Raw genomic sequence first — 71062 nt, 5'->3', positions numbered from 1 at the left:
GTGCGCGCCGATCCAGAGCCGGGAACCAGGAACCTCTTCCAGGTCTCCCACGCGGCTGCAGGGTCCCAAAGCCTTGGGCCGTCCTCAACTGCTTTCCCAGGCCACAAGCAGGGAGCTGGACGGGAAGTGGAGCTGCTGGGACTAGAACCGCCACCCATATGGGATCCCGGGGCGTTCAAGGCAAGGACTTTAGGTGCTAGGCCAAGGCGCCAGGCCCTGCCCAGTGATTTTCAACAAATGGAAACCTGTCCAGCTCCATGCAGCAGGTCCATGTGGCACGTGTAAAGTCAGCAGGAGGCACTGCGGTGCCACTGTTTCTCCAGCCACTGTGAGGGGCGTCCATTTAGAACTGGGCCCCCTGGCTCAGAAGCACAGCGCAGCAGGTCTATAGACATGGAGGAGGTCTTCACACTTCCCGGAATCTGAGCCATTACCTCGAGACACCTACAGACTCGTTACCCGAGTGCTCACTACCTGCCCTGACCAGGCAGGAAGCTTCCGCACCCTGCATTGCTGGGCTGTCTCCCATATACTGGAAAGGCAACCGTGAGCATCTGAAGAGGGGACGTGACTTTACATCCTTGCAGCCAGTTGCATTTTTCCCTGCGATGCTGCCAGACAGCACCTGTACGGAGTCATTACTGACTGCTCTCAAAGGCACACCACGGTAGGCAGGGGATCAAAGCTGACAGATGTGGCATCTCTGCTCTACAGGTTTTGCCAATGCCCGTCACGAAGAGTGAAAACCAGGTCCTTGTGGATATGAAGCAAGCAGAAGAGGAGCCAGGCAGCATCCTTCTTGGTATTCAGCCCATGACAGCCAGTGAGCCCACACTTCCTCTTGGAAAGTGCAGCCGGGGACCAAGGCGGGTGCTGGAATCAGAGAATATTTCCCCCAGAGAAGCCTTGGCGTTGAAATTCCAGCTTTCATTAAAAAAAAAAAAAAAGTATTAAATGCTTAGAGTAACGAAATCTCAGAATAGTACCCAGGGAGGAGCCAGCTCCAGCTCTCCCGACTGCCCAGGCAGCTGCTGTTACCAGCTCAGTCTGCAGTGTTCCAGGCAGCGTCTGTGCACACAAGAGGAGCTTTGATTTCTGAAGTACATTTTCCTATGTTCTGCTCAAGTGGTTCATGAGACGCCTATTCCAAATAACTCTCCATGGCAACATGACTGGCGTGCGCGTGCGCGCACACGCACAATTATACACACAGTTATCTTTCTAAGCGCGGAATGGAGGGGAAATGATGCAACAGGGAGCAAAGAGGCGGGCATTACAGTAAACCGCGGCAGTTAGTGGCTTCTCAGACGGTTCCAGACAGACCTTTCTAAATTTCTTCTAGACAGAAATAACTGGGTGAGAACACCGCAGTCTACTCAGACTGCAGAACACATCCCGGCAATTTGCCTCTGTGCATCCCTGCCCTTGACACGCAAGTCTCGGCACCTCGGGGCTTGGCAGGACACACAGATGTCCGCCAACACAGTCCTCTAGCTACGCAGCCTGCTTTGTTTGCCTCCCTTTGAACTCCCAGAGCTTCTCAATGCTCGCACCTGCTCCTCCCCCATGCCAACAGAGCACAAAAAAGGAAGCCCCTCAAGTGCTTCCTCTGTCATGGGGCTGAATAAAAACTCAAGTCATTTTCATTCTCTAATGTCTCTCTCTCACTCACACACAGACACACACATCTGTAAGTATACAAGGATACATGCATGTAGATGTATGCATATGGACATGTTTGGAGAACAGGAAGAAAAACTCACGTACAAGAGCATTCTGCAATCAGGAAATGCATAGGAGAGTTAAAATTTGGAAGGTGTGGGAGAGTACGTCAAAAAGTTCTGGGATAATGTAAAAGATAAGATTTGGGCTGGCATTCTGGCACACCAGGTTAAGCTGAACCTGTGATGCTGGGATATCCTATGGGAACTGATTCAACTTCTAGCCATTTAACTTGCTATCCAGCTCCCTGCTAAAGCACTTGGAGACGTGGAAAAAAGCTCCTGACCCCTGGCTTTGGACCAGCTTGGCTGTAGTCATTGCAGTTGTTTGGAGAGTGAGCCAGTGGATATCTCTGTGTGTCTCTGCCTTTTAAATAACTAAATCAATATATATTTTAAAAAGTTTATTTTTTTATTTTTTTATTTTTAAAGATTTTATTATTATGGGAAAGCCGGATATACACAGAGGAGGAGAGACAGAGAGGAAGATCTTCCATATGATGTTTCACTCCCCAAGTGAGCCACAACGGGCCGGTGCGCGCCGATCCGAAGCCAGGAACCAGGAACCTCTTCCAGGTCTCCCACGCGGGTGCAGGGTCCCAATGCATTGGGCCATCCTCGACTGCTTTCCCAGGCCACAAGCAGGGAGCTGGATGGGAAGTGGAGCTGCCGGGATTAGAACCGGCGCCCATATGGGATCCCGGTGTGTTCAAGGCGAGGACTTTAGGCGCTAGGCCACGCCGCCAGGCCCTAAAAAGTTTTTTTTTTTCTTTTTATTGGAAAGACAGATTTACAGAGAGGAGAGGCAAAGAGCTCTTCCAACTGCTGGTTCATTCTTTCCCAAATGGCGGTTACTGCAAAGTTGGGCCAGTCTGAAGCCAGGACCCAGTTGCTTCTTCTGGATCTTTCACATGTGTACAGGGGTCCAAGGACTTGAGCCATCCTCTGCTACTTTACCAGGCCATTAGCAGAGAGCTGGCTCAGAAGTGGAGCAGCTGGGACATGAACTTGTGCCTATATGGGATACGGGTGCCTCAGCTGGCGGATTAGCCTGCTACGCCAAATGTGCTGTCCCCTAACAGTTTTTTTTTTCTTTAAAAATAATGCATGTTGGGCCCGGCGGCGTGGCCTAGCGGCTAAAGTCCTCACCTTGAAAGCCCCGGGATCCCATATGGGCGCCGGTTCTAATCCCGGCAGCTCCACTTCCCACCCAGCTCCCTGCTTGTGGCCTGGGAAAGCAGTTGAGGACGGCCCAAAGCTTTGGGACACTGCACCCGTGTGGGAGACCCGGAAGAGGTTCCTGGTTCCCGGCATCGGATTGGCGCGCACCGGCCAGTTGCGGCTCACTTGGGGAGTGAATCATCGGATGGAAGATCTTCCTCTCTGTCTCTCCTCCTCTCTGTATATCCGGCTTTCCAATAACAATAAAATCTTTAAAAAAAAAAATGCATGCATTACCCCAATGCCTCCCTCAAAAGACAAGAAAATTATTTTGGTGCAAGAAATTTTTAAATTCATCTATTCAAGTGGTCTTCAAAAAGATCACAGGGGCAGGCATCGTGGTGCAGCGAGTTAAGCTGCTGCTTGAGGTGCTTGCCCTCCTTATCAGAGAGTTCATTTAACTCTTGGCTACCTTACTTTCAATACAGCATTCAATGCAGCTTCAGAAGAATCAAATGACGGGATTCGGGGCGATGGCTCAGTGGCTAAATCCTAACCTCTCAAGGGCTGACATCCCATATGGGTGCCAGTTCCTGTCCCAGCTGCTCTACTTCCCATTGAGTTCCCTGCTTATGGCCTAGGAAAGCAGTAGAGGATGGGCCATGGCTTTGGGACCCTTCACCCACATGAGAGACCAGGAAAAGCTCTTGGCTCCTGGCTTCAGATCAACTCAGCTCTGGTTATTGTGACCACTGGGGAGTCAACCAGTGGATGGAAGATCTTTCTCTCTCTCTCTTTTTCTGTACATCTGCCTTTCCAGTGGAAATGAATAAATCTTAAACAACAACAAATGTATAGCAATCAAATTCCCCTAAAAAAAAAAGTAGTGACAGTAATACTCACTTTCCAAGTATTTATTTAGGCTAGATAATGAATGCCCTCTTTTAATCACTGTGGCGGCTGTCACCAGACCCCTAGCCTTTGCACAGCCATGCCCTTGTGGGGGTTTGCCTCTACCTGGCATCTAGGACTTACCTGTCACCAACAGCAGGGGACAGTGTGCTGCCCAGTGACTTTTCAAGGCCACTTCTGGAAAAGCCTCTGCATTTTGCTCTTGGAATGTTGTTTCTGGAGAATGAACTGCCCTTTGAAGAAATCCCGCCTTCCCAAGATGGCCATCTTGTGAGGAAGCCCAAGTTAGTCATGTAAAGATGCTGTGTGGAAGATTTGTCTGTCCTTCCAATAAAATGCTACAAACTCCTTTTCCCCTTGTTATTTCAATCTTGGGTTTTCAATTACTTGCAGCTGTAAGCATGCTGGCATCTACAAGGAGCACTGTGACTCTCTTTCCTGTGGCTTAGCTTCGGCAACAGCACTGGTCCAGACCATCAGGATGTAAAGGATCTAGGATTTGAACCCAGGTCCCTATGGTCAAAGTTCACTTTGCTGATGGAAGCCATCCACGGTGAGGCTGGGTGCCTTTGTGTGAGGTGACTTTTGTGTTTGCTCCAGGAAGGCTGAGGGTATAGAGAACCCACACTTGGCAGCGGGCAGCTGGCACAGGAGGAGGGGCACCGTGGAAGGAAGAAAAGGGAGGGAGGGTGTGTCAAAGACAATTCCTGTTGAAATCTATCCAGGGCTGGCCCTCCGCCCTGCTGCTTCTGCATATCCTTAAATCAAATGACGCCCGCTCTCTTCTCCTTGCCCCCAGAACAGATTGCCACAATATGTTGTTTTGTAAGACCTGCACTAGAAGAGCAGGGAGCCTGTGTTCCCGTGAGGAGTAGACTAGTGGTCCAAGTATTTCTATAAACCACATCCACCCACACCAGGCTACTCCAAGGACACTTTATGCCCACAAAAGGAACAATCTCAAGATGTGTGTTGCCGCTAGAATGCAGCAGCTGCAACTCCAGCAGGAGTCCCTGCCCAGCACATGTACAAGGGCAGAGTCAGGACTTCCATAACCTCAGAGATGCCAAGGGGCTGTGCTACCCTGCCCCGTGCCAAAGGATGCCAGCATTTGAGAGATGGTGGCAAAGCCTCCCTTTTTTCACCTCCCCCGTGGACCCGGGTTGGCTTTCCTGTACTCCCACCACCTCCTGTCTCCTTTGGTGCCCTGCTCTGAAGGTCATGGGGCTAATTTTAACCTGTAGCCTGAAGCCCTTGCAGGCAAGACCCAAGGTCCCAGGGCAGCTGCCACTAAAGGACATCAAACAAGGCAAATAGGAAAGTGACAATCCTTCCTTTGAGGAGCGCCCAGGGTTGGAAACAAAGGCAGGTGGCTGGGGAGGCACGGTGATGGCGCCAGTTGCTTCACCTCTGGTATGACCCTCATCCCAAAGAGGAGTGCTGGTTTAAATCTCAACTCCTATGCTTCCCATACAGCTGCCTGCCTGTGCCCCTGGGAGGCAGCACATCATAAGTCATGTGGGAGACCCGGATGGAATGCCAGGTCTCTGGCTTCTCCCTGGCCCAGTCCTGGATTGGATGTATGCTTGACAAATGAGGGTAGACGATCCTTATTAGTAATTCTGATGGATGTTCTCCTAGTTTGAAACATCTGCCTTGGGAAGCAGAGTGTCAGTGGGCATTGGAGACTGTCGTGTACAGAATTATCTGTTCCCATGGGGCACATTGCCCCAGCCAAGGACTCCTCCTTCTAGTGACGCTGGGGATAATCAAAGCAGAAATGGAGGCATGGAAAGGTGACCTGAGTCACGCACGGGCACACAGGATTCAGACTAAGGCAGACATACTCTGGGAGGCCTTGCTCCTCACATGGAACAACGTGTTAGTAGGGGGAGGCAGAAGGGACAGGAATGAACCTTGTCAGGAACCTCGATGTCTTCCTGGAGGAAGTGAGTTTTGTCAGAGTAATGTTTGGGGGTTTCAGAATAAGCTGAAAATTCCCGCTGTTTGCTAACTGTTGTGACTTACATTTTTTCCTAAATTTTTAATTTGAGAGAGCCAACTGCCATCTGCTGGTTCACCACCCTTAGTCCATCTTTCTCCTTGCCCCCTACAAATGTTACCAATGATCAACGCCAGGAATTCAATTTGAGTCTCCCAGGAAAGTAGCAAGAGAACCAAGTACTTGAGCCATCACCTGCCACTTTCCAGGCGCCTGACATCTAAGCAGAATCAGGGCCACAGAGTGGTCATCCAGGCACCAGATACGAGATGAGACTTCTTAACTGCTGGGCCAAATACCTGCACCTGTCATGACTTCATTGGTATTTGCTGATTCTGTATGCACCTGGGACTGAGGCCCCTGCTCGCCCTGTTTCCAGTTGGATGTGCCTTACAGCCAGAACAGAGGAGTTACTCCTTGTAAGAAAACCACCCCCTTTGCCTTGCAGAGAGACTCTGGATGGCAGGACCTCATCACTTTGGTTCCAGATTCTGGCCCCGAGGCCTCCTGGATGCAGGACCCACAGTCCTGGTCCAGCAGCCAGTCTCCAGGAGGGATGTTGGTGGCTTGGGACTTGGGGGAGTGGGTGGGGTGGCTGGGTCCCTTGGATACTAATGATGGGACCTCACTGTGGTAGGACCCAGTGCTGTTCCTGGTACTCTCTACCTGACTGTGAGGCTCCGTCGTTCGGCTCCTGGCTACCACAAGTCTGTGATCCAGCTCAGGGTGAGCCAAGGGGGTGCCCAGTCCCAGTCGTGAGAAAGCCTGCCCCAGGGATGAAATGGGTGATTTCAGCTTCCCTCACACAGCATAGACAGTGATGATTGTTAACTCTAACACCAAGTAGCTTAGGATGCACCTGTCACGTGCGTCATCTTCTCAGGGGCAATTGGCAGCAGTTGTGGGGACAAAGGAAGCACTGAAGGCCAAGTGTACCCACACTGGGGTTTAATTCCTACTTCCCACTTTTGACTCCAACTTCCTGCTAACGCAGATCCTGGCAGGCAGTGGTGATGGCTTAAGTAGCTGGATTTCTACCACTCATGGGGAACACCTAGGCTGAGTCCCCAAGCCCTGGTCCACCCCCCACTGTTGAAGATGGGAACCCTGTTTTCTTGATGCCGCTGTAACTAATTAACAATATACTTTAATAATTTACAATGTGCAACACACCCTCACTCTGATGCCTAACTACAGATGGTCTCCAATTCATGATGGTCCCACCTAACGAATTGTCAGCAGGCATCCAGTGGCACCCATGGGGTCCTGCATTTGGATCTTTGGGGCTGGCGCTTCTGGGCAGCCAGCCGTGATTGGCAATGTGCTGGGCCGCAGAGCTGTGATGTGTGATGTGCACGAGGTTGGTCCTATCAGGAGGCAGCCCCATCCTACATGGAGCAGCATCTGCATCCTCACAGACCTGTCAACAATTAGAAACAAAGCCAGTAGCCACTTGGTTGCCCCCCAAGATTCCCAGCCCTCGGTAACTCCTCATCCACTTTTTGTCTCTTACAGATTTCCCTATTTTGTTGACTTTACATGTTCACCACTAAAATAGGTAGACCCATGTCGGAATAAAGCCTCACCCGAATTGGTGAACACACACCAAATGTCTAACACCCATGAGGGTGGGATGAAAAGATGCTGTACCCACAAACACGCACACTCCTCCTCTCATTTCTTTGAAACCTGCACTGTGGGACACGCATGATCTCTGTGGATACCAGGGAAGCTGAGAACAGGGAAAAAGAGCTTCCCAGTCACCTTTCATGTAGCCTGGCTTTCTGAGAAACTTGCAGTAGATGGTTGAGTTCGATGATTAAGAAAGAAATATTAAGAAGATTGAAATTATACCATTTGCAACTACAAGGTCCCAACAAGAGACCATTAGGCTCCGTGAAATAAGTAAATCCTAAAAGAACAAATACCACATGTTCTCTAATATAATGAAACAATCATGCAAAGTTTAACTCCTATAACCCTTTCTATACTGTTTTTTTTTGTTTTGTTTTGTTTTTGGCTGCATCCCATATGTCTTGATGTTTTTGATTTCAGTTTCATTTCTTCCAAATACTTTCATTTATCTTGTTGAATTCATCACTGGCTCATGGATTGCACAGTGGCATCATTTTACCCAAGAGACTCAAGCCAAGAGACTTTTGTGGTTTCCTTAAGTCACGCATGCTTTGGCTACTCAGTGGTATGTTTTCTTCATGGTGCTGTAATTTTGTTGTTGTTGTTGCTCTAATTCATACCGGTTGTTGACCGTATTCCATGGCTTTTCATTTATGGGAATGTATAGTGATGGAGTAATAGAGACTACCATATCCAGATGTGGGGATATAATGCAATATGCATCCCTGCTTCCAAATCAGAGACAGACTTCCAGCAACTGTTGGAAATGTGTAGACAGTGGGATGCTGGACTGTCTGACACTGTCTGTACCAGCAATGTCGGGGCACACTTAAATAACAGACTGATGGAATCATGACTCCTTATGAAGGACTATACCATTACAGCAATGTTGTGGGGTAAAATCTGTTGGGGGTGAAAGTGTGTGGGGGGGAATCTCAGTCTCTATGAAATTGTACTATAAAATTCAAAAACTCAAAATAAAAATTTTACAAAAACAACAAAAAAAGGAATGAAATATCCAGTCTGGTGCAATAGCTTAGTGGCAAAGTCCTCACCTCACATGTGCCAGGATCCCATATGGGTGCTGGTTCTAATCCCAGCAGCCCCACTTCCCATCCAGCTCTCTGCTTGTGGCCTGAGAAAGCAGTAGAGGATATCCAAGGCATTGGGACCCTGCACCCATGTGGGAGAACCAGAAGAAGCTCCTGGCTCATGGCTTCGGATTGGCTCAGCTCCAGTTGTCGTGGCCTCTTGGGGAATGAACCATCAGATGGAGAATCTTCCTCTCTGACTCTCCTTCTCTCTATATACCCAACTTTCCAGTAAAAATAAATAAATCTTTTTTTTAAATGAAATATCCTAGAGGCTGGTGCAATGTCTCAACTGGCTAATCCTCCACCTACAAGTGCTGACATCATGGCACCTGTTCCTGTCCCAGATGCTCCACTTTCCATCCAGTTCCGTGCTTATCGCCTTGGAAAGCAGTGGGGGATGGTCTAAAGCCTTGCAACCCTACACCATCACAGGAGACCTGGAAGAAGTTCCTGGCTTTGGATTGGCTCATCTCCAGCTGTTGTGGCCATTTAGGGAGTGAAGCAGCAAATTGAAGATCTTTTTCTCTCTTTTTCTCTGTAAATCTGCCTTTCTAAAAAAAAACCAATCTTTTAAAAACATCAAAAGAATGAAATATCCTAGTGAATAATCATGCCACCACAGAAAGATAAAAAAAAAAAAAATCAAACAGCAGGAATTAGTTCAGGGCTAAAGTTTGCATGAATCTATGGTTCTACACCCACATTTGTGTGTGTGTGTCGCACATATATTTTATTTGTTAAATAGGTTAATATTTGTCAATATATACATAACCACATAGAACAGGCCAAGATGTGAACACCGATGATCAGCATGGGGTTGTAACAAGAGACAGACAATGTGCTGAAGACACCAGAGCTTAGTGTTTCTCCAGCAGCTAGTCCAGTCTACCCAGGCCATTCTAAGAAGAATGTACTTTGGCTTAGACAACGCATCCTCCTCAGTGGATTCATCGGCCTTAGTACTTAGCAAGGGTTGCTATGGAACAAGCCTTAGCTTGCACGTTTGAGTGGCTGTGCAAACACTATACTGGTAATTACCAGTAAATAACCCCAGTGATTGCACAGCCTACATGCTGTGTTTTATACATTGTGGAGCTCATTAATTTAAAAAAAAAAATTTACTTCTTTGAATGGCACACACACACACACACAGGGCAGTGGGGAGAGAAGGAGAGAGAGGCAGATTGAATTTTTTTTAAAGATTTATTAATTTTTTATTACAAAGTCAGATATACAGAGAAGAGGAGAGACAGAGAGGAAGATCTTCCATCCAATGATTCACTCCCCAAGTGAGCCGCAATGGCCGGTGCTGTGCCGATCCAAAGCCGGGAACCTGGAACCTCTTTTGGGTCTCTCACATGGGTGCAGAGTCCCAAGGCTTTGGCCCATCCTCGACTGCTTTCCCAGGCTACAAGCAGGGAGCTGGATGGGAAGTGGAGCTGCCTGGATTAGAACCGGCGCCCATATGGGATCCCGGGGCTTGTTTAAGGCGAGGACTTCAGCCGCTAGGCCATGCCACTGGGCCCCAGGAGATTGAATTTTACATCTGGTGGTTCACTGCCCAAATGGCTGCCAGAAGGTTGGGCCAGGCTGAAGCCAGGGACCTGCACCTCTGTCCAGGTCTCACATGGGTGCAGAGGGCCAGGAACTTGAGCCTTCTCCTATTTCTTTCTTGAAAGCGTTAAAGCACTGTGTCTGAAGTGGTCCAACTAAGACCTAAACTGCATTCACATGGGATAGCTTGCCCCCACTGCAAAGCACTGGCCCTTATTTTAGACTTCTCAGCTTCATGAGCAGTGAGAATAAGTCACTATTTAATACACACAACCCAGGGTGACTCTGGAACAGAGCAGCCTGAGTAGAGTAAGACACATGCTTGGCAAGGCTCAGTGGTTTTCCCAAGCAAGTAGCAAGTGGCATGGCTGAGAGCTACGCTCGGGGCTTCTGACTCATTGTACCAGTGGTTGCCAAATTATCTGCCTGTAAAAACTGGTGTCTGGCAACCGCAAGGCACTGTGCTGCTTAACAAAATAGTCATGGCCTTATTAATGCACAGGAGAATGTTAGTAGGTAGACATTTCCCAACCATCATCTTTCCCTTAGAGTTCTTTCAAACTCTGGGGCCTTGGCAGTGGCTTGTCTACCAGTGTCCACTGGTGTTCACAAACAAAAGGCAATCACACTGAGGTTCATGGGAAAAATTCAGGAAGTAAACAATCAAGCCTGGCTCAGTGCTTTTTCTGTGAGCCCCTGCCATGGTGGTTTATTCTCATACAAACATCATGGCCCTATTTCCTGTAGCGCTATATGTGCCCAGGTGTGGGGCGGTCTTGAGTCCTTGAAGCATTTGTAGCACCCATACAGTGTCTGGTAGAAGACAGCAACTTCCAGGTTCCACCAGCCTTGAAGAAGCCATTACCTGAGGCATATCACTCTTTACCAACTTAGATTATACTAGATGGGGATGGGCTTTTGGACACTTTTTTTTATAACCATGTACATTTCTGATCAAGATTATTACATGAGGAGGGGTGGGGAGAATCCAAGTACCTATGAAACTGTGTCACATAATACAATGTAATTAATGAATTAATAATAAAAAAAAGATTATTACATGAGTTACATTCCTGTAGGAGATAGGAAGCATGCCACCAGGAAGCTGGGAAGAGAATGGGGATGAGGACAGGAGTAGGGACACTAGCCACACAGTCTGAGGCTATTGGGGCAAAGAAACTTAGACCTGAAACTCCCCTCTGGCTCCTTTGAGGGGAAGGGAGCTGAATCATGAATGTACCACTCTGATTAAAACAGCATGGCCGGGCCCGGCGGCGTGGCCTAGCGGCTAAAGTCCTCACCTTGAAAGCCCCGGGATCCCATATGGGCGCCGGTTCTAATCCTGGCAGCTCTACTTCCCATCCAGCTCCCTGCTTGTAGCCTGGGAAAGCAGTTGAGGACGGCCCAAGGCCGCGTGGGAGACCCGGAAAGAGGTTCCTGGTTCCTGGCATCGGATTGGCGTGCACCGGCCCATTGCGGCTCACTTGGGGAGTGAATCATAGGATGGAAGATCTTCCTCTCTGTCTCTCCTCCTCTCTGTATATCCGGCTTTCCAATAACAATAAATCTTTAAAAAAAAAAAAAAACCAGCATGGCCAATCCTAGTGAGAAGCATATGAGGATGTTTTAGAAAGATCATGCATTGGGGTGGATGCAGGTGAAGCTACAGTACAAGTGTTGGTTCAAATGCTAGCTGCTTCACTCCTGATCCAGTTGTCTGCTAATGAGTCTGGAGAGGCAAGTTCTTGGGCCATTGCTACCTATATGGGAGACCAGGATGGAGTTCCAGGTTCCTGGCTTCAGCTTGGCCCATCTCTGAGTGCTGTGGCCATCAATGAATGCATGATTTCTCACTCTGCCTTTCAATGAATTTTTTTACACAAAAAGTTTATGTACAATGGAATTAATTATTTCGGTGTGGTTGTCGCTTGCACCTGGGACATAGGCATCCCATTTCGGAGTGCTGATTTGAATCCTGGCTACTCCACCTGTGATCCAGCTCCCTGCCAACATGCCTGGGAATATGGTGCGGTGGAAGATGAATTGAGTGTTTAGGCCCTGTTACCCAAGGAGGAGGCCTTGGAGTTCCATGCTCTTGACTTTGCTCTGGCCTCACCTTGGCTGCTGCAGTCATCTGGGGAGCAAGCCAGCAGAAGGATGATCTTTCTGTAACTCTACCTGAAAGGGTAGAGTTAGGTTAGGATTAAAGTTAGAGTTATTGTTAGGGTTGAGGGTTAAGGATAGGGTTAGGGTTAGGGTTTTGTTTACAGTTATGGGTTAGGTTCTAGGGGTTAGGCATTAGGGTTAGGGACAGGGTTATGGTTAGGAATAAGGTTAGGGTCAAGGTTTAGGTTTAGAGTTAGTGTTAGGATTAGGGGTTAGGCATTAGGGTTAGGTTTAGCGATAGTCTGGTTTACAGTTAGTTTAAGTGTAAAGTGTACGGCTTATGTTAGGGTTATGGTTATGGTTGAGATAGGGTTAGAGTTAAGCTTCTGGTTCGGGCTAGGCTTAGGGTAAGGGTTAAGGGTTAGGATTCAGGTTATGTGTAGTGTTAGAGCTTATGGCTTACAGTTTGGGATAGTTTTGGTGGGGTTACAAGTTAGGATTAGGGTTTGGGTTATGATTAGGTATAGGGTTTGGGTTAGTTTTCAGGTTATGGGTAGTGTAAGAGGTTAAACTGGAGTTAGGGTTTGGGTTTGGCTTAGGTTTAGGTTTCAGGTTATGGGCAGTGTTAGAGTTAGGTTTAGAGTTAGGGTTAGAGCTAGGGTTAGGATTAGGTTTCAGGTTATGGGTAGTGTTAGAGGTTAGAGTTAGTGTTAGGCCAGCGTTAGGGTTAGGTTTCAGGCTATGTGTAAGGATTAGGATTAGTATAAGTGTTAATGTTAGGCTTAGGATTTGAGTTAGTGTTAGTGTTAGGGTTCAGGTTATGGGTAGTGTTAGAGCTTACAGCTTACAGTTTGGGATAGTGTTGGGGGTTACAAATCAGGATTAGGGTTTGGGTTACTTTTCAAGTTATGGGTAGTGTTAGAGGCTAAGCTAGGGTTAGGGTTTGGGTTTGGCTTAGGTTTAGGCTTAGGGTTAGGTTATAGGTTATGGGTGGTGTTAGGGTTAGGGTTAGTACTAGGGCTAGGGTTAGGGTTCGGGTTAATGTTAGGGTTCAGTTTATGGTTAATTTAAGCTCAGCTGCAGGAGTCCAGCTCCGGCCCGGGGTTCAGAACTCGTGAAGTGTGCGTGGAGTCGGCACAAAGAGAGAAAGAGACAGACCACTAGGATTCCATGATAGTGGACACGGCAATAAAGCCATCCACTTTATTTATACAGAATCAATTAAACTCTGGCTCAGAACTTTTACGTCATGATTAAATGGGTGTTTCTAAGAACAACCCTGCCATCTGCTTTATCCAAAAACAATAGAAATTCCTGCTACCATTCTTACCCTACAACCTAATCTTGTGTCACAAAGAAAAGGAGAACCTAAAGATTAAGAAAAGAATGAAACCCTAATTACAGGTCCCTTGATTAGCATAAGGTCAATGGAGATAGCCAAGACAGTAGGAATAATAGAAGGCCCTTTTGTAAGACATTATTGACATTAACCTCCAAGCTCACATTGTGTAAAAAGCCAGTCTCACAATAGCAAAAATGCCTGGACAGATTAGAATTCTTCCGCTGAGCTGGTATAGTAGGCACGGCGAATGTCCAAGGGAAAAGCACCGACACATGGAGACCATGGTGGTGGTAGAAGTGCTGGGAGCCATCTGCTCCTAAGCCTCTTTGTTACATATTATCTCCTCTTCCCCTCAAGCCCATTAACAGGACAATAGGACGTCAAAATGAGTCTGCAACGGCCAGGTGCTACTGCCTTAGGCCTGATTCCTGAGTGCTCAGCTAGAGCAATGTAAATCAGCTCCTCAGCCCACAACACTCAGCGTTAGTGCTAGGGTAAGGGTTGGTTTCAGTTTATGGGTAGTGTTAGAGTTTACGGTTTAGAGTTTGGGATCGAGTTTTGGGCTACATGTTAGGGTTACGTTTATGGTTAGGGTTAGGGTTAGTGTTCAGTTTAGCATTAGGGCTAGTGTTAATTTTAGGTTTCAGGTTATGGGTAGTGTTAGAGGTTAGGGTTAGGGTTATGGGTAGGGGTAGGGCTACGGTTAGTGTTAGGGTGAAGGGGAGGTTTACGTTTTGGGTTCATGTTAGGGTTAGAGTTAGGGTTATGTTTCAGGTTATGGGTTGCTAGGATTAGTGTGATTGTTAGGTTTAAGGTTAGGTTTAGGATTATTGTTAGGGTTACGGTTGGGTTTAATGCTATGGATAGAGTTAGGTTTCAGGTTATGGTTATGGTTATGGTTATGATTATGGTTCGGTGGTTAGTAGTTAGGATTAGGGTTAGGGTTATGGGTAGTGTTAGAGGTTAAGTTTAGGTTTAGGGTTATGGTTAGTGTCAGGATTCAGGTTAAGATAAGTGTTAGGGTTAGGGTTAGGCTAGGGTTAGGGTTAGAGTTAGTGTTCAGGTTTTAGATAGTGTTGGAGCTTAGGGTTAAACTTAGGGTTGTGGTTAGGGTTAGGTTAATGTTTAGGATTTGCATTAAGGTTAGGTTTCAGGTTCTGGGTTAGGGTTATGATTAGGCCTAGGGTTATGTTTCAGGTTATTGTTATGATTATTGTTAGAAGTTAGGGTTAGCATTAGGAATAGGGTTAGGGTTAGATTTAGCATTGGGTTTCAGGTTATGGCTAGTATTAGAGGTTGCAGCTAGGGTTAGGATTTAGCTTAGAGGTTAACTAGGGGTAGGGTTTAGGGTTAGGGTTTAGGGTTAGGGTTAGGCTTTGGGTTAAGGTTAGGATTTATAATTAGGGTTAGTGGTAGTACTTAGGGTTAGTGTTAGGGTTATGGTTAATGTTAGGGTTCAGTTTATGGTTAAGTTTAGGTTCAGAGTTAGGGCTAGCATAAGGGTTGGTTTTAGTTATGGGTAGTGCTAGAGGTTATGGTTTAGAGTTTGGGATAGTGTTTTGGGTTACATGTTAGGGTTAGGTTAAAGTTAGGGTTAGTGCTAGGGTTAGGGTTACTTATTAGGCTTAGGTTAAAGTTAGGGTTAGGGTTAAGGTTAGGTTTTCAGTTATGGTTTGTGTTAGAGGTTAGGGTTAGGGTCAGGGTTAGGGTTTAGGGCTAAGGTTAGGATTAGATTTCAGGTTATGGGTAGTGTAAGAGGTTAGGATTAGGCTTAGGTTTAGGGTTTAGGTTATGGGTAGATAGGGTTAGTTGAGTGTTAGCTTTAGGGTTAAGGTTAGAGGATAAGGTTAGGGTTAATATTAGGGTTCAGTTTATGGTTAAGTTTAGGTTCAGGGTTAGGGATAGAGTTGTTTTCACATCATTGGTGTTGTTAGAAGCTATGTCTTAGTGTTTGGGATAGTGTTTTGGGTTACATGTTAGTGTTAGGGTTATTAATAGGGTTAAGGCTATGGTTAGGGCTAGTGTTAGGGCTAGGGTTATTGTTAGGTTTCAATTTATGGGTACTGTTAGAGGTTAGGGTTACGGTTAGTGTTTAGTGTTAGGGGTAAGGTTAGGGGTAGGGATACACTTAGTGCTAGGGTGAAGGTGAGGGTTAGGTTTCAGGTTCAGGTTAGTGTTAGGTTTAGTGTCAGAGTTACTGTTAGGGTTAGGTTTAGGTTTAATGTTATTGGTAAGGTTAGAGGTTATGGCTTTAAGTGTGGGATAGTGTTAGGTTAGGTTTAGGGTGTTAGTGTTTGGGTTCAGTTTAAGTTTAGGGTTACGGTTAGGTTTAGTGCTATGGATAGGGTTAGGTTTCAGGTTAAGGTTATGGTTAGAGTTAGGATTATTGTCCAGGTGGTTGGTAGTTAAGGTTAGAGTTAGGGTAGGATCAGGCTTAGGATTAGGATTATGGCCAGTGTTAGAGGTTAGGGTTGTGGTTAGGGTTAGTGTTAGTGTTAGGTTTAAGGTTATGGGTAGTGTAGAGATTATAGCTAGTGTTGGCGTTTAGGTTAGGATTTAGGTTTAGTTTTAGGGTTATGGATAGGTTTTAGTTTTATGATTTGGTCAACGTTAAGGTTTCAGGTTTTGGGTAGTGTTAGAGTTAGGGTTTAGGTTAGGGTTAGAGTTTGAGTTAGGGTTAGAGTTTGGGTTAGGGTTTACATTAGGGTTAGTGTTAGGTTTAAGGCTCAGGTTATGGTTAGGCTTAGGGTTATTGTTAGGTTTCGGTTAGGGTTAGGGTTAGGATTCAGGTTATGGGTAATGTTAGAAGTTATGGGTTAGAGTGAGTTATAGTGTCAGGGTTATGTTTATTGTTAGGGTTAGGGTTCAGTTTAGTATTAGGGTTAGGGTTAGTCCTAGGGTTAGGGTTAGGGTCATGGCTAGGGATAGGTTTAGGTTTTAGGTTATTGTTACGGTTATGGTTAGGGTTAGAGTTAGGATTATGTGTAGTGTTAGAGGTTAGGGTTAACATTCAGGTTAGGGTAATGCTTAGGTTTAGAGTTAGGGTTAACAATCCGATTAGGGTTAGTGTTAGGATTAGGGTTTATGTGTTCAGGTTAGGCTTTAGAGTTATAGCTTAAGGGTTAGGATTAGTATTAAGTGTTAGGGTTACGGTTAGTGGTTAAAAGTTAGTGTTAGTGTTAAGGCTAAGGGTTATTGTTAGGGTTACTGTTAGGGTTATGGTTAGAGTAGGGTTGCATGGCATCCCAATATCCAGTCTTGTCCTCTTTTTCCCTGCCTTCCTCCCACAAAGCCAAACATGTGCTGTTTCAAGACCAGAATTGGGTCACAGAGAAAGATATTGAAGAATTTTTCATTGACCATTTCATGCAGAGGTACACATGCAAAGGGCCCTTTCGTTGTCTTCTCTCGTACTTGTTTGGATGAAATTACGTGATTGTGTGATGCCTGGAGCAGTGGTAGCCTCCCTGGGATCATATAACCTCTCATGCGCACCTGAAAGCTGAAGTCCAGAAAGAAGATGAAGAGCAGAAAGATGAGAAGGTCTCTAAGTCTTGAAGCATTGCTGGGCTGTCAATCCAACCCAGGATCACCCATTGCTAGACTTTATTATCCAAGGTTCCTAGGTGTGAATCACTTTACATTTTCTATTACTTGCCATTGAATGCATCAACTCACATTAAAGGTAAATAAAGAAAGAATAGAAAGAAAGAGAGAAAGAAGGAAAGAGTAAAAAAAGAAAGAAAAAAGAAAAGCAACTTTAAGGTCTCCCATGGTCTCTCAGATGTCTGGAGCCACTTCCACCCTTGGCTCACTGAATTTGTAACTACTGAAGCTGTCACAGCGATACTCGAGGCTGGAGGGCCACTGGTACATCGCCCTGGGAACGCGGTGAAGTTCACGCAGCCTTAGGAAATGCACGCAAATCCATGGACTTTCATGTGGACAAGATGCTTCCAAGCAGCTGTAACTTTTCTCCTGGGACAGTGAGCACCGTGGAGCCTGAGAAAGTATTTTAAAAACCTTTGCTCAAGCCATAAAATGCAGCTTCTCTGGCTAGCACAGTCAGCTGACCTGTGGCTTCAAAACCTTGAACTGCTTAGGGCTTACTGAAACATTCCAATTATCTATGTGCAAAAAATGTATAAACAAACCAAAGGGTGAAGTTAGGACCTTATAAAAGGCCTGCATATTCCAGCTCTTCATTCCCGAGTGTGGGCCTAAAAATAGCTGTCTGCATATTTGTGATATGTAAAATATGGCCACATCCCGTGGTTCTTTATTTAAACATGCTCGGGCCCTTGTGCTGGGTGGTGGCCACTCTGTCCCTCGCCAGTGGCTCTCAGTTCTCAGGCCCACAATGGCTCCATGCCAGGAGTCCCCTACAGAAGCTGCTGAACTATGACAGAGACCACATCAGTAGCATAACCACAGCAGGTTCTGCTGGGGCATGCCAGAGGCTTAGAGCCCAGGAGAAGCCATTTCTAGAAAAATACCTTTATTTTTTTTGTGTGTGTTTGTTTGTTTATATATTTTATTTGGAAATGTTTACACCGGAACCGTGGAACTAAAGTTTAGACAGTGGGGGCCTGGCAGCGTGGCCTAATGGCTGCTAAAGTCCTCGCCTTGAATGCCCCGGGATCCCATATGGGCGCCGGCTCTAATCCCGGCAGCTCTACTTCCCATCCAGCTCCCTGCTTGTGGCCTGGGAAGGCAGTCGAGGATGGCCCAAAGCTTTGGGACCCTGCACCCACGTGGGAGACCTGGAAGAGGTTCCTGGTTCCTGGCTTCAGACCGGCACAGCACCGACCGTTGCGGCTCACTTGGGGAGTGAATCATTGGACGGAAGATCTTCCTCTCTGTCTCTCCTCCTCTCTGTATATCTGACTTTGTAAGAAAATAAATAAATCTTTAAAAAAAAATAAAGTTTAGACAGTGGGTGTCATCAGACAGCATTAGTTTATTATAAAAGAGACACGGAAATTAGTTACATGATGAAAGATTTCAGAATATCAGTGGAATGGGCAGCTTCGTGTGACGCCATTTCAACAGATTTCAATCTACGTATTTTCCAAGCATGTCACCATCTCTAAATAGAAAATAATCCTTGTCATCTAGAACTACTTTGGTGCCTCCATATTCTGGAAGAACTTCATTTCCAACTTTCACACTAACTGGCTGACTCTCTCCACCCTTTCCTTTAGAACCCGATCCCACAGCCACTACTGTCGCCTGCAACACTTTTCCTTGGGACCTCTCCGGTAGCATTATGCCTCCTTTGGTGACAGCTTCCACGGCACTCCTTTCCACCAGCACCAGGTCAAAGAGAGGCAGAAACTTCCTAAATGCTTGTCCCGCCTGCAGGGAAGAGGCAGCGTTGAACTGGAAACGGGCAACAAACACTACAGCATAATTGCAGCTTTCCAAAGTGACTGCCTGGACTCCATAAAAAAAAAAAAAAACAAAGAAGCAAACAAAAAAAAAACCCCCCAAAAACAACCTTTCTTGAAAAGAATTATCTTAAAAAATACAACATCCAAGGAGAAGAAAAGGGTTTGCTGGGAGCAATGAAGACTGTTTGGGACCTAGGCCTGGGGACTGCCAACACCGTAGCCAGGGACACGGTGCCTGTGAATTGTCCTGGAGAGGAGTCTGGGGTTGTGTGGGTGGGGAGACTGCTGAGGAAGTCCATCACAGATGAGGACTGACTTCTGAGAGACTGCCATAGACCAGGCCACTGCAATTGCAGGTAACTGCAGGGGCTGAGATGAGGTGGTTTGGAGCGGGGAAGCCAGAGGACATGCCTGGGTCAGACCTGGACAGAGCTAGCTGGCATCAATCAGAGCCCACTGGTGCATACGAAAATTAGGGTTAAGAGTCTTGCCTGGGGCCTGGCGGCGTGGCCTAGCGGCGAAAGTCCTCGCCTTGAAAGCCCCGGGATCCCATATGGGCGCCGGTTCTAATCCCGGCAGCTCCACTTCCCATCCAGCTCCCTGCTTGTGGCCTGGGAAAGCAGTGGAGGACGGCCCAATGCATTGGGACACTGCACCCGCGTGGGAGACCCGGAAGAGGTTCCAGGTTCCCGGCATCGGATTGGCGCGGATCGGCGCGCATCGGCCCGTTGCGGCTCACTTGGGGAGTGAATCATCGGACGGAAGATCTTCCTCTCTGTCTCTCCTCTGTATATATCTGGCTGTAATAAAATGAATAAATCTTAAAAAAAAAAAAAAAAAAAAAAAAAGAGTCTTGCCTGACAGGACCGGGTCACAGTACCCATGAATGTCGCAGCAGAAAGTGGGCAATGTTAGGTTGGGCCGTGGTTTGTAGAAGAGAAGGGATGTTGAAGACTGAGCCAGGCGTGATCACAGGACTCACCGACACTTAACGGAGACTGGAGTTAAGAGTAGGCTGCACTGATCCAAGCTGCAGCACTTGCAAACACACTCAAGAATTGGGTGTGGGGGATAGGCTGGAACGCAGCATTCTACCAACACTCATGAAGGACAAGACTCGGGGCTGGACTATGCTGGTTAAGGCCCTAACACCTGCTGACATGTGCGAGATCTGGGTCTGAGAGCAGACCTGATGGAGGAACTTGGGAAACTCTCCTACTAGGTTGTAGCTCTCACTGGTGAGCATGAAAATTGGGGCTGGGGGTGGGCCAGAGCAGGCAGGGCTGCTTCACTTGTTGGCAGGTGTCAGGGCTGGTTAGGGGGTGTAGACTAGGCAAGACCAGGCCAAGTTGGAGCACACACTGGCATGCGCAGAGCCAGGATGTGGTGCGGGCTGTGCCAGGTAGGCTTCTGTACTTGCCTGTTTGCATAAGGGCTGTGGATTGGCAACAGATTGGACAGGACTAAGCTGCAGCACCCACCAGCACAAGTTGGGACTGGGGGGTGCGATAGATCATCCCAGCTGCAGCATCCAGTGGCAAATGACAAAATGTGGGATGGGCTATGCTGGGCTGAATCAGAGCATCCACGGGCATGTCAGGATCTGTGGATGTGAACAGGCCTGGTTGGGGAAGCAGGGGCACCCAGGCTGGACTGTGGTTCCCACTGTGTGAAGGCCAGAACAGGGGCAGTGATGTGGGTTGCGCATGGCTGCAGCATCCCTCAGCATGGGTGAACTGGATCTGGGTGGTACCAGACTAGACTAGGCTCCAGCTGGTGTTAGTGAGAGCCAGAGTGAGTATTGGACAGGTTAGGCTAGGTCTTGGCACCTGCTGAACTACGCAAGAGCTGTGTCTGGGCATGAACCAGGCATGGCTGGGCTGTAGCATCCAACAGTAAGAGCTGGAATGTGTGTGAGCTAGTGAGGCAAGGCCACTGTACCTCTGGGTACAGGAAGTGAGCCAAGTCAGGCTGGACCAAGAACCCATTGATGTATGCGAGACCTGCAACTGAGGGGCGACTTGCCAGAGGAACTTTGGGAACTCCTCTGTCAGGATGCAGCCCTTCAGGTGAGTACAACAGACGGTGGGAGCAGCCAGGACCAGGCCAGGTAATAACACCTGCCAGCATACATGTGGGTCAGGTGTGGGAGGTGGGCCGGGTTGGGACAGGGTATAGCACTCACTGGCAGATGTGAGAACCAGGACAGGGTGTGGGACGGCCGGGTTGAGCTGCAGCACCAGCCAGTTCCTATTAGGGCCAGACTGGACTAGGCTGCCAGCATAAACTGGGGGCAGCCTGGGGGCAGGCTGGGCAAGGCCAGGCTGAGGCATCCACTGGTAAATTCTGAAGTGAGGCAATGTGCCAGACTGGGCTGCAGCACCCACCAGTACATGTTAAGACTCCAGAGAGTTAGAATGAGCCCAGTAGCGGGGGTTACGAGGTATCCCTGTGGACCACTGTTCCCTTTGGTGAGCGTTAAGAGTGGGCACTAGGGGCAGACGAGGCTGGGCAGGGAGTTATAAGTGCATCCCCGCTGACCGTTTCCTGTTTCTAAGCTTTCCTTGTTGTTCTCTTGTAGGCCCCGATCTCCCAAGGGTTAACTAATTTCTAAGGGGTAACAGGATGCGCAATCATGGCCTGATACATTTAGCCACTGGCTTGACAACAAGTTCCCTCTTCCCTACTCCCCTTTTTAAGATGTCCCCAGGGGAGCTTAGGAGTTGCTTGAGCATTGGGTAAATACTGTTAGGAACTAGGAAGACTGTAAAAGAGGCAGGCTAACTTCAAATAAATGGCATTCTCTTTACAAGAATAACCCACTGTGTGTTGTCTTTTTTGTAACCCTAGTCCCTCTGCTCGGCTCGCCAACATTCTCTATTCTAGTTTTTTTGTTTGTTTGCTTGTTTGTTTTGAGGGGTTTCTGGAGCAATCCTGATGGTCATTGCGAGAGAGGGTGGAGACCCAAAGTCGGAACCAGGCAAGGACCAGAAAAAGCTCCTCTGCCTAGTCCCGAGAGAAGTTTACTGTTCTTCTGTTTCTGTGGACCGCTCAGTGCTCCTGGTTGTTGTTCCGATGACCTTGGATCCTGAAAGGCAGGATTTGGGCTTCTTCCATCACATGTGGTTGATCCAAATGGGGGTGGGTGACCTCAGAGTTCTTGGCCTCCGAAGGCACTCCATTTCCCCATGGTCTCCTTGGCAGGTGGGATGTAGTCCTCGGTGCTCGTACTGATCGAACTCAAAACTCTTAGCATGGGGAAAATCACAGGATCTGTGGTCTGATCGTGGAATACATGTGTCAAAACTGGGCATCAGTTGCTGAAGTCTGGGCAGTGGATGGCATGCCCAGATGCACACGGGGCACGTGACAGCTCATTGAGGCCTGCAGAGGACATCTAGCACCATGGCAGAGGATGGAGGGCAGAACAAAGTTGAGAACCCTCCTGCCAAGTTTTGACAGCAAGTGTCTGCGAGAATGGATACTGAGGTGGATTATGTCACGCAATGGACCTTGGAGGAGTTTCCTCATTCTTGGAGCAATGAAATCAACAGCATCTCAGAATATTAGAACCGCTTAAGCAGTACTCTCAGAACATGCTCCACATCGAGGACCATAGGATGACATCGAGTGCCACCCCACATTCCCAGTACTGATGTAGTAAGGAACAGTACTCTTCCCTTTTTCTCCTTTCCCCTATATACCGGAAGATTTAAAAAAATTGGAAGCAATTGTCTTATCCATGTTTCCCCAAACCTTGACCCTCCCCACCCTAATCGGTGGTCTACGTGGGCATGAATCCTTCTCAACTATGTAAACATCATCAAAAATAAAACAAATCTACAGTTTGCCTTTTGTGTCACTGTTGATGTGAAACAGGGACCTAGATGAGCCTGGTGGGTGGTCCCTAACACCCTACACAACCTTGAGGTTGAGGGCTGTTTGCACACCATTCAGGCCTCCTGCCTACCTCCTCCACTGTTCCCCTTTTAGAAACCTTGCTGCCTGCACATCCGACGCTTCAGCAAACATTTCCTACGTGGAGCGAGGAGCGTCCACTAGAGTCGACTTGTTCAGATGGGTCCACACAGGCTGACTCTAAGCTCACTTTCTCAAGGTGTTAAGTCTGCCACAGGCTCAGTTGGGAGGAGGCTGTGCCACGAGCAAGCTTCCCTGTCCCAGGATCCTCCTGTGGCGAGCCCTGCGGTCAGGGAGCTGTGTGGGCCCCTGGGGTTTCCATGCCAGGCTGGTGCTCTGGGCTGGGAGGATGATGATCATCAGGGGAACAGTGGAGGGTTAGGAGTATAGAGATGTAACTTTTGACAGTATTTGTGCTTTACAGAAGCTGAAAAAGGAATCTTTTTTTTGGTTGTTGTTGTTCAAGCTAGGCTGACTACAATTTCTGACACTTGTCACAGGAATCCCACAGTTATTTTTAGCCACTTGTGTACAAATCTCTCATTTCCGTTCAAATAAGGTCAACTATTTTATACAATCATATTAAAGAATTCTCTGGAATTATGAAAAGCCATTTTGTGAAGCAAATACTTTGATGTTCATTCTCTAGGTATGTCAATTTGTCTTCTGGTAGTAGATTTACTTGTAACTCACTCAGGCTATTACCCAACTGCATGGAATTAACACTTGAAATTCAGTTGTTTTACAAAGAATTTATTCAAGTTTTTCCATATTCAGTTTGAAGCTTAAGAAAAATTTAGTAGTTACATAGAACTATTTTATCTTAGATAAAAATAACATATCCACTTAGTAAATAAAATGTAATCAAATATTTGCTTAGTAAAAAAAGGTTAAAAATTATTTGGGGTTATAATCAAAGCAACATAAACAGAAATCTTTGGAAAGATAAACATTTTTCCAAATAAAATCTCCATAAAAATACTAAGCATCTTCAAATATTTCATATAAATAAATCATCTCCAGTTAACATCTTTTTGCTTTCAGTGCTAGAAAAGCTGTAACAAATTTGATTAAACTCATGCTACAAAGTTCTCTAGACATGAGTCTTACAAAACTGCCTATAAATTTGTTCAGTGACACAAAATTCTAAGAACCATACCTACGAGGGTAGGGAGAGAAATGCTTGCTGGTATTGACACGGTGGACAGACAGGCAGGCCTGTTAGAGCAAAAAACAGTGGGAAGAGTCCGCTAACCAGTACAGCTACAAAGGCACCCTAAAAGCTGAGGCAGAGACCTGCTGGCTGGGTGGGGCTCAGGATTTGTTTTGGAGGTGTTCAGAAACAGATTCTGGCCAGACTTCCACTTTGAGTCAAGTCTTCTTGACTTTGTAGCTGCCCAACTAAGGAGCTTGGTGTAAAACCCGAACGCCTTTCAGATGTAGTCTTGCTGGACAGGAAGCTAGGGAACCCGCTTAAGAAATGAAACCAACATAGCAAGTCAAAAGCAGGGTTTCCAGCAGGGAACTGGCCCCAGAACAGATTTTGTGTATTAGTGGGGCAGGAAAGGAAGACAGAGGACTGGAGTGCAGATTCTTTGCTAAAGGCAAAGGGCAGGGGGGAGGGCGAGAAGCAGAGTGACAGAGGCACAAACAGGGACCGGGGACCTGTCGCTCGGGCGTTCTGCCTGGGTGTCTGCCAGTGTGCCCTCCACCCACCCCAAGGGTGGTGGTTACTGTCCCCATGTGCTACACACACGCAGGTTGCCACATGCAGGTTTTCCCACTCTAACGTCTAATCTGCTAAAATGATTTAGAAATCTTAGAAGCCAGGCTGGCACAGGAAGCTTTAACACCGTGACTCGTCCTAGCATGCTCACACTTGAACCCGAGTCGACAGAGGAAGGATAGCCGTGTCCTTCTGGCTTGATGTTTTCTATCCAGAACAAATGGGGCCAAATGTGCAGCACTGGACCTTTAGCTCCAGGTCTGCATTCCGTCCCAAGATCAGAGATGTGAGGTTCTGCAAAGAACTCTGCAGCAAAACTGCAGGTCCAAGTGAAGTGACAGGAAATGGGTGCGGGGCTCAATGTGTCTCCTCCACGCTCTGACCAACTGAGTCAGGCCAGTACGCCGTGGCCCTCCTGGCGTGCTTGCTGCAGACTCTCCTGGAAAACAAGCAACTCACACCAATAAAATGATTAGCAGTCAAGACAACCTCTGTGATCTATTTGAAGATGACTAAACAAAAGTAAAATTTAGGGCCCAGCACGGTGGCCTAGCAGCTAAAGTCCTCACCTTGAACACACCAGGATCCCATATGGGCACCGGTTCTAATCCCAGCAGCTCCACTTCCCATCCAGCTCCCTGCTAGTGGCCTGGGAAAGCAGTCGAGGACGGCCCAAAGCCTTGTGACCCTGCACCCGCCTGGGAGACCCGGAAGAGGTTCCTGGCTATGGATCAGCGTAGCACCAGCCATCGCGGTCACTTGGGGAGTGAATCATTGGACGGAAGATCTTCCTCTCTGTCTCTCCTCTCTGTATATCTGACCTTGTAATAAAAATAAATAAATCTTCAAAAAAAGTACAATTTACTTTATAATGCTTTTAATACAAAAGCATTGTATTTTCACTTGTCATAGAACTAAAAATCTTTGGATTACATAAATGTTTCTAAAAAGGTGATGTCTGGGCCCGGCGGCATGGCCTAGCGGCTAAAGTCCTCGCCTTGAAAGCCCCGGGATCCCATATGGGCGCCGGTTCTAATCCCGGCAGCTCCACTTCCCATCCAGCTCCCTGCCTGTGGCCTGGGAAAGCAGTTGAGGACGGCCCAAGGCATTGGGATCCTGCGCCCGCGTGGGGGAAATGGAAGAGGTTCCAGGTTCCTGGCTTCGGATTGGCGCGCACCGGCCCGTTGCGGCTCACTTGGGGAGTGAATCATTGGACGGAAGATCTTCCTCTCTGTCTCTCCTCCTCTGTGTATATCCGGCTTTCCAATAATAATAAAATCTTAAAAAAAAAAAAAAAAGGTGACGTCTTAACAGTTTCTAAAATTTAGAAATGAAAGAACAAAAGATAACTGGTTGTAGCCAGTGTGGTTAGAATGGGGTCAATAGGCAATTCATTCTTCTGTCAGATCAGGGAATGTTCACACAGCCGTGTGTGTGCGTGTGCGCATGTGTGCGTGTGCGTACAGTAGACGTGAAGGCTCTCTCGGTGTCCTGCTGCCATCAGATGGGCTCTCGCCAGCTTGCCTGTCACGGCCATCGGACGGGAACGTAGCTCCGCACAGCAACCACGCTGCTGGGAAGGACTGTGCTGTCCCACGGCAGGGAGGAGGCCCGCAGCCCAGGAGACATCCTCTGGGTTAGGATGGAGCCTGACACAACAGCTCCCTGGTTGGGACTCTCAACCAGGCCCACAGTCTGAGATGGCTCCTGGCAAAGGTGTGTTCCTTGGAGACCTACATTTCAGTTATGAAAAGCGTGTGCAGTAACCTTGACAAGCGCCAGGACAGCCAAATGTCTCCCTGGTGTCAAAGGCAGGTGAGGCCACGGGGGACAGACCGTCTCGTGATGGGAAGAACCCCTGGGGTGAGGACCAGCTGGTGTTCTAGCTGGGTGATGTCGCAATGGAGCAGGGTGACGGTCCTCGCACCCTGAGGGAGAGGAGGAGCCAGGAAGAAGACCACAGCATTCCAAGAGGCCAAGAGAGTCCCCGTCGCCGTCGGCATGCTTCCCGGGGCAGCCAGCTTTTCCAGTTGGACGGGACGAGACAAACAGTAGCTTACTAGGGCTCCAGGATGGAGAGTGGCGCTTGTTCAGTGCGGAACCACAGCTGCCCGGGCAGCATGGGGGGCGGTGGGGATAGGGACGGCTGCATGAGGAGGGCTCGTTGCTCCTGGGGCAGCTGTGCTGGCTCTACGGTGCTTACCAAAGTCAGTATGCCCTTGAAGTGAAGACTCCAAAGCTTCTGCTCCAACACTGTGGAGAACTGTACAGACACGACTTGTTGAGGCATGCCACAGGGGAGACCAAGTCCACGGGGTCCGCTGAGCGGCGGCGTCAGGGTGCTGGCTTCACCCCTAAGTTCAACAGTCAATGGAACAGAAAAGACGAAGGAACAACCACCCGGGTCCTGGGCTCCGCCTCAGCAACACGACCGTCATTCGCACAGACATACACAGGAAGCCAAAACCAGCTTTAACATTTGAAATAATAATAATAATAATAATAATAAAGGACAACAATCTGGTATTCTTAAGGCAAAACTCATAAAAAATCTCTTTAAATACACATTTTATTACATCCACAGGCGATAAAATCCCAGAGCTACTGTTAGGCATGTAAATACAGACCCTGTAAAAGAAAAGCAATGAAGTGCAATGTTAGTTCTTCTAGAAGTTACTTGAGGGCACATCTTTTTATTAAGCACACATACACAATCACTTAACCACCAAGAAAACCTAGTCTGCTCATGTAGTTCCTAAAATATGAAAACACCTCACACTCTGACATCTTTTTCACAGCACAAATGCATCCAATATACAAGAAAACTTTTCACTAAAGTTTAGAATCACAAAAAGTCTGTCACAAACTATATACTCCTGTGCCACACAGGGAGACGCACTTTCATATAAAGAACAAACGTCATTGAGCAACACGCCTCGGACCAGCTACCTCCACCCAAGCACTTCCCTTACTAAAAATACTCGATGAACCCACAGCGTCAAATCTGACTTGAAACAGTGGGGTTTTCTTTTCACACATGAATCTTCACTCTGCGCTTGGGTTCAAATACTGTAAAAAGCAAAAACAACTCCTTTACACAGAAGTGTCTCTGGGACTGTCACTGTGGCAGAGTGCGTAGAGCTGTTGCCTGTGACGCCAGCATCCCATATGGGCACTGGTTCCAATTCTGACTACTCCCTGCTAATGTGCCTGGGAAAGCATCAGAGACTGGTCCGAGTGCTTGGGGCCCTGCACCTATGTGAGACCCAAGCAGCCATCTATGGAGTGAGCCAGCACACAAAAGGCATCAGTCTCTGCCTCTAAAACAAACAAACAAACAAACAAAACCCTAATCTTTAACAAACACTGTCATCAATTGAAGCAGCAGTGCACAGCTCTAAAATCTTCCATCTTATTCACAAACTTTTCTGTCTTGATTTCAATAAAATCCCAGACAGCCATACCTTTTCACATTTAAGATTCCATTAACTAAACACATCATTGTTTTATTTACTACTAGGACTTACTATCAGGAAATAAAAAAATGCCAACTGACATAAGATTTACTCCATCTTCTGGAAATTCTAACAAGCCTTCCAATTTCAGAGCTGTTCAAGAATGAAAACGTTAGAGACCAGCAAAGGCAGTACTGTCGCTGAGTTACTACTGTACAGAGGATTTCTTTTCAAGTTGTTTCAAATACTTAGATAGAAAGCAGCTTACCTGCTAAATATTTAATAGTATCAAGCTTGTGCGCCTCGAGCATGGTTTTGAGGCCAGCAACTTCCGTTTCTATCTTCCTATCTGTCTGGGTGAGGGCCCGATCTTGCTGGGCATGCTTTCAAAACAAAGAGGTTCAGAGGGTTAGGGGCTTTAGTACTGTCTGCTCTGCCCTTGGCGCGAGTTCCTGCCTGGCTGGTGTGGGCTCAGGGGGCCCAGGCCACAGTGTGGTACTTGGGCCTTACCATCCAACAGGCTGCGATCGAGTGTGACCATCCATGTAAGACCACTCTTGGGGACTACACCCTCACAAAGAAAACCCCCTTGGTGCAAGGTGTACCAACAGACCCCAAAACTGCCAGGAAATGGATGGAGCCCTGCATAGTCACATAAAAGTCCAATGTGTTTATCCCAACACTGTCTCTAGTCACTTTCATCAACACTCTTCTTTCACAATTCACGTGTCTTATCCATATGAGGCTTGGTTACCTATAGCCAATCTGTATCCTTCCTCAACACAATCCAGTAATTTTTATATTATATTATATTATATTATATTATATTATATTATATTAATAAAATTAATCTCCAAAGGCAATGGGTTTGGTTGGTATTATCTTAAAGTGATTGTGCAACTGCATAAATGCATAAAACATCGGGAATGCTAAACTAAAAATCCTAGACTAATGTGGCATTTCCTACGGTTACCAATTTAGGAAAAAAAAAAAAAAATCAATGTCTGGAGGAGAGACAAGGTCTATTTTTCAGAGAAATAGTCCAGTACTATAGAATTCTCTCATGGTAGCACCTTCTAGGTTTCAGAGGTCCCAGGTAATGTGGTGTGGACAAACAATAATGCATAGTGTAAGTTAAAAATACATTACGGCTTCTCTACTTCCTACGATTCGCCAATCATGGAGATATAAGCTTTCATTAAGACAATCAGGCATTCCATTAAGCCCAAAAATTCCTGACACTCAACCTGTGGGTACACACCCAAGACACTGCTAGCACGACGACAATATGCTTGCACACCTGTGTTCACTGCAGCATTAATGGCACCTGAGCAAAGGTGGAAGACACCCAAGACTCCACTGACAGATGGCTAACACACACATGGTGAATACCATGACCCAGCCCTAAAAGGAAGACGTGCCTTCATGTGCAATTATGTGGGACATTATTCTAAGTGAAATAAGCTAGTCACAAAAAGAGATTCTGCATGACTCCATTTACGAGGTATCTGAACAGCCAGATTCATTAACGAAGTAGGGTGACAGTGCAATCAGGAGATGGGGAGGAGGCAATGAGCAGTTAACGCTGAAGGAATACAGAGTTCCCGTCTTAGAAAACAAGAATTCCATGACAGACAGTGATGATAGCCACATACAGTGTGAATGGACCTAATGTCACTGACTGGTACACTTCAAAGTAGTTAAGATGGCAACTTTTATGCTATACACACTTAAAACAATCCCATGACCCCAAAACCTGGATGTATCTTCCATGTATAAGATGAAGCAAAGATGAATAAAACGAAAACAGTTAAAGGTTTCATTTCTTACCAATTCCACTACTTCTGTCCTCAACTGCAGCAGCTTCCTTTCATTCAAGGCGTACTGAAACAAACACGTCACATGAGTCAGGTGCTGCTCCACAGCCCTCTCCTCTCCTTCTCTGACCGCTGCTCCTGGGGCGTCTTGAACATCACGCTTCATGGTGGCACTGTGGGGCAGCATGGTAAGCCACTGCTTGTGAGGCTGGCATCTCACACTAGTGCGCAGTCTGAGTCCTGGCTGTCCTGCTTCTGCTCCGACTTCCTGTTAATGCGCTTGGGAAGGCCCTGGATGATGGCCCATGTACTTGGGCCCCTGCCGCCCACATGGCAGATCCAGACGGAGTCCCTGCCTCCTGGAACAGTCTGTTCCAGCTCAAGCAGTTGAGGGCATTGGGAGTAAACCAGCAGATGTAAGATCTTTATCACTCTGTAACTGATTAACTGATTAAAAAACCCCCAATCAACAGTATATTTTCAGTACTTCTGAGAACACGTAACACCATAAAGTCACCTCTGGGATGCAGTGCCTGCCTGCCTGCCTTGTTCTTAGCACCTGTTGGCGTTTCCTGTTCTCACACATGGCTGTAACGCCTTCTGCCTCTCTGTTTTTCTCCTTTTGTCTCTTTCCTGGGATGCTCCTAGGCATCTCACTGCCACAGTGGCATTCCCTGGCATCACTGTGGATACTTTCAGCATTCCAAGAGTTGAAAACAGCGGAGAACGAATTCAAGTTAGGAGCTACCCATCATGACTACATGCAAAATACATCACTGCTTGAGGTTCAGACAGGAAAGACATAAAGCTGGAGAAAAAAAGAGTTGGGAGACAAAGACATTGTGTTGTGATTATGGAATACTATCAAAGTACATTTAGCTATCACTTTTTAAAGTAAACATAGTCAACTGTTCTTTTTAATTTTAAAAAATGGATTCATTTAGGGCCCGGCTCGGTGGCCTAGCAGCTAAAGTCCTCATCTTAAACGCGCCGGGATCCTATATGGGTACTGGTTCTAATCCTGGCAGCTCCACTCCCATCCAGCTCCCTGCTTGTGGCCTGGGAAAGCAGTCGAGGGCAGCCCAATGCCTTGGGACCCTGCACCTGCGTGGGAGACCTGGAGGAGGTTCCTGGCTCCTGGCTTTAGATCAGTGCAGCACCAGCCGTTGCGGTCACTTGGGGAGTGAACCATTGAATGGAAGCTCTTCCTCTCTGTCTCTCCTCCTCTTTGCATATCTTACTTTCCAATCAAAATAAATTAATCTTTTAAAAAAATGGATTCATTTAAGAGGCAGAGAGACACACACAGATTAGAGAATGAACAAGCATGTACTTGCTGATTCACTCCCCAAATGCCTGAAGAGCCTGGTGCTGGGCCAGGTCAATATCAGCAGCTGTGAACTCTAGCCACGTTTTCCACGTAGGAGGCAGAAATCCGGTCATCTGGGCCATCTCTGCTGCCTACCAGGGTCTGCCTAAGCAGGAAGCTGGCGTTAAAGAGTCAGAAATGAGACCTGAACTCGGGTGCTCCAAATGCCGATGGAGAAGTCTTATCTGCTAGGCCAAACACTTACCCCTACATGTAGGTCCGTATAATAAAAAGACTGCGGGACAGCTGCAATTCAGTTTCTAAAGGCACTGACTGGTTAACTTAAAATTAAAGCGATAGGTGATACCATGGCTTTGGCTATTAATGTTCATGAGAAGATTTAGTGCAGCTCTGCTGACACTAAGATCAAAATCAGAAGTGCCTCTTTAGTAGTGGGTGCCGAGATTTAATTGAGCAAATGACAATCTGTAATTTAAATGAACTTTAACACCTAACTTAACATTTTATAGAGGAGAAAGTTAAAAGTTAGAGTTCTGAACTATGTGACACTTCCTTTTAAATGTAGGAAAACAAACAAACAAACACAAACATTAAAACTCCAAACTGAAGACTCCAAGATCAGAGAGCAATGCCATTTAAAATGCCAGGGTTTCAGAACAAGTGTGTCATCCATCGGATCACCACCAGAGGGCAGGGTGGAACCAAGTCTCCTACACATCTCTCAGCTCCAACCTTCGCTGAATTCTCTACTAGAGAAAAGTCTAAATCCTGACGCTGCCATGATTTTTAAAAAAGATCCATTTATTTATTTTGAGAGTCAGGGTTGCACAGAAAGAAGAGACAATCAGAAAGATACTCCACCTTCTGTTTGACTCTACCCAGATGACTGCAACGGCACTGGCCGAAGCTAGGAGCTTCATCCTGGGTCACCCACAGAGGTGGCGGGGACCCAAACAGACCATCGTCTGTTGCTTTTTCCAGGCCACCAGCAGGGGCCTGGATCAGAAGTGAAGAAGCCACGACATGAACTGGCACCCACATAGGATGCCAGGTTCGCAGGTTGTGGCTTTATTGGCTCTGCCACAATTCCAGTCCTGTCGTATTTTTTAAAGTAACATCCACACGGCTCTCCATCTCCCTGTTCCCCCATCAGTTTGTATGTCGCATTGCTTTTGAAATTGGCAGTCAGGGCTGCAGCTGTGGCATAGCCTGCTAAGTCACTGCCTGCAGTGCTGGCATCCCATATGGGCACCAGTTCTCGTCTTGGCCACAACACTTCGGATCTAGCACCTAACATACCTGGGAGGCAACAGAGCAGGATGGGCCCCTAGATCCATGTGGGAGAACCGGATGAGGCTCCTGGCTCCTGACTTTGACCAGGATCAACCCTGGCTGTTGAGGCCACTTGCACAGTGAAACAGCAAATGGAAGACCTCTGTCTCTCCCTGTCTCTCTCTCTCTCTCTCTGTAACTCTGCCTTTCACATAATAAAAACAGATCTTTAAAACAACAAAAAAGAAACTGGCTGTTGAGATCACCACAGTTCATTTGTAACCTAATTTAAGACGATAACCTAATGAAGGGAATGAGACGGCCCAGTACCCCACCTGCATCAACATGAGGTAGACACAGCTGTGCCACATGCATGGCCCTGGGCTGCAGGGTGATCTGAGTTTAGGATTACAGTGCCAAGCAACTTCTCAGCCAGGTCGGGACATCCCAGGAGCTCACTGACACTCATCAACATTTGCCTCCTAGAGATGCCTCTTCTCAGCTAACCACAGGCGCACAATCATCTTCCCCATCAACTGAATCCAGAGTCTCTCCTGAAGAAAAAGGCAACCATGGGTTTGCTGCTCCTCTACCTCCCAGACACATGGCCGTGGTCATGAAATATCTTAGTGACGCTAAGCGATTGAGCTGTTCATGTTTGAAAAGCATTGCAATTCTATAAAGACGAGGAAGAGAGGTATAATAATTACACTGTATAACAAACAAAGCCCAATTCAATTCTTGAAATCTCAAGTTCCCGTGTGAGTCTCAACGTTAGCTTTATTTGTCATCACAGCCCATTTTGATGAGAAGCAGTCACGGTAAAGCGGAAGTGGAAGAACAGCAGGTGCACCCGAGATGCTCCGCGGGCCCCGGCTCTCCTCAGGCCAGGGATAAGAACGGCACCCTCTAGCCACAGCGCCAGTCTGAAGGAGTCTCGGCAAGACCCAGGCGTTTCCAGTGACCAACCACCACCTAAACCGCACACACACTCTTTAAAACATACGCCCTGCCACCAACAACAGAAAATATCTATCATCGAATGCCAATTATTCAAGTGTGAAATAATTACCCTAACTCCCCTTTTTTATTCACAGGCAAAATTTAGGCCAAGTGGAACTTTAAGTCAATATTAAATAGATTAACACTGAGTTTATTATTAATTATTATCAATAATGTTCACGTAATTTAGTGTGTCTGCAACAAAAAAGTTTTAAACTCAACTGGATCAAGATTTTAATTTTAATGTTACTTTGAGAGAGCCATAATTCAAAACATAAGTAACATTTTAAAATTGCCCAGCATAAGAAAGGCTATTTAACAGAGCTTGTGACTTGCATACCAACTTAGACCTAAATGAGTACCCCATCCTGAAAAGAAATGATCTGTTTTTAGTAAAGGAACATACCAATTCTTTCACTCTGCTCTTTTCTAGATTGAAGTCTAATTTGGTATCTGTTCGGACTTTGAGCACTTCATCCTAGTAGGAGGGTAAACAATAAAGAGAGATCCAAAGTAAGAAATACAAGCCTTTTGGGGGCCGCACCTGCTGCCTGTATCCCTAGGGAGACAACCAATGCCAGGGCTCAGCCAGCAGCTTCCAAAGACAGCCAGGACCTGGCGATGTTCGGGGCTCTGGCTGAGTCCAACCTGGAGTCAGTCCAGTCTCAGGGTCCCCAACCCCCAGTTCCATGCACATAACTCCTTCTAGAGTAGGTTATCATCGCTTTCAACCTCAGCACCCAACCCCAATAGAACCTCCACTGTGACATGTATGAATAAACATTCCTCAGACAACTATGCAAAGATGGATTCCAAGAAGCAAAAATACTAATGGTTTAAATTAAGTCTTCTCCATGACATTCACCAAAGCCTCTTCCTTTTGAACATCTATGTCCTAACTAAAATAGCAGCTGATACACTTAAGAGCCACATATAATTCTCCAAGAAGTTTCAGTTAAAACAATCTAAAGGTTTCACCTGAGTATTTTAGAAAAATTGACTGACAACCACTGGGAACATTTAGAAATTTAGAAATTTTCTAAATGAATTTATAGACAGCAATAATTTATTCATTGGTTGTGTTCTTAGATAAATTTTCCAATGTGTACTACAGAGGCATATTACACAAACATTTCACGAAAAATTCTATTTTTAAAACACAATGTATTTTGGGGAGTGGGGAAAGCAAAGGAACAAATAAACTATATTTTTAACATTACATTTAGTAGTAAGTGTATTACAAGTAAGAATTACAAACAAGCTGACAAACGGGAAACTCTTACCGCCACTTGCTGTTTTAACTGATGTAGTTCCAGCTTTATTTTCTAAAAGCACATTGAAAAGAGACAAATCAAGAATATGTTCAGAACAGTTAGAAGAGACATGCAGACTTGTTAACCATCATACTGTGTGTGTGACGAATGTGGGCAACCCTGCGTTTGTACCTTAGTTCTCCCTCCCTCAACACAAACTTTTTTTTTTATTAATTATTTTGCATTATGTGACAGTTTCATAGGCTCTGGGAATCCCCCCCACCCCTCCCCCTCCCCTCCCCCCTGGTGGATTCCTCCACCTTGATGCAGTATTATAGTTCAAATTCAATCAAGATTCTTTCCTTGCAAACGTATACCAAGCATAGAGTCCAGCTACTTATTGTCCAGACGGGTTGAACAGTTTCTCCTCAACACAAACTTAACTATCTTCAGAAAACACAACACTAACTCAACAGGGACACTAGCACGCATGTGTATGTCCTGAAGCCAGTTTTAACACATAAAACTACATAACATTATCAACACTTGCTTGTAATATACACATTGGCCTTCAGTAACTCTGCCTTCCTAAATCCTTCAATGTTTCTTTTAACTAATTTTTTTCCCCCATATACAGGTGACCTTAAGGACAATTTTGAGAAGTGCAAACTTTGCCTTTTTTTTTATGAGGCTAAAATCAACAGACAACATACGGCCCTTGCTTATGGGAGTTTAAACAGGACTGAAAACACAAAGAAGGTGCAGAGGCAGCATTTAAATGCCGACCCACCTACCAAAGACATCCATCCAGGCGCTTCCTGTAGCAGCACTTCATCCTAATAATTCCAAACTGGAAACGATTCCAAAACACGTCACACTAGGATGATGTGGCACATTCAGTACCACCACAGGTAATGCAAAAGATACCCTCTACGATTTCATCCACTGGCAGCTCTACCCCGAGGCACGCCTCGTCAACAGTGGCATCCTCCTGCGCAGGAGCAGCGGCCAGAGGGCCTTGAGGACTGCAGGGGAACCGGTGATGCTCCAGTCTCCATCCCACTGGTCCTGCACTCTTGGTGCCAATCCACCTGGATGTCCTTCTGCAGGTTTATTATGTCACAATGTCATATCTGGTAAGTGTGAGTAGTGGCTCTGTAATTTTACCTCATTTTCCGCTCGTAGGGCCGAAAATTCACTCTTTTCCAAAATAATCATATCCTTTTTCACAGCGGCAATCTTAGACATGATTTGCTGAAGAGTGATCTCCTATGAAAAAGAAAACAGGGAATGTGGCCTAGCCTAGGAAATCCACCTGCTAACATCTTCATGAGAAACATGAGGCTGTGGGACTGACTGGCTCTGGCCACGCCCCCACTGACCCAGGCACGCCTACTCACAGCACTCAGTTTTCACGCACAGTAAGCTTGATTCAAGCATGACAGTTCTGCAACAGCTGTCTAAACATGAACACAAATTTCTCATGCCATCTTCACCTTGTGCCCCTCAGTAGGGATAAAGTGACTATATGTTTCTTCAAATGAGTATTAGCTCCCACATCACATTACTGCAGATAATCTCCCATTTTGGATTCCAGCTTTGCTAGCCCAGGCCCGCAGAGCTGACCTGCTGCACCTTGGTGACCATATCTTTGTAGATGATGTCCATGTTGGTCTCCATGATCTTGACCAATGCCGACACAATCATTTCCGCTTGTTGAGTAGTAAACCCTAGGCAAGCAATAAACAAGACCGCCATCGTCAGAACTGCAGCAGTTGTCAGAAAACCAATGAACAAACCCCACAGCACACTTACGCATTCATGGCAATGTGTGAATTCTGAAGAGGGAAAAGCAGAGTGCCTGCACTCACAGGCTGGATGCGGCTGCTTCCTCCCAGGAAAGGCGGTGCTTAGGGTGGCTCACTCTAACACCTCCCCCTAGTCGTCAAAAACCATGCTTTCAAAGAATGCTTAATGACTAAGGGAATGCCTACGACACAATGTCAATTGAGAAAAGGCAAGACTCAAAATTAATGCAAGTATTGTGTCTGTGATCTAAAAACGCAAGTGAATTTTATTTTCTTTATATTCATGTCTTACCTACATTTTCTACAGGCGCTAAAATTTCCTTAAAATATGTTTTAAAAATTGGGCCCAGCGTGATAGCCAAGTGGCTAAATCCTTGCCTTGTATACACCAAGATTCCATATGGCCACCAGTTCGTGTTCTGGCTGCCCCACTTCCCTTCTAGCCCTCTGCTTGTGGCCTGGGAAAGCAGTCAAGGACGGCCCAAAGCCTTGGGATTCCCAACCCATGTGGGAGACATAGAAGAAGCTCCTGGTTCCTGACTTTCGATCTGCTTAGCTCTGGTCATTAAAGCTATTTGGGAAGTGAACCTGAGGACAGAAAATATTTGTCTTTTGTTCTTTCTATAATCTGCCTCTCCAATAAATAAATTTAAAAAAAATATATATATATTATGGTTTGGCCTTGGGGTTGGGGCAAAAGCAGGTCCCTGCAGTGTGGGGGCTGTGGGGGGTGCCCCAGCCAGTCCAGACCCAATGTTTGCGACCAAGGCCAAAGCCACTGTCGAAAGGCAGTGACCGAGTCCTAAGCTTTCTCCAGGCCTGAGAGCTCTCTTCCCTCAGGGTAGGTACACCATGAGGGAAACTGGGGAGCTGGATTAAGGCCCTGGCTCCGCCCTGCCACTAACATTTCCAGGCAGGAGTTTGGGAGGGGTTTTGCCTTGGGTTTGGAGCAAAAGCAGCTCCCTGCAGTGTGGCGGTTGTGGGAGGGTGCCCCAGCCAGTCCAGACCCAATGCTGGAGACTAAGGCCAAAGTCAATTCTGACAGAGGGTGACCAAGTCCTAGGCTTTGGACGGCCAGTGCACCAATTAGTTCCAGGCTGTCTACTAGCTGCCTGGTCACAAACTCTGGGGTTTTAGGATATGAAATTGTTGCTTACGGACACCCATTGATAAGGCCAATGTGAGTGTAGGTGAAGGATGAATTCTGGGTGATTCCCAGCAACGGGGTCACAGAACATTCTGGAAAGCATGGGGACTGAGACCTGGTGGTTTGGAGGGGAGAGTTCATAAGATCTATTTGGGCCAGATTGATTCACCAGCCCACATGGGAATCCTGAAATGGGCTGTTAGCATAGAGCATCACTGACTGCCACACACCAGTCCACACGAAAGCTATGGCTGGGGGCCTGTCTGGCAGGGCTAAGTACCAGTATCTGCCTGAGTGGTAGAACAAGGGAAAGGTCACCTTTGGCAGGGTCAAGACACTAACCAGCATGAGAGAGAATTCGGACTGGGGGTAGACTTTGTGGGGGAAGTGTGGGCCCAACCCTGCGGAAATACCAGTCCTGCAGGTTAGCTTGTGAGCCGCGGTGCTGATGGGCTGAGCTAGGTGTGACCATGGCATCTACCATCACTTACGGGTAAAAGAACCAACAACAGTTTGGGCAGGTCAAGGCAGCAGAACACAAAGGTGTATCCTAAAATAGGATGTGGGGTGGGCCGGGATGCAACTGGAAGGGGGCGAACAGGGCAGGGCCGAGCAAACTCAAGTCACAAGGAAGAACAGAATTCAGGATGGAGCACATGTCATGCTGAAGTAGGCAATTACACCGACTGGTCTGCATGAGCCAGGGATACTAGGCCACAGCATCAAAGGCAAAGGCTGAGACAGGTGAGGGGCTATGCCAAGCTGGGTCAGAGCAACCACTGGCATGTGCAATGTAGGGCTGGGAATAGGCTCAGTTGGGGAGCTGTGAGAGTACACCCTTGCTGGGTGGGGGTTCCCATGGGAGAGCGCAGGGGCTGCATTCTGGTCTGGATATGGCTGCAATCTCCACTGGCACAAGTGTGGACTGAGACTGGGTGCACTGAGCCGGGCTAGACACCAGCACCATCTGGTGCTCGGGAGAACCTGGGTAGATGTAGGCTAGGCTAGGCTAGGTCTCTGCCCCTACTGAGCCATGTGTGAGCAGTGTCTGGGTATGGACCAGCCTTGGCTGAGTGAAACATCCAACATCAAGAACAGGAATGGTTTGAAGACCAGCAAGGAGGGATAGCCGATGGAACCAACCAGTATGTGCAAGACCTGGCATAAAGAGATTTTCTGAAGGAGGAATTTGGGCAACTCCTCTGTCGGGACATAGTTCTTGCAGGCAAGTACAAGAACCACGACAGGGAGCAACCCAGGCCAGGCCAGAGAAAGATACCCACTGCCATACATTTGGCATAGGTTGGGGACAGAACAGGCTGAACCAGTTCACATCACCCGCTGGCGAATGCAAGCACCAGAATAGAGTGTGGGTTGGGCCAGGTTTGGTCGTGACACAAACCAGTGCACATTATGGAATGACACGGTGGGGTGAGCCGTACCAGATGTGGTTGCAGTGCCCAAACAGCACACGTGAGAACCAGGGAGAGAGGGGGCAAAGCTGGAACGTGGGCTCCCCTGCTGGACAACCACTCCCACTGGAGAGGGTGAGTTGGGATGGGGGCAGACCAGACCAGGCAGGGCTACAACACCTGTGGGCCTCATGTGAGCCAGATCAGGGAAACCCAGGTTGGGCTGACTAGTCTGATTGGTGCAAGCAAAAATTAGAGTGGGTGAGGGTTGGTTGGGCTTTACCGTAGGATTAGCTACAGGGGCTGGCATTGGGGGCTAAATCTCTCAAATTAAACTCCAGTACCACCTGGAGAGTGCATAATCTGGGAGTGAGAGTGGCCTAGAAGGGAGATAGTGGACACCTCCATCTTGGGTTCCCACTCCCACTGGAGAACACGAAAACCAGGATAGGGGCAGGGGTGGCTAGACAGAAAGGCACTCGCTAGTATGTGTGTGGGCTGGATAGTAGGGTTGGTTGGGTTGAACTAGGCTTCAATGCCCACTGACATGTACAAGAGCTAAATGGGATGTGGGACAGACTGAACAAGTTTGTGGTATATACAGCATGCATGGGAACCAGGGCTGGCGGCAGAACTGGTGGGGGTTATGGGGAGTCGCCCCAATTAGGCTGCAGCTCCCACTGGTTTGTGTGAGGGCCAAGAATGAAGTGGGCAGGATCAGGCTGGACTGCAACACCTATTGGTTTGCATGGAAGACAGGGCTGGAAACAGAATTGACCCAGTAGTTACAACTACCAGCATGTGCATAAGCTGATTTGGGTGACAGACTGTGCCAGACCTTGTACTGGCAAGGACACACAAGAATGTCTGGGATCAGCTCAGATGAAGTTTCTTTGGAGATCCCTCCAACTGAACTGCTGATCTCAGAACCCCAACCATGAAAATACTATGTCAGCCAGTGGATTCTGAATATATTTCATCGTGCTTGGAACAGCGAGATTGGTAGCAATTCAGAACTGTTGGACTATCAAAACTGCTTGAGCAGGACCCTCGGAGCATGCCCCACATCGGGGACCTGGGATGGGTGGGAGGCTGGGTGGGGCTTCTCTCTTTGTTTCTCCCCTGACCCCAGATACAGGGGGAAAAAATGATGATTAAAAAAAGTGCTATTAGAAGTAATATACTTAAATAGGAGACCTTAATTATTTCACACACAGCATAAATTAATAAAATAATTTACTATGTGAATAGTAACCTAACTGCTAGTTCACTTAATAGTACGAGACAGTTCTTCCATTTTTTTTCTTTCACAATACTCTTCATTCTTTAGTTTGAAGGACCCCAAATTAGGGAAATAAACAAATTAGTTGATTAAAAAAAATCATTTATTTATTTTTATTGAAAAAGCAGCTTTACAGAGAGAGAGACACAGATCTGAGCCAGAGTTCACCTGAGCACCGTCGTTTTTTCCCATTAACTTTACACTTGATCTTAGCGAGATGGCCAAGAACTGGTATTTTAAAAATTAACTTTAGACAGTAATTTATATTTCACATTAGAAATCATAATGAAATTCTTATAACTTAATCCCAGGAAAGCAAGACTTTCCATTAAATGCTTCCACCTGTAAGAACTTCTACCTGTAAGGTCAGTGTGGCAGCACAGTGCGTTTAACTTCTGCCTGTGGTGCTGGCAACCTATGTCCCAGTTCTTGGCTGCTTGAGCCTGGCCCTGCTCGGCCACTGAAGTCAGCTGGGGAGCGAACCGGCAGAAGGAAGATTTCTATCTGTTTCTTTCTGTTACTCTGCCTTTCTAATAAACCCATGTTAAAAAAAAGAATTTTGAAAGACTGTTCATTCTTACAGAGTTGTTACTAAAAGAAGCTATAATTTGGATGAGATTAAACATGTGATTAGAACAAGAAGCAAAGACAACAAAAACCAAAGACATTTAACAAGCCAATGGTCCTCCAAAGACCTACTTGAATTGTATTTAAAACCCACTATCTTGTTTCGAAGATTTACTTATTTATTTGAAAGGTAGAGTTATAAAGACAAAGGAGAGACAGAAAGATGGATCTTCCATTTCCTGGTTCACTCCACAAGTGGCCACAATAGCCAGGAGCTTCATCCGGGTCATCTCCTGCTGCCTGTCCAAGTGCATTAGCTTGGAGCAGCTTGGAAGTGGAGCAGCAGGGACTTGAATCAGTGTTCACAGGAGATGCTGGAGTTACAGGCAGTGGCTTAACCTACTATGCCACAATGCTGCTCATAAAATATGCTAATTTTTCAGTGTAAACACCCAAAACTTACCCAGCACATCAGCCTTGCTGATAATCACTTCTGGGGTACTAAGGTTCTGAGGATTTCATTGTTGGTATTCTTTTCTGTTTTCCCAACTTTTAAATATGAACATGTTTTGCAAATTCAAAAACATCACTATTAGGGTTCATGGTTAAACATAATTGGACTTGGCACTCATGAGGAAGGAACAGAGAGAAAACTTGCATGATGACAACAAAACAAACTCTAAAGCCATACAGTTTTTATGACCAACTGTGGGAGAAGACAGGAATTTAACAAGGGAGATATTAAACCAGGTGACGTGCTGAGTTACAGGACACATGTGAATTTCTTGCAGAGATGAAAGAATACAACAGAGAGAGAGAGAGAGAGAGAGAGAGAGAGAGAGAGAGAGAAGTGCCTAAGGGCAGAAGCTTGAGTTACCAGGAGACACAGCTCTGAACACCAACAGGGAAGTGTTCAGGGAGGTCTTTGTGGCCTCTTCCTAAGCTGGCGATTCATCTGTGCACGGTGGGGTCCTCACACTGCTGGTCTCGAAAGATGCAAATGCGTGCAAAGTCAAGATGTGACGCCGAGGACTGCAGCTGCCAGGTTAGGCTGCTGCCTGCTGTTCCACAGCACCAATACCCTGGCACCACCTGTAGTTCCAACCTCTTCAATTTGGACCGACACAATCCTTGTCATTGAGGCCATTGGGAGAGTGAACCAGCCAATAAAAGCCTGATTGTTCTTTCTCCAGCCTTCCCTGTAACTTTGCCTTTTAAATAGATCGATCAATAAATAGATATATACTTCCTAAATAAAACAAAAACATTTGAAATTTAGAAAAGTACAAGACTTGTGCTTGTTAAGGTAACTTTGCTTTCTCACTTTCCATCAACTCTTTCAAATATGACTTTTATACAACATGTGACTTTTTTTTTCTTTGCAAAGTATACCCAAGGATGGTATTTAATACCCAGGGAATCTTTGCAATTCCTATCACACTTATGCCACAGATGACCAAGTGGAATCTGAGACTGAGTATTTTCTAAGCTCATACAACTAGAAACCTGAACTCAAGAGCTTCTGCCTGCCCCTGCCAGCAGGAAAGAATTCACTGTGACCTGGACTTGGGCATCTGAATCCTACAGAGTGCAATTTCCCTGAGAGGAACATGCGCAGCTGGATAAGAAATTACAAAATAAAAACAAGGACACATATTTGAAAACGTATGTCAGCTTACAGAAAATGACAATAGGGGTAGTTATTTGAACCTGATTATCCATGACAATGTCAACCTTTCTCTTAGTGCAATTCTATAAATATCACATATGCTAGAATAATCTTTTACATAGTAACTAGACAGCAGGAAGTAAGAATATTAGCCTGAATACTAACATGAACAAAAAGAACTTCATACAGGGTGGGTGTCTGACCTAGTCATTAATTAGGGCACCAGGTAGAGGGCCAGCATGGTGGTGTAGCAGGCAAATCCTCTGTCTGCTAGCACCAAATTCCATATGACCAACAGCTCGTATGCCGGCTGCTTCACTTCCCATCCAGCTCTCTGTTTATGGTCTGCGAAAGCAGTGCAGACTGGACCAAGTCCTTGGGCCCGGGCACTCACATGGGTGAGTGAGAAGAAGCACCTGGCTCCTGGCTTTGGATTGGCTCAGCTCTGGCTGTGGTGGCCACTTAGGGAGTGAACCAGCAGACGGAAGACCTCTCTCTCTGTAAAATGTGCCTTTCCAATAAAAACAAATAAATATTAAAACAAAACAAAACAAAAGACAGCAGATAGGATACCTGCATCTTACAGGAAGTGTCTGGGTTCAATCCCTGGCTCCAGCTCCTGACTCCAGCCTCCTGTAAATGCAGAGCCTGGGGGGCAGCACTGACAGCTCAAACAAGAGGGTTCGTTCCTGCTACTCATGGCAGAGATCTGGACTGAGTTCCAAGATACCAGCTTCAGTCTGCCAGCTTTGGCTGCTGAAGGCATTTGGAGGGTGAACCAGACGACAGGAGCGTGCTGTGTTGTTCCCTCTCAAAACCAAACCAAACCAAACCAAAACAAAACCTATCCGTGGCAGTGTCGTAGCACAGAAAGCTAAGCTACGCTGTCTGGCATCCCATATGGCCTCTGTTTTGAGTCCTCGGCTGGTTTGCTCTACTTTTGATCTAGCTCCCTGCTAATGCACCTGACAGCGCAGTGGAGGACAGCCAAGTCCTTGGGCCCCTGCCCCCATGTGAGAGCCAGGAAATACAAAATTACCTCTTCTCTTCTGTTGAGAAGTAGACTCAGATCATTTAATTCTTAGCATTTCATTATACCTGGCCCTGGTTTGGCCCAGCCCTGGCAGAAGCAGCCTTCGGGGGAGTGAATTAGTAGATGAAAGACGCCTATCTCTGTCTCTGTCCCTTGTTCCCCTCACCCCACCCTTCCTGTAACTGTCTATTTTAAAGAAGATTTACTTATTTCAAAGGCAAAGTTACAGAGAGTGGGAGAGATCTTCCATTCACTGATTTCCTCCCTAAACGGCCACAACGCCTATGACTGGGTCAGACTAAAGCCAGGAGCCAATATGGGTGCAGGGGCCCAAGAACTCGGACCATCTTCCACCATTTTCCAAGGCACATTAGCAGGGAGCTCCACTGGGTTCAAACCAGCTTCCATATGGGTTGCTAGTGCTGCAAACAGCTGCTTAACTTGCTGCACCACAGTGCCTATCCTGATGTGATTTTCAAATCAACACATCTTAAAAAAAAACAAACAAACACAACCAAACAAACTAAAAACCAAGCAAACAACAACATACATGTTCAGTTGGAATTAAAAAAAAACTGCTACTCAGTAATATTTTAATTTCATAAAATTTTTGAGAAGTACATAGTAACACTGTATTGCCATGCTGGTGTTGTAAAAACACACTTTACTTGGATCAAGACAAAAACATGTTAGAAATAGGTGCATTGTATCGATGAAGCAAAGGTGTCCTTAAACGAAAAAAAATGAGAACTTAAAACAGACTGACCAAAAGATTACGTCTGGGGTTAAAAGTCCAAGAGAAGTGCGAGAAATTCAAGGACACCAGAAGAGAAAAGTTAACTGTTAGCAAGTTTTCTCAAGGCGCTCAGTGGCTGACAGGATTACCCTTTTCTTCGAACAGGCACACCAAGGCATGGGTGTCAAAGAAGAGCTTCCTGTTTCCCGAAGAGGTGAAACCGCTCCGTTTGTGCTCCAGCTGCAGGTGGCCAGCAGACAGGCTTAGCTCTAGGATGGGAAGGAAAGTAAGCTCAGAGCCGACTTAATGGGAACAAAGGCCCACGACCCAGACCACGACAAAACAGGACACACTCCAGAAGCCTGTCTGGTTGCCCTAACAACTTCATCCCATGACATTCCCACAGTTCAACTGTTTTCAGTATACTTAAGAGTGGTGGAACATCCCTGTGATCGTTTGTGGAACATTCCTCATCACCCCAAGGAAACTCTACACCACTTAGTCATCACCCTCCAACTCTCCCAGGCCTTCTGCGCCCCTCGTCCCCACCCTAGACAAGCACCCGTCTAGTTTCAAATTTCCTAACACTGTGATCATGTCATGTGTGGTCTTTCCCAACTGGCTTCTTTGACTTAGTACTAAGTTGACTTAGCACGGAATGTTCAAGTGTCATCCAAGCTGCAGCCCACGCCAAGACTGCTTCTTTGCATTTCTAAATAATCTTCCATTGAGGGATTATTCCAAATGTTGTCTAGCCGTTAGTTTCTACTTCTCGGCTACTATGAGCAGTGCTGTGAATGTTGTCTTCAATTCTCGAGTACACACTTGGGAGTGGGATTGCTGGATCACGTGCTAACGGTTTCACAACTGCCACACTGTTTTCCATTCTGCATTCCAACTCCTAGTGAAGGAGGTTCCAGTTTCTACACACCATGACTAACACCTGCTACTTGTCTTTAAGACTATAATCATCCTGGTTGGTGTTGGATGGTACCTCTTTGTGGTTTTGATTTGCATTTTTCTGATGGCTCATGATTTGAGTATTTTTTTTTTTCATGTGCTTACAAGTAATGGCTGTGTATCTGGAGAATTTATCTTATCAGGTCCTTTGCTCATTAAAAAAAAAAATTAACTGAATGGTAGAGTTACAGGAAGAGAAAGACACAGAGGAGACAGAGAGATCTTCCATCATCTGGTTCACTCTCCAAAAGAACGGAACGTCCAGGCCAAAGCCAGGAGCTGCCTCTGAGTCTCCATGTGGGTGCTGGAGCCCAGACATTTGCACCGTTTTCCAGTGCTTTCCCAGGCGCATTAGTAGGGACCTGGATTGGAAGCAGAGCTGCCAGGACTTGAATTGGTCCCCATATGGGACTGGCTTCGTAGTCAGAGGCTCAAGTGGCTATGCCACATTGCTGCCTTTGCCCATTTTCAATTTGGTGATTTGTCTGTCAGTGAGCTATCTTAAATACATTCCATATGCAAGTTCCCTATCAGATAATGACCTGCAAATATTTTCTCCCCTTCTGTGAGCACATCACTAACTGAGTGTCCTCTGAAGTGTGAAATTTTAATTTTGATGAAGCCCAATTTTATTTTTTTTCTTTTGTTGGCCTGTGTTTTTCGGTGTCATATGCAAAAAACCACTGGCTAAACCAAGAACAGGAAGATTTACATCTACAGTTCCTTCTAAGAGTGTCTGTTCTCAGTTTTCCATCTTTGATTCATTCTGCGTAGGAGTGGGAGGGTCCAGCTTCATATTCTACAGCGTAGATGCCCAGTTGTCTGTCCCACTACCAGGTTCTCCACTTAATTGTCACCCTTGCTAGAATTCAAATGCCTGAAGGTGTGAAGTCTTACCTCAGGGCTCTGTTCTAGTCCATTCATCTGTGCATCTGTCTTTATGCCCAGGCCACACCTGATTACTTCTGGTTATTGTTACAAGTTCTGACACCAGAAGTCAGTTTTGAATTGGGTTCTTGTACAAAACGAGTTATTCTGAGTTTCTTGCAATTTCTAGATTTCTGGAAAGTTACTCCAGTTCTGCAAAGAAGCCACTTGCGATGTTGAGGCCTCTGTGAAATCGGAATTCTTGGTCAGTTTCCCATTGCTGTAATAACCTATCTGAAGCTGGAGTAACCTTATAATGAAAACAAAGTTTATTTGGCTCACAGTTCTACATTCAAGGGCATGCTGTTGGCTTCTGTCTGGTATCACCATGGTGGGGGTGCTGGGAAGAGACCCCACAGTGAGACAGGCACCCAGAGGCAAGAGTAAGGGGAGCCGGGATTCCTCCTCTAGCAATAACCCTCTCCCAAGAGCCAACCAACAGACTCATCACAGATCCTGCCTTAATCCCTCTTACAGCAGCACCTGCAACGACTAAGGATTGCCTACTAAGCTTTAAAACACACTACCTGTCAACGTTTTCAGAATGAGGATCAAACTCCCTACACATCTATCTATGTGGGACAAACCATGTCCAAATCTTGGTACACCTGCATGTCGGTGTGGGGGATGTTTCCCTTTTCACAAAACCAACTATTCAGATCAACGAACATGGGCCCTGTTCCCATTTATTTATACTTTCAATAACGCTTTGAGCTTTGAGAATCATCAGAGAATACTAATAGTTCTTGCCAATGCAAAGGTCTTTTATTTTACTTTTTTGCTTAGCTGCCCTAGATAGAAATTCCAGGGCAATGCTCCACAGTACAGAGAGAGCAAGTATTTTTTTCTTGTTCCTAATTTTAGGGGGAAAGCATTTCGTCCTGCTTCATGAAGCAGGTTACTGATTATGGGGTTTTCAAAGATTCTGTTTATCAGATTAAGTTCCCTTCTGTTCCTAGTTTACTGTGGATTTTTGCTTTTTGAATCATGAAAGGGCACTGAACTGACAAATGCTTTTTCTGTGCCTACTGGGTTTTATTGTGGCTTTAATCCTTTATTAATACACTGAACTACATCATTTGTTTTTACACGTCACGTGAAACCTGTCTTTCCTGGGATAAATCTCATTTTGTCATGGAACATAATACCACTCATCTGTTACTGCATTTGGTTTGCTCCTATTTTATTGAGAGTTTTTGCAACTATATTCATAAATGTTGCCTTTTCTGCAGTCTTCTGTGATGTCTTTGTAAACGCCTCTTATTAGCAAGACATTCCAAAAACCTTTACAATCTATCTTCTATGAATTTGCATGCATTTTTCAAATCCAACACATTTCATAAACATCTTGTTTCCAGGGGGAAGCCATATTGCATACTATGATTATCTCATGCCATTTGGACTTCTCAAAGTACTAAAACAGGATTTCTGAGAAGCTAGTATAACACCTGGGTTGGGTTGCCAATTTCTAACTTTGCTAAGGAAGGATAGTTTAAATGTACTAACTCCTTACTATTACTATTAGCATGAAAAAGACACTTTGATGCCAAAAGAGGAAGACAGTCTAAATTAAAACAGCCTTGGGGGCCAGCTTTGTGGTATGGCTGGTATAGCCACCACCTACAGGGCAACCCACATGGGTGCAAGTTCATCATATTCCAGCCGCTCCACTTCTAAACCAGCTGCCTCTTAATCCACCTGGGAAGGCTTGCAAGATGGCCCAAATACTTGGACCCCTGTCACCCACTCTGGAGACCCAGACAGTTTCTGCCACCTGGTTTTGGACTGGCCACCTGCTAGCTGTTTCAGCTTACTTGGGAGAGTGAACCATCTGGCTTTCAAATAAATATCTTAAAAAAAAAAAAAAGACTCTTCATGTAACTTAGTCACTTTGGCTACACTAAAATTTTACTACACACTTTCAGTATTTATTTATTTTTATTGGAAAGTCAGATATACAGAAAGGAAAAGAGACAGGGAGGAAGATGTTCTGTCCGATGATTCACTCCCCAAGGGGCCACAACAGCTGGTGCTGCGCCGATCCAAAGCCAGGAGCCAGGAGCCTCCTCCAGGTGTTCCACGGCTTGGGGCCATCCTCTTCTGCTTTTGCAGGCCACAAGCAGGAAGCTGGATGGGAAGTGGGACCACCTGGACACGAATCGGTGTCCATATGGGATCGTGGCACATATAAGGCAAAGACTTTAACCACCAGGCTACCACGCTGGGCCCTCACACTTAAATAAAAGATTTATTATTTATTTATTTATTTGAAAGGCAGAGTCACAGAGAGATGGGAAAAGAGATTGAGATTGTCCACCCATGGTTCACTTCCCAAACAGCTATGATGGCAGGGGCTGGGTCAGGCCAAAGCCAGGAGATTGAAGCAGGTCTCCCAGAAGCAGAGCAGCAGGACTTGAACTCGTGCCCGTCTGTGATTTTGGTGTTGTAGGTGGAGGTTTAACGTGCTACACCACAGTGCTAGCCTTGTTCTTCCTTTTTCTAATCCGCCACAGCCTGACACCAGGCTGAAGCCAGGTGGTGTGGAAGAGTGACAGGAGAGAGGAAAGTCATCTCCCGAATCGCAGACACTTCAGCCAGCCAACTACTCCTTCACTTAATCCTTCACTTCTTAACGCGCCACAAAGCGAGCCACAAGTCAGACATGTGACCCAGAATGCTTCTCTGCAGCCTATAGCAACAATCTGGGAAGGGCAGAAGAGTTGCAGCCACGGTCACGGTAAGGCAAGCGAAAGATGCAAATCACAGGTGTTTGAGTCAGGCACTGTGTGTAGACTGGCAAAATATAAAATGCAATGATGCAGGTGCACGTGTGTATGAGGGTAAGATGACTCGGGACTGTACGACGAGGGCTTGGCCCCACACAGAGAGTGCTTCCAAACGCAGCCCGCCCTTGCCCCTTCAGCACCTTCCAGCACACAAGCTCTTCCGCTTCCTGTCCTGAACAGCCTGTCCCTTCCCACAGTTATGTTTAAGCATCCTTTCATACCCCTCTTCATGACGTACTCCGTTGTTCTCCCTGCCGTCTCTGCCCGGGCTTGTGCACGGCTCAGTGCAGGCAGGCAGCTCGAGCCCAGCGCTGACTTCTCACTGCGCTGTTTCTGTATTGGTCTCACTCGTCAATCCAAGCTGCCCAAGAGCAGTCTTACTCAGTTTTGATCCTTAGCTTCTGGCAGGCAGCCCAGGACACGGCTGGCCGGGAATCACCCCCTGCACACGCAGTGGAACCGTAATCACTTCCAAGCCCTGCACTATGAGCCTCTCTAAACAAAGAGATCTGAGATCAGGTGCTTTGTCTCTCCACCTCAGGTCTTTCCTGCTCACACAGCTGAGCTCTCACAGGTAGAACCTCCTTTCCCATTATTTACCTCCAGTTCTGAGACCAAAACAGGCCTCCATGGAGACATACCCAGACCAGTGTGTATTCAACAGCTCTAACCTGAAAAACGGCAGGTGTGCAAATGAATGAATGGAAGCTCACCCCAAGAGGCCCTCTGAGGCCACCGTACCCATCTCAGAACTCTGTAGGATGGTCCCAGTGCTCAGAAAGCTTGGAAAAAAATCCGAGTCTAGAAGTTTAGAAAAGGGTTATTCCTCCCCAATTCCCTGTTTCTAATAACAGAATAATTACTGAGGTGACTTAAAACATTCAACACTCTCCTCACCTCACCCTTACCTCCACACTGTATGAACCCAAACAAGCATGCCACTACTTTTAAGCAGGAGCTAGTGGTAGTTTTTTTCCCCTTTTCTAAAAAAAACGCAACTGGAACCAGAAATAGCAATGTTATTGCAAAGAACTCCTGAGAGAGGAGAAAGGCTGCTCTCAGGACTCCGACTCCAGCTGAGGCAAGGCTGACAAAGGACACCCAAGGACAGACACAGCCATGTCCCCAATTCCTACTGGGACAAGGAAGCAAGTAACCTGAGCTCTGTCCAAGTGCAGGAAGTCGCTCACCTTTCTGGGAACCTTCAGCTTATCAAAAGGATAGAGAGAAAGAGGTTCCAAGTTGGCCTTACACACAGGAGGAAGTGACGCACACATCTCTACCTCTTCCGGGTCTCCCACATGGGTGCAGAGCCCCAAGGCTTTGGACCATCCTCGACTGCTTTCCCAGGCCACAAGCAGGGAGCTGGATGGGAAGTGAAGCAGCTGGAACACAAACTGGTATCCATATGGATATCCATGCAAGGCAAGGACTTAGCCGCTAGGCCACTGCGCCAGGCCCTGTAGATGTAATTTTAAGTCCTGCTCGTGGTTGTCTTGGCAGGGCTCGCCTTTCTGCATCCCTGTGAGCAAATGCACAGGAACAGAAGTACTCATTTCTGGTGCGTCACGGCATTTGTGCTCAATTCCTTCACCGTGCCTTGGTCACTGGACAGTACGACACCTTCCCGGTAGGTTAGCAAATCCATGACAACCAAAAGTGTCCCATTATCTTTGAGTTACCATAGGGAAACTTATCAACAGAAGTCAGTTTCTGTCAAAACAAAACAAAACAAATCCACAACACAAGGCCAAACACAACAATGATGACAACTCCTCAGGGCTCTGGGCCAGCCGTGGGCAGCTCACATCCCCACCCTGTGTCCACAGGCTCCTTTCCTTAATGTTTTGTTAACCAAATTCTCCAGTCAGCGACACTGCAAAGTTTCACCTGCAACCCAACACTGACTGGGTATTTCTGCTGAGAAAAATATGGGGGAAAAAAAATCGTGGTTACCAGCGGCTGTTAACAGACACGCAGACTACCCAGGGTTGATGCCATCTGATAAGCTGCCAAGGACCTGAAATGAGGTCTGCGTGATTTTCAATTCTTATCCCACCAACCCAAGCCTATCTTTTAATTCCATTTCCCACAACTTTTTGAGGCCTTTTCATGTTTATCAACAATCTGCTAGCAGCTGTGTACAAACTCATCTCTTTCAAGCATTTGATCAAATGTGACCTACTCAATAAAACCAGTTATGTTCATCCTAAAATTTCCAACTGGAGGCTCACTCTACTTCTCAATCTTTAGCTCCCTACATTTTCCTACAGCATTTACAAATTATCTTCATGTAAGACTACATATGCATATGTAAAATGTACATATGCATGCACAAATTACACACCCACAAGGGTAATTAAAAAGGCAGAGGGACCACCAAGCCTTTGAGGGAGCAGTTAAGAAATTGCCTATTCCCACACATTCCAGCACCTGGCTCCCAGCTGCTAAGGGCTCCACTAGTCAGGTCCCACGTGCCAGCCACGTGCGAGATCTGGCCTGAGCTCACAGCTCTTGTTTCAACCTGGCATAGCTCCCACTGGGCCCAGAGGGCCCAGTTGATGGGGCGTTCTGCCTCTCAAATAACACACGCATTTCAAAGTTCACGGAAAAACACAAAGGCAAAGCTTGGTTGCAAAGTTTGAAACCCATATGTTTTTCTCATAATTCGTATTTTCCATGAGCCTTCCGAAGCCCTCGCAAATGCACGTAGCTGAAACTTTTTAAAACTCAGATCAGCTTAGCTGTCGCTTCCTCCTTTCTATGAATTTTCTGAAGTGCGGTGGGACATTGCAAGCATCTGCTCTGCTAGAACAAAGCTCCATGGGGCAAAGGTTTCGCCTAAAATGTCCTGCGTGCCGGCACAAGCTGCAGGCCAGGCTCCAATGGCTGAACGCACCGCCGGGAGTTTGAATTGGGAGACTGAAACCCCGGTTCCATCTTCCTGCAGCTCGGGCACACCCTCCGACACTCCCTCCGCCGAGCCCGCCCTGACGGCACACCCGCAGCAGGGGCGCGGGGAGGAAGCCCCGGGTGGGCGTGCACACTCGCCATCCGCGCACTCCCCGTCACTCGGCCCCTCCGCGCCGTCCACGCCCAGGCGTCCGCGAGGCCCACAGGGCGGGCCGGACCTTCGCCCCACGCGCGGAAGGACGCCGCCGACCCGGGCTGACCCAGGCTGACCCGGCCGCTGGGCCTTCCCGACGGTGGACCCTGCCCCGCGCCTGCCCGCCGTCCCCGGGTCCTCACCTCTCCTGGACCAAGCGAGGCCGGCCACCGGGCCGGGGCTCAGGTGGAGGGCGCCGCCCCGCACCGCGCGCGGGCGCTCCCGGTCGGCCGGCGGCCAGCGAGGGGCAGCGGCGGCGGCCAGGCGAGGGGACGGCACGAGCAGCAGCAGGAGCAGCGGGGAGGCTGGGGACGCGGCCCCGCGGGGTCGCAGCGCCCCCAGGCCGCCGAGGAGCCGGGGCAGGCAGCGGCGCGGCCCCGCGGCCCCGCGGCCCCCCGCGCCTCCACCGCGGCCAGCGGGCAGCCAGAGCAGCAGCCGCCGGCGGCCGGGCGGGCGTCTGGCTCTGCCGCCCGCCAGCGAGTCGCACTCCATCCCCGCGCCGGTCACCGGCCCCGGCGCGCGCTCAGGCCGCCCGCGCGCGCGACCCCGGGCCCGAGTCGGACTACGGGAACGAGCACGCCCTTTCCTGCCGGCGAGGGGCGGGGCTTGCCTCGCCACGCCGCGCGCGGCCCCGCCCTCCACCCGGGCCCGCCCACGCGTTGGTCCCGCCTCTGGCCCCGCCCTCCGCACGGCCCCGCCCCGCCCTGCCGGGACTCCCGAAACTGGGAGGAGCTCACCGCTCCCACGATTTGCATATGCTGCGCTGCAGTTCTCAGGAGAAATTGCTCCGGTGCCCTTCGGAGTCGTGAAAACACTCTGATTACCGGGCGGCCCTAGATTTTACTGATTAACTATACCCAAATGTGTCTCTCAGGTGCAAAGTGAGGAATTTTGTTTAGCCAGGCCAAGGGTCCCCCTTCTCCAGTCAATACATTTAAAGACTAAACTCTCAGAGCTTCGGTTTCCGGAATAGAGCACCCTAAACATGAGAAGGTTGCAGTCTGGGAATTTAAAAGTTGACGCATATAGGTTTGGAAACCTACTGGTCTAACAAAAGAATATTTGAAGCCAGCACTGTTCAGGTTAGTGAACTTGCTAAATGCCTATTGTACCTGTTGCCAATGTGTAACTCCAGGAGGTGTTGCCCCAGTAGCCATGCTCTGTACAGAAACTATGTAAGTACTATCAAAATAAAACTAAAGTACAAGTGTGACACTTTGATAAAGTGTTAGTGCAAGTGTATATTTGTGAGACTGGTAGGGAAAGACTATGTATCCGCAGTTGTTCATCTGCATAAATGTTTTAAAAAGATATATTTATTTTTATTGCAAGGTCAGATATACAGAGAGGAGGAGAGACAGAGAGGAAGATCTCTTCCGGCTGTTGATTCGCTCCCCAAGCAGCAGCAACGGCTGTAGCTGAGCCAATCTGAAGCCAGGAGTCAGGAGCCTCCTCCAGGCTTCCCACATGAACACACCGTCCCAAGGCCTTGGGCCGTCCTCCACTGCTTTCCCAGGGAGCTGGATGAGCAGCAGGGCTGCCAGGATTAGAACCGGTGCCCATTTGAGATCCTGGTGCGTTCAAGATATTCAATTATGCAATAACTGTTATATGCTCAAATTGATGACTTAATTTTAAATATTTATTTGTTTGAAAGGCAGAGTCACAGAAAAAAGAGAATGAGAAAGATCGATCCTCTGTCCACTGGTTCACTCCGCAAATGATTGCAACAGCCAGTGCTGGACCGGGTGGAAGCCCAAAGCCTGTAGTCCTATCCAGGTCCCCAATATGGGTGACAGGGGTTGAAGAGCTTGGCCTGCTTGCACAGACACAGTCAGAGGGAGCTGGGCCTGAGGAGAGCCACTGGGGCTCAGACAGGCAGTCGTGTGGCACACCAATGCAGCAGGTGGTAGCTAATTCCTCTGACCATGATACCTGCCCAAAGTTGATGATATTTCCAATTGTATGATTATGCATGGATTTTAATTTCTTTCTTGCACCAAACTAATCTTCTAATTCCGCTTTCCATGGAAGTTTTTGAAGTATCCTCATATCCACCACCCAAACAAGATCTAGAACATTCCTATCATTCTAGAAAGTTCTTCATATCCCTTCCCAGTTTTCTAAACAGTCTAGTCTCCCCCAAGAGGCCATCATTTCCTTGTTTCAATCACCACAGGTTAGTTTTACTATTTCTGAACTTCATGTTTGTGTAACTCTACAATAAGCATAGCCCTGTGTCTGCCTTCTCTCTTGTGTTTGTCTTCAGTGTAATATTTGCAAGACTGACCCATGCTGTTATCAGGAATCCGATCTTTTTTATTGCTGAATAATATCCCACTGTATGAACAGGCAGCCATTGGTTATCTCTTCTCCTACCGATGCCCATTGGCTTGTCTTTAGTTTTGGTCTGTTAAAAGTGAGAGTAAACATTCTTGTCCAAGGTATAAGGTATTTGTTTTCTTGTGCCTCCTAGGAAAAATATCAAAGCTTCAAATTGTTGAGTCATGTGGTAATTTCAGTTACAACTAACAGTACTAAATTTTGAGCAGATTGTGGTGCTGGGTAAGTTGCAGTAAAAGCGTGATCCTGTCTTTCAAACTGGATCCAACTGTAGAAGCTGCATGCAAGACACAGCGGCTCCTGGAGGACTCTGAAACATCAGTTGTAGCAGGCTGATCAGTGAAGAAGACATTCAAAGTGATACCAAATTGATGTTGAGTTTGCCATTTTTTTCTCAACCTCTGCTAGCCTGAACTCTCAAGTCTGAATTTTGTTTGTGGAAAAAAATATCTTTCAGAAATAAATATGAAGTAAAAATCCTGATGAGATGGCCTACTGGCTAAATCCTTGCCTCGCATGCACCAGGATCCCATACGGGTGCCAGTTCATGTCCCAGCTGTCCCACTTCCCATTCAGCTCCCTGATTGTGGCCTGGGAAGGCAGTAGAGAATAGCCCAGAGCCTTAGGACCCTGTACCTGCGTGGGAGACCCAGAAGAAGCTGCTGGCTCCTGGCTTCGGATTATCTCAGCTCCAGCTGTTGCAACCATTTGGGGATTGAATCATCAGATGGAAGAGTTTTCTTCTCTTTGCTTCTCTCCATAAATCTGCCTTTAAAATAAATAAATAAATATGAAGTAAAGATATTTTCAGATGGAGGGATTCTAACATAATTTTGGGTTAACAGATTTTCTGTAAAGGAGCTGCTGAAGAAAATTAGTACATAGAGAGGAAATGATACTCAAAGGAAATCTGAAATGTCATGAATGAAGGAGGAGTAATATGTAATGGTAAAAGTCTACATTAATATTTTTCTCTTGGGGCCAACATTGGAGCATAGCAAGTTAAGCCACCACTTGTGACACCAGCATCCCATATTAGAGTGCCAGTTAGGGTCCCAGCTGCTTTGTTACTGATCCAGCTGCTAGTCAGAGTGCCTGGGAAAGCAGTGGATGATGGTTCAAGTACTCAAGCTCCTACCATCCCTGTGGGAGACCCCAAAGAGTGCCAGGCATCTGGCTTCAGCCTGGCCCAGCCCCCAGCCATTGCAGTCATTTGGGGAGTGAGCCAGCAAAAGGAAGATCTCTCTCTCTCTCTCTCTCTCTCTCTCTCTCTCTTCTGTCACTTTGCCTTTCAAGTCTGTAAATAAATCTTTTTGAAAGATTTATTTTTATTTGAAAGGCGGCGTTCTATATAGAGCAAGATGGAGAGAGATCTTCCATCCACAGTTTCCTTCCCCAGAGGCTGGGCCAGACAGAAGCCAGGAACTTTTTCCAGGTTGTCTGTGTGGGTGCAGGGACCCAAGGACTTGGGTCCTTTCTGCTGCCTTCTCAAGCCACCAGCAGGGAGCTGGATCAGAAGTGGAACCTCTGAGACTCAAACTGATGTCTGTATGGGATGCTGGCACTGCAGGTAGAAGCCTTGCTGGCTGTGGCATGGCACCAGCCCCTATACAAATGAATCTTCAAAATTCTATTCGTTAGCTTCTAAAAATGTATCTAACAATGACTATGGTGTAACATTAATTGATCCTAAATTCACCCAGGCATTTAAACCCCGAAGTCATAACTGGATGGTACTAGGGAAAAACAATCTAATTATGGTGTTTAGCAGTGGGTCTTTGAGAAATGATTAAGAGTAGATTGATCGGGCCCAGCAGCGTGGCCTAGCAGCTAAAGTCCTCACCTTGAACGCGCCAGGATCCCATGTGGGCGCCGGTTCTAATCCCGGCAGCCCTGCTTCCCATCCAGCTCCCTGCTTGTGGCCTGGGAAAGCAGTCGAGGACGGCCCAAAGCCTTGGGACTCTACACCCGAGTGGGAGACCTGGAAGAGGTTTCTGGATCCTGGCTTGGGATCGGCATAGCATCGGTCGTTGCGCTCACTTGGGGAGTGAATCATTGGATGGAAGATCTTTCTCACTGTCTCTGCTCCTCTCTGTATATCTGACTTTCCAATAAAAATTAAAAATAAATCTTTAAAAAAGATTTTTAAAGATCATGAGGGTGGGCTCTTCATAACCGAGTCCTGGTGAGCTTATAAGGAGAAGGAGAGGAAGTCCACAGGTTGGTGTAGACACCTGTACTCATCCCTCATGGTGTAGTGCTCTGTGTCACCTCGGGAGTGTGTCAGCAGCAAGGCCATCAGCAGCTGGGGCCCTTGACCCCACGCCTCCATAATGCTGAGCCAAAATAAGACTTCTTCATAAAGTTAGCCTACCCCTGCATTGCGGCAGAACAGAGTAAGCTGCAGTCTGCCACACTCATGCCTCAAGCAAGCACGGCTGCTTCTGATCCAGCTCTCTGCTACTGTGCCTGGGAAAGCGGTGGAAAGCGTGCCATGCACTAGGAACCCTGTCCCCCCATTTGGAAAGCTTGGATAGATTGCCTGGCTCTTGATTTCAGCCTGGCTCGGGCCTGTTATGGCCCATTTGGGGAGTGAACCAATAGACAAAAGAGCTGTCTCTTTCTCGTTGTTCCTCGGTCTTTCAAATAAAAACATTAAAAAAATTTATTTATTTTTATTGAAGAGCCATATTTTCAGAGGAAAGGAGAGACGGCAAGAAACCTTCCATTTGCTGGTTCACTCCCCAAGTGACCATAACATCCAGAGCAGAAGCCAGGAGCCAGAAGGCTTCTCCAGGTCTTCCACATGGGTGCAGCGTCCCAAGGCTGTGGACCATCCTCTACTGTTTTCCCAGGCCACAAGCAGGGAGCTGGATGGGAAGTGAAGCAGCTGGGACACAAACTGGAACCCATATGAGATACCAGCGCTTGCAGGATGAGGGTTTAGCCATTGAGCGATTATGCCAGGCCCTCAAATAAAAAATATTTTAAAAATTAGCCTACCGGGCCTGGCAGCGTGGCCTAGCGGCCAAAGTCCTCGCCTTGAACGCCCCGGGATCCCATATGGGCCCCTGTTCTAATCCCGGCAGCTCCACGTCCTATCCAGCTCCCTGCTTGTGGCCTGGGAAAGCGGTTGAGGACGACCCAAAGCCTTGGGACCCTGCACCTGCATGGGAGACTTAAAGGAAGTTCCTGGTTCCCGGCTTGGGATCTGCATAGCACCGACCTTTGCACTCACTTGGGGAGTGAATCATCGGATGGAAGATCTTCCTCTCTGTCTCTCCTCCTCTCTGCATATCTGACTTTGTAATAAAATAAATAAATCTTTCAAAAAAAAGTTAGCCTACCTTGGAACAGTCATTGTGCAAAAATTTTAATTAGTAAGATGTAATATTCATGGAGTTTTCTGTATTTACAGATTACAACTACAAAATAAGAGGACAAAGATAGAGTTGTGTGATATGAGGTTTCATATTGCAAGTGCTCAGATCACTCCAGCTGTTCCTTCCGTTTATGAATGAGGATCTAAAAACTGAAGTGACTTGCTGCTTTTAAAGATTACTCAGCTATGGAAGAATCATGAGTAGAGCTCACATGCGTGTCACAGTTCTAACATGTTGTCATTACTGGTGCCATCCTTGGCCTTATCGAGTGCCATTGTGGATATGAGTCCACATGAAATCAAGAAGCTATGTGGACACTTTGAAAAAGGGAAGACCTGTGTCACAGAGAATAGAGGCTATTTGTACATGCACAGCAGGAAAGTGTCTTGAGTATCTAGAAAACTCTTCCAACTCATAAGCATGGGAGAGTGGAGGAAGGACATCAGTAGCCATTAAGAGGAGGAAACTAATCAAAGATGTGAAGATATTCAGCACTTTACACTTGTCAGAAAAGTAAAAGCTCAGCATTAGGATGGCATCGTGTTTACGAGGATGCAAAGAGATGGGTGCTCCAGCATCTTGCTAACAAAAAGCATTGTTTGCTGCAGCTTCTTCCCAGCACAAGTTGGCAGTTTCCTCTGTGGTTTACTCCCTGAATACCCATAAATGCCAGTTCTGGGCCATGATGAGGCTTGGGGACCAGAACTCCATTGAGGTTTCCCACGTGGGTATTGGGATCCAAAGAATTTAAGCTATTCTCCACTGCCTTCCCAGGTCCATTTGTAGGGAACAGGATAGGAGGCCCAGCAGCTAGGACTGAAAACATGGGAGATGCTGGACTCACAATAGGCAGCTCAGCCCGCTGAGGCACAATGCAGGACTTCCTGTGTCTTCTATTTTAAGGTTATTTTCTCAGGAGTTGTGGAAATTTTCTATCCCTTTGTTGAATTTTGACTTCTAGGACAATTATCTGTATGGTACACAAGCTTAGCTTTTCTTATCTATTTTTCCAAATGACTTTATTCTTTTTGGCTTTTATTGTCCTGCATTCATTTGGCTTATCTTGAGCTGTTCTTTCCTCTTTGGGAATAAATTAGTATTTTGCTCTAGAATTCTGTTCCTTACTGATAAGCTGTCCTGCTTCTGTTATTTAAAAAGATAAGAGCAGGAGAACAGGTGGAGGCCATCTAACTATTTAGAAGTGAGCAAGCTAAAAGCTATTAAATTTAATACATATCCCGTCCTCCTTCCTAGAATAATATACTTTCACACTGATAAAACAGAAAATATGTGTTAACGTCATGGCTACGTATGACTGAAGTGTAACAAAACGTTAAAAATGATACTGTTGTGACTACAGTGTATCTATAATACCTGTGCATAGCAACAATGTCTCTTAAAATAAGTTTTGGGGGCCTGCATTGTGGGTTGTGGTACGGTTTGTTAAGCTGCTGCTTGCGATGCCAATACCCCATATTCGAATAGGAATCTGAGTTCTGACTCCCAGTGTCAAACTCAGTTCCTTGTAATTCTCCTGGAAAAGCAGCAGATGGTGGCCCAAGTATCCAGGCCCCTGCCGGCCATGTTGGAGACCCAGATGGAGTTCCTGGCACCTGCTTTTGCTTGGCCCAGATCTTGTGTTGCCGCCGTTTGGAAGGTAACTCCTCTGTGCCACTCTGCCTTTCAAGTAAATAAATCATCACAAACGAAATTAAGTACAATCAAATAAAAACCTTCATGTATTTCATCTATCCTGTGTAATTAAATTTACCCTTCATTCCAGCAAAAATCACTAATTACGTTCGTATGAGAACTCTCCTCCATTTTTTTTTGTTCTTCAGAAATACTGAAAAAAATCCTTAAAGATTAAGCAAAATTTAGAGAATTGCACCAACAATATAAAGTAAATGTTAAGGTAATTTGCTTTAATGAGGTTTACATTTATTCTAAAACAGAATTTCTATACCAAAAGTTAAAATCTTCACAATGAACAAAAGCCAAGATTATTTTAAGTTAACTTTATTTTATGTTTGAAATTTTAAGACAATCATAACAAATACTTTTATATAATTTACAGATATTAAAATCTATTTTGAATTAATTTATTTGAAGAGAGGGAAAGTGGGTGCTCCAATCCATCTACATGTTCACCCCTCAAGTGACCACAGTGGGGTGCTCACTCTGTGCAGGTCCCCCAGGGCTGTGCCAGGCCCACTCAGTGCAGGTCCCCCGGGCTGTGCCAGGCCCACTCAGTGCAAGTCTCCCTGGTCTGTGCCAGGCCCACTCAGTGCAGATCCCCCGGGGGTGTGCCAGGCCCTCAGTGCAGGTCCCTTGGGGCTGTGCTGGGCCCACTCAGTGCAGGTCCCCTAACCTGTGCCAGGCCCACTCAGTGCAGGTCCCCCAGGGCTGTGCCAGGCCCACTCAGTGCAAGTCTCCCTGGTCTGTGCTAGGCCCACTCAGTGCAGATCCCCCGGGGCTGTGCCAAGCCCTCAGTGCAGGTTCCCCAGGTCTGTGCCGGGCCATCAATGCAGGTCCCCTGGGGCTGTGCCAGGCCCAAGCAGTGAGGAATTCAATGCACGTCCCCCAGGGCTGTGCGAACCCTCAATGCAGGTCTCCTAGGGCTGTGTCAGGCCTACTCAATGCAGGTCACCCAAGGCTGTGCAAGGCCCAAGTAGTGAGTGAGGAACTCAGTGCAGGACCCCCAGGTGGTGGTAGGAGTCCAGTTACTTGAAGCAACACCTACCTCTCAGTGTTGTGACAGGAGCATCTTAACTGCTAGGCGAAACACCTGCCCCTTATCTTCAGATTTGATGTTCATAAGGAGTTGAAATCCTGCTTTGCTCATGTGATGTCTTGACTGTATGTATTAATAATAATATGTCAGGAGAATCAGTTAATATTGCAAAAGTATTAAACATGGCATGCATAGCAGTGGTAAAGAAGATACTTTTTAAATATGTTAAAACCAATAAGTTAGACACAAAGAGGAAGAATATGTGATAGGTTACTGGACAATTCTTAGGCAAGAAGCTATCGGATGTACGCCGCTGGAAGCTAAGGATTTGAATGCTGGTTAACTGGCCTTTGATTTCTCCTGAAGGCTTCAGCTGTAACCCTCCCCAGGGTCCACCTCATGCTGGCAGAGGTACCAAAGCTTTGCAGATTTTGGTACACTTCCTCTCCTTGCAGCTTGCGAGATGTCATTTCCAAGAGCAGAGTTTAGGGTTTTGGGTGTCTTTGGCATCATGGGGCACTGGAGATACCTAAGTGCTCTTCATTTAACTTAGCTACTTGGTCCTTGTGTTGTCCCTGGGCCTCTGAAGAGAAGGGCCTTGGCCAGAGGCCTTTTCTGGCCATGAGGAGGGGCGTCTGGAAGGAACATAATTTATTGGTTATGATAGCGTACTATTGGTTTTTAACATAAGATTGTAGTTTTCCCATGTCAATTCCATAATATTGCAAATTGCTGTTGATGTTATATTGGGACTCTTAATTGACTGTGATGATATTCTACCAGCTCTGACTTCAGACCAGAAATGGTCTCCCCAAGAAACTGTTCAACCCATCTGGACAATAAGTAGCTGGACTCTATGCTTGGTATATGTTTGCAAGGAAAGAATCTTGATTGAATTTGAACTGTAATACTGCATCAAGGTGGAGGAATCCACCAGAGGGGAGGGGCGTGGGGAGGGGTGGGGGGATTCCCAGAGCCTATGAAACTGTCACATAATGCAAAATAATTAATAATAAAAAAAAGATTGTAGTTTTCTCTTTTCCTATCATTACTTTATATTAATCTTGTCTCGGGAGTTCTTATTTTAAAGAATACATACTTTTGTTGAGTTGTCTTAAGAGAATCCACCCTAAAGAATTTCCTTCTTTGAGTTACATTTTTTTCCACAACAGGTTCTATATCTCTTTTTTTCTTAATGATTTGTTTCTTTCTACTCTGAGAACAAGATATTTTCATAATGTAGTATCTTTTTTCACCTTTTTACTGCTTAATGTAGGCAATTCTAGCCAGACTTTTATTTGGCCTGAGTGAGAGTGTTTCTCCTCCATGATTTAAATGGAGATTCAGGAAGACAAAAGAGGCGATGTTTATGTAATGCAGGTGAGAAGTGAATTAGGTGAAAATCCTATATATAAAGGGAGAAGAGAAAACTTGATCATTTCCAGAGGAAATAATCCACAGAGGAGGCATATATAACAATGAGTTAGAAGTAGATAACATTTATTCAACCTTGGGGACTAAAAGATTGATAATGCTGTCCACGCTACACTGATACTGTATTGATTTTTCTGGATGTGCAGAAAAAGATGAGCTCCGTTGGAAATCACAGACCTTCCAAAGTGAAAACTGGAAATAACTAATACTGTGTGTATCATACAGCCTCAATTTGGGACATAGCTGTTTACATCTCGATATACACATATGAAAGTGTTTGCAGTGTGAGCCAACATTGCTGCCTGCAGCGCAGCGTCTCATGATCAGAATGCCGTTTGGTTCCACTTCCAGTCCAGCGCTCCACCTGGGGGAGCAGCAGGAAGGGCCTGGTGCTTGGGTCCCTGCCACCCTGAAGACGCACCTTTCACCAGTGTGTTTCCTACCCAGCATGCACTGCAGTCACATCAAGCTAGTTGCCACTGGCTATGGTTTTCTGTCTTTCCTATTTTAGACAGAATGCTAATTTGGGAAAGAGCAAAAGGCCAATGATGGCAATGAAATCATTAATGCTACAATTAAAGGAACTAAGGGAGACATAAATGGGTAGGATGATTGAAAAAGAGAATAACGAATAACTCTAAAGAAATTATTTTCATCTGTCTTGCTTCTCTGAAGATCAGTTTATTTAAATAATAAAAGAAAAATAAGTCTAAGAATTTAAGTGCTTTCTATAATTTAACGAAACCCCCAAATGTTCTCTAATTGATCAAAAGTTTTGAGCAGCAAGCAATGAGACATACCTTTTGCAGCAAAAAAAAATTGCTAATTTTCCTCCAGCACCCATTTTCTCTCCCACAGTAATAAAATTCCCAGATCTTAGCTGGACTGTGGCCACTTAAAATACAGACCATGTTTCCTAGACTCTGTACTCTCTGGGAGCAAGGTTTGTCCATCTCACTACCTTCTGGCCAGTGGGATGTAGGGAGAAGCAATGCAGTAAGTTCCAAGTTACGTCCTCAAAGGCAAATGGAAAACCTTCCCTTTCTTTCTCTGCCTAGGAAGAACACTAGGAAGTTGGTGTTATCAGACAGTAACAACAACAGCAGGAATAGTCAATAGATGCGGATTCAGCAAGTGTGCCAACACCACAGAGCACCTGTCAGCAGTGTGTTCCCCCTCCCTCCCTCCTTCCCTCCCTCCTCCCTCCTTCCCCCTGCCTCCCTCCTCCCTCCCTCCTCCCCTCCCTCCTTCCCTCCCTCCTCCCCCTCCTTCCCCCTCCCTCCCCCACTTTTCTTTCTTTCTTTCTTTCTTTCTTTCTTTCTTTCTTTCTTTCTTTCTTTCTTTCTTTCTTTCTTTCTCTCTTTCTCTCTTTCTCTCTTTCTCTCTTTCTCTCTTTCTCTCTTTCTCTCTCTCTCTCTCTCTCTCTCTCTCTCTCTCTCCCTTCCTTCTCTTTCTTTCTAGAAAAAGACACATTTCTTCAGTGTCATGATCAGCATGGGTTCAAAAAGAAAATAAAGGAAAACTATGTTAAAACCCTTCATTGGAATGCTTCACACTTTCCACAGAACAGAAACTAAAATGATCTGTTATACGATTAATCACAAATACAGTTCTTGAGCTTTTCTCCCCCTATGGGTGAATGCTGTCTAAAACAAGTCTTCTTTGTAGTAGCTAGGCCCTGCCACCAATGTGCTTGGCTGAGCTCTCAAATCTGTTGTAACCCGTAGCTTCCTTGTCATGTCTCTGGTTCTCGTGCTAAGCTTTTTTTCCTGACAGTTATTACAACTTTCTGCCATTGCCCTGGCTAATGTTGCTGCTGGAACTGCCATACTTCCCTTGATTCCATGGTTCGGCAAAAATGGGATGCCACCACCATAGGGACCGGAGCTTCTGCCTCCAAAGTTTCCTTCCCTTGTGGATGCAAAATTTGAAGATAGATTTCTGCAATTGCCAAAATCACTGTTGCTTCCCCTGCTTCCAAAATTGCTTCCACTACCACTGCCAAAGCTGCCTCCTCTATTGTTATAGCTGCTGTTACTGCTGCTCTCACTGTAGCTATTGCCCTGGTTTCTATAAATCTGTCCACTACTTCCATAGTCTCTGTTTCCTCCAGAGTAACCGGGGCTGCCTCCTCCATAACCACCATCATTACCAAATCCATTGTAACCACCCCACTGCCACCATAACCATCACCACCTTGGCTGCCACAAAAGTCACCACGGTCACTGAAGTTTCCTCCTCAACTAAATTTGTCATTACCACCAACACCAGCTGTCGGGAGCACTGCACGTGTGCCCTAAGATGGCGCTGAGACCTCTCCTACCCCTGGAGCTTGGCGGTACACAGTTTCAGGAAGTGCCTTCTGATTGGCCCGTAGCTGCATGCTTAGCGTGTGCTACGTGTGATCAGAGCTATGATTGGCATGCCTGCCGCTTGCATCGGTGACCTTTAAGCTGATTGGATTAGGATTGTATTTAGTGGTGGGGGTTCCAGGAAGAAAGGGAACAGGACAGGAAGACGGAGACGGAGATGGACGGACGGAGACGGAGGATAGGGTATGACTGGGACGGACGGACGGACAGAAGAAGACTGGGGCGATGAGGAGACTGGGGAATGAAGCAGAGAGAAACAGGAGGCAAAGGGAGAAGTCAAGTCGACTGGCTGGGAAACGGACTGGTTGGAAGAAGAAAGTGCCTCTTGATATAGAGCCTGGAGTATCGGGTGATTTCTTCTGCGAGATGGAAGACCCCGATACCAGCAGCATGAGCACCACCGAAGTTTCCAGAACCACTTTGACCTCATGGGGTAGACCAAGTGCTGCTTGGACAGGGCTTTCCTTACTTCACAGTTGTGACCATTCACGGTATATTTCTGAATCACAGTCTTATCCACAGAATCATGCTCATCAGAGGTTAAAAAAGCACAGCCCCAGGCCCGGCGGCGTGGCCTAGCGGCTAAAAGTCCTGCCTTCAACGCCTCGGGATCCCATATGGGCGCCAGTTCTAATCCCGGCAGCTCCACTTCCCATCCAGCTCCCTGCTTGTGGCCTGGGAAAGCAGTCGAGGACAGCCCAAAGCTTTGGGCCCCTGCACCTGCGTGGGAGACCCGGAAGAGGTTCCTGGATCCTGGCATCGGATTGGCCCGCACCAGCCCGTTGCGGCTCACTTGGGGAGTGAATCATGGGATGGAAGATCTTCCTCTCTGTCTCTCCTCCTCTCTGTATATCCAGCTTTCCAATAATAATAAAATCTTTAAAAAAAAAAAAAAGCACAGCCCCTCTTCCACTGCCTCCAGCAGTCATGATCTCAATCACCTCAGTTTCCCTATACTACTTCAAATAACCTCGGAGGTGCTGATCTTCAGTGTCGTCTTTAATGACTCCCCACAAAGATTTTCTTCACATTTAGATGGGCATTGGGTCTTGGAGGATCTTTCTCTGGAGACAGCCCTCTTTGGTTCTACCACTTTTCCGTCCACCTTGTTGAGGTCTTACATGCATGGCCGCATCCACCTTGCTCCACAGTGGTGCAAGGGGCAAATCCAAAGGCCCCTGGAGTGCTTGGTGTTTCGGTCTCTCATGACCAAACACTCTGTGAGCATTCCCCATTGCTCAGATTGGCTCCACAGACTCTCGTTGGCTGAAGGAGCACTTCCACAGCTGTTGGGGCTCTAGACTCTGAGATCTACTTACTGGTGTGCAAAGAGAGGAGAGAGTGATCCTTCCTCTGTGGCATCCATGAACAGAAAGGAGTACGCCAAGAACGTATCTGTGTGCCATTTTTTTTAAAAAAGATTTGTTTTATTTATTTGAAAGGCAGAGTGACAGAATGATAGGGAGTCACACATAGAGGGAGAAGTACACCTCCACAGAGATTTTCTGTCGCCTGGATCATTCCCTAATGGCCGCAATAGCCAGGGCCCAAGCTGGGAGTGTGCAATTCCATCAGGGTTTTCCATGTGGATGGCAGAGTATGTGACCAGGCAGCTTGATCACAAGTAGAGCAGCTGAGACTCAGCCAGTGCTCCAGTGTAATAACCTGCGGCTCAACACAGTGCCAGCCTCTACCCAAACTACTATAGAAAAATTCTTAGTCTCCTCTGGGCGGCTTCTACTTTAGATGCTGAGCCTGAACCCTAACTAGTATACCAAGTTAACTAGTTAGGCACAAAATTAACTTAGTAAGATCTTTTAGGTCACAGAATTTGTAGAATGAAGGTCAGGCTTGGAGGCTACACAACCATGAGCAAAATCCCAAACCATACAACGAAGTCACATCGGCAAAAACTACATCAAGTACTATGCATTAGGGCCATAAAACTGCTGCTACTTCTGGCCATGAACCTGGCTAACTGCAGCACTATCATTACCTGAACATTGACGCTTGCCCCTCATGTTGTCACTTCCCTGAGTGTCTGGCTCATATTTAAACTACAGAGCACAGATCAGACTTCACACGGGACTGTCAAGGAGCCTGAGGAAATGAGTTTCTAGCTTCTCTCTCCAAGAGATAAACGGGGTACTGTGCAGCCATGCAGGCTCTGTCCCCAGTGACTGCAAAGGGCTCGCTAGGTGACAGCTTCCCCACAAGATGCACTATGGTACATTAACGGGAGCAGGCACACATGTGCGTAGACACCCCAAACCTCACCAGCTTAATATATAAGGGATCTATGTTAGAACTTGTGTCGTGGGCCAATTGCACACTGTTCAGCAGGCAACTGTCTTCTCCATGTTGATGTGGGAAGTCTGGCTCCTTCTATCAGTAAGTGTAAGCAGAGCATCTCATATACTGCACTGGAGAAGCCCTGGGCAGAAAAGGAAAGATGCAGACACTCACCTCACACCTGCAGTGAAATGCTTCACCAAGGAACGAGTCAACGCCCACACACACCTGCTGCAGCCAGTACTGATAGCAGAGTTAAGGCTGAAGGAAAGTGTAGGAGACACAAATACGTCGGACAGATCAGTGTCTGCCTCGGAGGTCACCTTAAAAAAGCCAACTTCAAATGCATGAAACCCATGCATTTTATCAACACCTAATACACCCAGGGTTGGAATATATCAGGTGTTAAACCTGAGGGGGCGATGGGCAGGGGCCCCTCACTCCACGACGAACAGAGCCCTCCGGCAGCCACGAGACAGGAGACCAAGAGATGCAATCATGCATGAGGCAAGGTTTATTTTACCCGGGCCCGTGGGCGCTCCCACTCGTTTGAGTAAGGAGTCGCACCTAGCCGCACAAGTTAGGTCTTTTTATAGGATATGGGAAGCAGGAAGCAGGGTTACAGAAGCAGATGCATAGTTACAGGGATCCCATTGGCACCTTTAAGTCACACAAGGCTATGATTGGTACAGGAGCTGCCCCTGCTTAAAGCAGTCTTCAAGAATGGCTCAGTGTCTGAGAAATGGAAACTTATCTCTCTTTTGTAAAATAGAAACTTGGGAAACTGAAACTTACTGTTCCAAGCTCTTGGAAAGCACCCAACGGCTCCTAGCTCTCTATCTTGCAAGGTCTTCTGCCGCTCCTTATCTCACAAGGTCTTCTGCCTGCAGGCGTCCTATTGACCCTTTTTCTGCTGGAGCTAAATTTGGGCTCTACACAGGCATACTCAAAATGTTCTGGTTGATGTATGTTTTATAAAGTTATGTTTAATCACTTTAAAGGCAGAGTAACAGACTTTAAGAGAGAGGTTCCGGGGTGAGAGAATTCTTCCGTACACTGGTTAGTCCCCAGATGACTGCCAAATTTAATGCCAGATCCAGAAGCCTGGGACTCCATCTGGATCTCCCATGTAGATAGCGGGGGGCCCAAGCACTTACACCATCATCTTCTGTGTCATCTCAGGTGATTAGCAGGACATTTGGCTAGAAGTGGAGCAGCTAGGGCTTGTGCCAGAACTCCAATATAAGAGGCTGGCATTGCAATTGGCAGCTTTGCCTGCTGTGTCACAATGCCAGGCCCTCTTAGTGATCTTAAAGCAATCACAATCCTCCATCAAATCCCCTTGGTATTGAATGCTGCACTTGACCCAGCCATTTTGTCATCTCATGCTCTCTCCAGACCATAAGCATTCCGTGCATTGTTCTCTGTAGGTAGGAAGCACTCACAGGTGCGCACTCACTTCAGGCAGGTGCCTGTGCTAAATCCTGAAGTCTCCAGGCAAGAACTGTCATAAGGGGCCCAGCGCAGTGGCTCAATGGCTAAATCCTTGTAAGCGTAGGAATCCCAGACGGGCACCAGTTCAGGTGCCAGCTGCTCTACCACCCATCCCTCCTGGGAAGGCAGTGGAGAATGGGCCAAGTACTGGACTCCTACACCCACGTGGGAGACCTGGATGGGGTTCCTGATTTCAGACTGACCCAGTCTTGACTGTTGCCAGCCATTTGGGCATTGAAAAAGCATGAAAAAGATCTGTGTCTGTTTCTCTCCCTTTTTGTAACTCTGCCTTTCAAATTAACAAACAAATGCATAAATAAAATTGAAAACAAGTTTGGTTGAAGAGCAACAGATCCTTCTGGCTTTGCAGGTGCCTTAGGGAAAGGGGAAATAATCCCCAGACTATGCTTACAGCCCCAACTCCGGAGGACTCTGCCTGGATCCCTCTCTCAGGTCACCTTTCCCTGAGGTGAAGGGGCAGCAGGTCCCACTTTCTACCTTTTTTTTCAGTCTGCATACTCAGGATCACCACATTTGTGCATTTGTGAGTTTAGGTTAAATCTCTCTCATGATCACACACTAGTCCCATCTTGTCGCGGCTAGCTGAGCCGGCATAGTAGGCACGGCGAATGTCCGAGCGAAAAGCACCGACACACGGAGACCATGATGGTGTTACAAGTGCTGAGAGCCGTCTCTCTCTCGAGCCGTCTCTCCCCAAGCCTCTTTATTACCATATTATCTCCTCTTTCCCCCAAGCCCATCAACAGGACAATAGGAGGCCAATGAGTCTGTAAAGGCTAGGTGCTACTGCCCTAGGCCCGATTCCTGAGTGCTCAGCTTAAGGAATGTAAATCAACTCCTCAGCCCACAACACCATCTTACATGTCATTATTCCTTTTATTTTTTTCACCCATTTTCCCTCCAAGCATAGTAATTTGTCCCCTTGATATAAAACATTCCCAGGAAATGAAAGTAAGTGCCTATTCTAACAGGAAGGTGCTATGGATCTGCCCTTAATGAAACTGAGTTTCTAAGTGAGATGTTCCTTTTATGAGCAACTGAACTAATCATTTAACATCACAAAGTAGTTAAGAAATCTCTTCATATTACATCCTGGTTACATTTGGTGTTTTACACTGCAGTTTATTTCCCATTTTATTATACTGGAATGACATTGTTGAGTTCACCCTTTAGATTCACAATCGTGACATAACAACAGATCATTATTTACCATAAATAATTCACAGGGATACTTATTACGGTGAAATAAATTAGAAATAACTAAGTAATACTAGAGTATTTTGTAATCTATTTTAGTTATGAAAATGTCATAAGGACACATTCATAACTGTTATTAAGATTTGGTGGCTTCGCAATGATGGACATATGACTGAGTATGAAGAACTATATGTTAGTAATGATATAGAGGAACTGAGGGGGAGGGAACTGGGGAGGGGATAAGGGAATATGAAACTGTACTATAAAATAATAAGAATAATAATAAAATGAAAAAAAGATTATCCTAAAAAAAAAGATTTGGTGGCTTGTTGCTATGTGTTGCTTTAACTGGTAACTATCATATGATGCTGTCATTAAATTATTTCTCTCTACTACAGAATATAGCTTCACAAAATTAAAATTTGCCTGAAGTTTACTTAAGATCTAGTATGTCCAAAGAAAGGCTGTGAAACTAGGATTATTTTGATAGAAAATAAAATACAATATTATACCTGGCATGATGGCTTAATGACTAAATCCTCAACTTGCAAGTATTGAGATTCCCAGTGAGCACCTGTTCATGTCCTGGCTGTCCATGTCCCTTCCAGCTTAATGCTTATGGCCTGGGAAATCAGTAGTAGATGGCCCAGAGCCTTGGGACCCTGTACCTGCATGGGAGACCCAGAAGAAGCTCCTGGCTCCTAGCTTCGGATTGGTTCAGCTCTGGCAGTTGGGGCCATTTGAGGAGTGACCCGTGGAAGGAAGATTTTTCTCTTTGTCTTTCCTTCTCTCTGTAAATCTGCCTTTCTAGAGAAAATAAATCTTAAAAAGAGAAAATATTAAATGAAGGAAAGATTAGAATATCAAGCAATTCTGCTTCCATGAGCATAAGACCTATAATTATTTTATGCAAATGACTGTGTCCCATGTTTCTAATTAACTATAGTTGTATAACAAATTATCCCCACACTTGGGTGTTTCGGTGATAACTGCTGTGTCATTGTCCTATTGAGATATTATTCATCGTCTCGCTCAGTGTTTGAGTGATAGCAGTTGGAGAGCACCGTAACGGGGTGTTTCTGCCCAGAGTGTCTCACCACACTGCAGTCAGGTATCAGCAGGGCATGCTGCATCCGAGGGCTTCACCAGCTTGGAGGACCTGCTTCCACGATGTTGGCTGCAAGTCTTTGTTTCTTTATACATGAATCAGTTTGTGGGTTGCTCATGTCATGATTAACCCAGAGTAAAGGATGCCATGACATATCTGCTCTTCTGCCGTACTTTCTTGACTACACAGGCCAGTCCTGTAACTATTAACTATGTAAAGATTGTCAACACTAAATTAACTATGTAAAGATTGTCAACAACACAATAAAATAGATTATAAAAAAAAAAAAAAGAAGGGGGGAAAGCACAACATCATGTGGAACACCAAGAAAAGTGTGGAGAGCTAACGGAAGGCTGCCTTCTGTACCCAAAAGCTTTACATTCCTAAATATTCTGACTTAAAGTGTAATTATGGGTGGATGGTGTGGTGGCGTAACAGGTCAAGCCACTGCCTGCAATGCCAGCATCCTGTATGGGTACCTAGCTGCTCAGTTCCAATCCAGCTCCCTGCTAATGGCCTTGAGAAAGCAGGAAAAAATGGCTCAAGTGCTTATGTCTT

At 46.6% G+C, this 71062-nt stretch overlaps 2 protein-coding genes across 3 annotated transcripts; both read right to left on the bottom strand.

The window, feature by feature from the left end:
- Window positions 1-18469: 18469 nt before the first annotated feature.
- On the bottom strand, window positions 18470-20515 carry LOC101528495 (10 kDa heat shock protein, mitochondrial-like). The gene is made up of 2 exons (XM_058670354.1): window positions 20402-20515; window positions 18470-18909 (listed from the first exon to the last, which is right to left on the bottom strand). Exons 1-2 carry the CDS (start codon window positions 20513-20515, stop codon window positions 18583-18585), a joined length of 441 nt encoding a protein of 146 aa, XP_058526337.1. The 3' UTR covers window positions 18470-18582.
- A 6600-nt stretch (window positions 20516-27115) lies between these two features.
- On the bottom strand, window positions 27116-52691 carry MCUR1 (mitochondrial calcium uniporter regulator 1). Of its 2 annotated transcripts, XM_058667887.1 has the most exons (9): window positions 52270-52689; window positions 44497-44616; window positions 36320-36423; window positions 35861-35962; window positions 34724-34765; window positions 33847-33918; window positions 29850-29903; window positions 28288-28402; window positions 27116-27192 (listed from the first exon to the last, which is right to left on the bottom strand). In XM_058667887.1, the coding sequence occupies exons 1-9, from the start codon at window positions 52616-52618 to the stop codon at window positions 27137-27139; spliced, it is 1014 nt and encodes a 337-aa protein (XP_058523870.1). In that variant the 5' UTR covers window positions 52619-52689; the 3' UTR covers window positions 27116-27136. The 2 variants fall into 2 exon arrangements, with proteins under 2 accessions (XP_058523870.1, XP_058523874.1); XM_058667891.1 differs by lacking the exon at window positions 29850-29903 and having other exon boundaries at window positions 52270-52691.
- Between the last annotated feature and the right edge of the window lie 18371 nt (window positions 52692-71062).

This window comes from Ochotona princeps, chromosome 1 (genome assembly GCF_030435755.1).
Source record: "Ochotona princeps isolate mOchPri1 chromosome 1, mOchPri1.hap1, whole genome shotgun sequence".
Classification (NCBI taxonomy): Eukaryota; Metazoa; Chordata; class Mammalia; order Lagomorpha; family Ochotonidae; genus Ochotona; species Ochotona princeps.
This window is presented reverse-complemented; position numbering and strand designations above follow the sequence as displayed.

Excerpts from the sequence above, each read along its gene's own strand:
- LOC101528495 (XM_058670354.1), bottom strand. The coding sequence starts at position 20,515 with ATGCCCGTGGATGCTCTGATTCAGCCCAGCATAGCCCATCCCACATTT. Across the intron at positions 18,910-20,401 it reads CCCAGTCCCAACTTGTGCTG|TTCAACGCTGCCTCTTCCCT; the intron begins GTGGGTGCTGCA and ends GCCCGTTTCCAG.
- MCUR1 (XM_058667887.1), bottom strand. The coding sequence starts at position 52,618 with ATGGAGTGCGACTCGCTGGCGGGCGGCAGAGCCAGACGCCCGCCCGGC. Across the intron at positions 29,904-33,846 it reads AGAGCAGAGTGAAAGAATTG|TACGCCTTGAATGAAAGGAA; the intron begins GTATGTTCCTTT and ends TGTTTGTTTCAG. Across the intron at positions 28,403-29,849 it reads GGACAGAAGTAGTGGAATTG|CATGCCCAGCAAGATCGGGC; the intron begins GTAAGAAATGAA and ends TTGTTTTGAAAG.